The following is a 72,089-nucleotide window of genomic DNA, read 5'->3' as shown; positions in this document are numbered from 1 at the left end:
GGCCAAACTTGTCTCAGAGCCGTGGAACTCGGGTGTCCCTCCGGCTCCCCAAAACACAGGGACGCGTTGAGATGCTTAGACCACGCCTGGGAAATGTTTTTTCTTACACTTGGGTGCGTTCCATTTCGTTTACCTGGCTACCCCCACTTGGGATAGGTTTTCCACAGCAAGAGCATAGTGCTTGTCGGAAGCCGTTTCTGCCCCAGGTGTCTCCGTGCTGGGTTCGTTGGGGTTGAACTCCTGCTATCAAAACCGCCGGGATGAGGGAAGAGCTCAGACGGTGCCTGGGCACTGTGGTCTCTTACCCGACCCGTACCCTAACTGGAACCCAAACCCTATACCCTGACCCAGACCCTTAGCCTGATCCTGACCATTACCCTGACCCTAACCCTAACCCTAACCCTAACCAGAACCCTAGCCCTAACCCAAACCCTAACACTAATCCTAACCCTAACCCGAAACCTAACCCTAACCCTAACGCTAACCCTACCACGAAAACTAACCCTAACCCTAAACCTAACCCTAAGCGTAACGTGAACCCTAACCCTAACCCTAACCCTAACCCTAAACCAAACCCTTACCCTAACCCTAACCCTAACACGAAAACTAACCCTAACCCTAAACCTAACCCTAACGTGAACCCTAACCCTAACCCTAAACCTAAACCAAACCCTAACCCTAACCCTAACCCTAACCCTAACCCTAAACCTGACCCTGACCCTGACCCTAACCCTAACCGAACCCTGACCCTAACCTGAACACTAACCGTGATGCGAACTTGAACCCGAACCTGAACGCGAACCCCTAACCTGACCCCAAACCCGAACCCCTAACCCTAACCCTAACCCTAAACCTAACCCTAACCCGAACCCTAACCCGAACACCAATTCTAACCCTAACCCTAACCCTAACCCTAACCGAAAACGAACCCGAACCATAACCCAAACGCGAACCCTAACCCTAACCCGAACCCGAACCCTATCCCTAAGCCTAAACTTAAACCCTAAAACCTCACCGTGACCCTAACACTAACCCTGATCCTGACCATGAACCTGACCCTGACCCTAGACCCTAAACCCTGACGCTGACCCTGACCCTAACCCAAACCCAAAACCTGACCCGAACCCTAACCCTAACCCTAACCCTAACCCTACCCGAACCCTAACCCTAAAACAAACCCTAACCGTAAACCTAACCCTAACCTGAAGCCGAACCCTAACCCTAACCCTACCCGAACCCTAACCCTAAACCAAACCCTAAACCTAACCCTAACCCTACCCGAACCCTAACCCTAAACCAAACCCTAACCCTAAACCTAACCCGAACCCTAACCCTAACCCTCACCCAAATCCTACCCCAAACCCTAACCCTAACCCTCGCCCTAACATGAACAGAAACCCAAAACCTAACCCTAACCCTAACCCGAACACGAACACTAAACCTAACCCTAACCCTAACCATAACGTGAACCCTAACCCTAACCCTAACCCTAACCCGAACCCTAACCCTAACCCGAACCCTCACCCTAACCCGAACTCTAACCCTAACCATAACCCCAACCCGAACTCTAACCCTAACCATAACCCCAACCCGAAACCTAACCCTAACAGTAACCCTAACCCGAAACCTAACCCTAACCCGAACACTAACCCTAACCCTAATCTTCAGCCTAACCCGAACCCGAACCCTAACGCTAACCCTACCTGAACCCTAATCCTAAACCAAACCCTAACCCTAAACCTAACCCTAACCCTAACCCGAACCGTAACCATAACCCTAACCCTAACCTTAACCCGAAACCGAACGCTAACCGAAACCTGACCCGAACCAGAACACTAAACCTGACGCGAATTTGAAACCAAAACCTAACCAGAACCCGAACCCCGAACCCGAACCCCTAACCCTAACCCTAACCCTAACCCTACAAGAACCCTAACCCTAACCCTAAAACTAACCCGAACCCTGGCCCTAACTCAAACCCTAACCCGAACCCTAACCCTAACCCTAACCCTAACTCAAACCCTAACCCGAACCCTAACCCGAACCCGAACCCGAACCCTTCCCTAACCCTAACCCATACCCGAACCCTAACCCTAACCCTCCCCGAACCCTAACCCTAACCCAAACCCTAACCCTAACCCGAACCCTAACCGTAACCCTAACCCTAACCCGTACCCTCACCCTAACCCTAATCCCTAAACACTGACCTTGACCCTAACGCTAACCCTGACACTGACCCTGACCCTAACCCTAAACCGAACCCTGACCGGAACCTGAAGCCTAACCCTGACGCGAACCTGAACCCGAACCCAAACCCCGAACCTGAACCCGAAACCAAACCCCTAACCCTAAGCCTAACCCTAACCCGAACCCTTACATGAACCCAAACCCTAATGCGAACCCTCACCCGAACCCTAACCCGAACCCTATCCCTAAACTGAACCCGAACCTGACCCGAACCCTAATAACGAAACCTAACCCTGACCCTGACCATGACCCTGACCCTAACCATCACCCTAAACCCTCAAACCTGACCCTGAACCTAACCTTAAACCTGACCCTGACGCTGACCCTAAACCCTAAACCCTGACACTGACCATGACCCTCACCCTAACCCGAACCCTGACCCGAACCTGAACACTAACCCTGACGCGAACATCAACCCGAAACCTAACCCGAACCCTAACCCTAACCCTAACCCTAACCCTAACCCTCACCCGAACCCTAACACGAACGCTAACCCTAACCCTGACTCTAACACTAACATTAAACTTAACCCTAACCCGAATCTGAGCCCTAACTCTAACCCTAACCCTATCCGAACCCTAACCCTAACCCAAACCCTAACCGTAACCCTAACCCGAACACTAACCCTAATCCTAACCCTAACCCTAACCCTAACCCTAACCCTAACCCTATCCGAACCCTAACGCTAACCCAAACCCTAACCGTAACCCTAACCCTAACCCGAGCACTAACCCTAACCCTAACCTAACCCTAACCCTAACCTAACCCTAACCCTAACCCGAACCCTAACCCTAACCCTAACCGTAACCCTAACCCTAACCCTAACCCTAAACATAACCCGAACCTGAAACCTAAACCTAACCCTAACCCTAACCCTAACCCTAACCCTAACGCTACCCGAAACCTAACCCTAAACCAAACCCTAACCCTAAGCCTAACCCTAACCCTAACCCTAACCCTAACTCAAACCCTAACCCGAACCCTAACCCGAACCCTAACCCTAACCCTAACCCTAACTTAACCCTAACCCGAACCCGAACGCTAACCCTAACCCGTACCCTAACCCGAACCCGAACCCTTACCCGAACCCTAACCCTAAACTGAACCGTAACCCTAACCCGAACCCTAGTCCTAAACCGAACGCTAACCCTAACCTGAACCCTAAAAGGACCCTAAACCTAACCCTAACCCTCAGCCTAACCCGAATCCGAATTCTAACCCTAACTTAACCCTTACCCTAACCCTAACCCGAACACTAACCCTGACGTGAACTTGAACCCGAACCCTAACCTTAAACCAAACCCTAACCCTAACACTAACCCTCAGCCTAACCCGAACCCTAACCCTAACCATAACCCTAACCCTAAACCTCAGCCTAACCCTAACCCTAAACCTAACCCTAACCCGAACACAAACCCTAACCCTAAGCCTAAACCGAATCCGAACCCTAACCCTAACCCTAACCCTAATCCTAACCCTGAACCTAACCCTAACCCCAAACCCTAAAACCTGACCCTGACCCTAACCCTAAGCATGACCCTCACCCTAAACCTAACGCTGACCCTGACACTGACCCTAATCCCTAAACCCTGACCCTGATCCTAACCCTAACCCGAACCCTAACCCTAACCCGAACCCTAACCCTAAGCTGAAACCTAACCCTAACCCGAACCCTAACCCTAACCCTAACCCTAACCCTAACCCTAAAACTAACCCGACCCTAACCCTAACCCTAACCCGAACCCTAACCATAACCCGTACCGTAACCCGAACCCGAACCCGAACCCTTACCCGAAACCTAACCCTAAGCCGAACCCTAACCCGAACACTAACCCTAACCCCATCCCTAACCCGAACCGGAACCCGACGCGAACTGTCAACCGAACACGAACACGAACCCTAACCCTGACACTGACCCTGACCCTGATCCTGACCATGACCCTGATCCTGACTCTAAACCCGTACCCTCACCCTAACCCTAATCCCTAAACCCTGACCCTAATCCTAACCCTAAACCCTAATACCTGACCCTGACCCCAAACCTAACCCTGACCCTGACCCTGACTCTAAACCCTAAACCCTGACCCCAAACCTAACCCTGACCCTGACCCTGACTCTAAACCCTAAACCCTGACCCTGACCCTGACCCTACCCTAACCCGAACCCTGACCGGAACCCAAACCCTAACCCTGACATGAATCTGAACCCGAACCCTAACCCTAACCCGAACCCGAATCCCTAACACGAACCCAAACCCGAACCCCTAACCCGAACCCTAACCCTAACCCGAACCCTAGCCCTAACCCGAACCCTAACCCGAACCCGAATCCTAACCAGAACTCTAACCCTAACCCTAACCATACCCGAAATATAACCCTAAACCTAACCCTAACCTGAACCCTAACCCTAACCCGTACCCTAACACGAACCCTAACCCAAAACCTAACCCTAACAGTAACCCTAACCCTAACCCTCTCCTAATCCTAACCCTTACCCTAACCCTTACTCGAACCCGAACCTGAAACGTAACCCGAACCCTAAACCTAACACTAACCCTAACCCTCAGCCTAACACGAACCTGAACCCGAATCCTAACCGTAACCCTACTCGAAACAGAACCCTAACCCAAACCCTAACCCTAAACCGAACCATAACCCTAACCAGAACCCTAGCCCTAACCCGAACCCTAACCTTAATCCTAACCCTAACACGAAACCTAACCCTAACCCTAACCCGAACCCTAACCTTAACATGAACCTGAACCCGAAACCTAACCCTAAACCTAACCCTAACACAAAAACTAACCCTAACCCTAAACCTAACCCTAACGTGAACCCTAACCCTAACCCTAACCCTAAACCAAACCCTAACCCTAACCCTAACCCTAACGCTAACGCGAACCCTAACCATAACCCTAACCCTAACCTTAACCCGAAACCGAACCCTAACCCAAACCATAACCCTAACCCTAACCCTAAACCTGACCTGACCCTTACCCTGACCCTAAACCCTAAACCCTGACACTGACCCTGACCCTAACCCTAAACCGAACCCTGACCCGAACCTGAACACTAACCGTGATGCGAACTTGAACCCGAACCTGAACGCGAACCCCTAACCTGACCCCAAACCCGAACCCCTAACCCTAACCCTAACCCTAAACCTAACTCTAACCCGAAACCTAACCCGAACACCAATTCTAACCCTAACCCTAACCCTAACCCTAACCCTAATCTCAGCCTAACCCTAACCCTACCCGAACCCTAACCCTAAAACAAACCCTAACCGTAAACCTAACCCTAAACCGAACCCGAACCCTAACCCTAACCCAAACCCTAACCGTAACCCTAACCCTAACCCGAACACTAACCCTAACCCTAACCTAACCCTAAACCTAACCCGAACGCTAACCCTAAACCGAATCGTAACCCTAACCCTAAACTTAACCCTAACCCGAACCCGAACCCTAACCCTAACCCTAACCCTAACTTAACCCTAACCCGAACCCGAACGCTAACCCTAACCCTAACCCTAACCCGTACCCTAACCCGAACCCGAACCCTTACCCGAACCCTAACCCTAAACTGAACCGTAACCCTAACCCGAACCCTAGTCCTAAACCGAACGCTAACCCTAACCTGAACCCTAAAAGGACCCTAAACCTAACCCTAACCCTCAGCCTAACCCGAATCCGAATTCTAACCCTAACTTAACCCTTACCCTAACCCTAACCCGAACACTAACCCTGACGTGAACTTGAACCCGAACCCTAACCTTAAACCAAACCCTAACCCTAACACTAACCCTCAGCCTAACCCGAACCCTAACCCTAACCATAACCCTAACCCTAAACCTCAGCCTAACCCTAACCCTAAACCTAACCCTAACCCGAACACAAACCCTAACCCTAAGCCTAAACCGAATCCGAACCCTAACCCTAACCCTAACCCTAATCCTAACCCTGAACCTAACCCTAACCCCAAACCCTAAAACCTGACCCTGACCCTAACCCTAAGCATGACCCTCACCCTAAACCTAACGCTGACCCTGACACTGACCCTAATCCCTAAACCCTGACCCTGATCCTAACCCTAACCCGAACCCTAACCCTAACCCGAACCCTAACCCTAAGCTGAAACCTAACCCTAACCCGAACCCTAACCCTAACCCTAACCCTAACCCTAACGTGAACCCTAACCCTAACCCTAACCCTAAACCAAACCCTAACCCTAACCCTAACCCTAACGCTAACGCGAACCCTAACCATAACCCTAACCCTACCCTTAACCTGAAACCGAACCCTAACCCGAACCCTAACCCTAACCCGAACCCTAACCCGAACCATAACCCTAACCCTAACCCTAAACCTGACCCTGACCCTTACCCTGACCCTAAACCCTAAACCCTGACCCTGACCCTGACCCTAACCCTAAACCGAACCCTGACCCGAACCTGAACACTAACCGTGATGCGAACTTGAACCCGAACCTGAATGCGAACCCCTAACCTGTCCCCAAACCCGAACCCCTAACCCTAACCCTAACCCTAAACCTAACCCTAACCCGAACCCTAACCCGAACACCAATTCTAACCCTAACCCTAACCCTAACCCTAACCGAAAACGAACCCGAACCCGAACCATAACCCAAACGCGAACCCTAACCCTAACCCGAACCCGAACCCTATCCCTAACCCTAAACTTAAACCCTAAAACCTCACCGTGACCCTAACACTAACCCTGATCCTGACCATGAACCTGACCCTGACCCTAGACCCTAAACCCTGACGCTGACCCTGACCCTAACCCAAACCCAAAACCTGACCCGAACCCTAACCCTAACCCTAACCCTAACCCTACCCGAACCCTAACCCTAAAACAAACCCTAACCGTAAACCTAACCCTAACCTGAAGCCGAACCCTAACCCTAACCCTACCCGAACCCTAACCCTAAACCTAAACCTAACCCGAACCCTAACCCTAACCCTCACCCGAATCCTAACCTAAACCCTAACCCTAACCCTAACCCTAACCCTAACATGAACAGAAACCCGAAACCTAACCCTAACCCTAACCCTAACACGAACACTAAACCTAACCCTAACCCTAACCATAACTTGAACCCTAACCCTAACCCGAACCCTAACCCTAACCCTAACCCGAACCCTCACCCTAACCCGAACTCTAACCCTAACCATAACCCCAACCCGAAACCTAACCCTAACAGTAACCCTAACCCAAAACCTAACCCTAACCCGAACACTAACCCTAACCCTAATCTTCAGCCTAACCCGAACCCGAACCCTAACGCTAACCCTACCTGAACCCTAATCCTAAACCAAACCCTAACCCTAAACCTAACCCTAACCCTAACCTGAACCGTAACCATAACCCTAACCCTAACCTTAACCCGAAACCGAACGCTAACCGAAACCTGACCCGAACCAGAACACTAAACCTGACGCGAATTTGAACCCAAAACCTAACCCGAACCTGAACCCCGAACCCGAACCCCTAACCCTAACCCTAACCCTAACCCTACAAGAACCCTAACCCTAACCCTAAAACTAACCCGAACCCTGGCCCTAACTCAAACCCTAACCCGAACCCTAACCCTAACCCTAACCCTAACCCTAAACCTAACCCAAAACCGAACCGGAACCCTAACCCTAACCGTAACCCTAAGCCGAACACTAAACCTAACCCGACCCTAACCCTAACCCTATCCCTAACCTGAAACCTAACCCTAACCCTAACCCGAACCCGAACACTAACCCTAACCCTAAAACATAACCCGAACCCTAACCCTAACCCGAACCCTAACCCTAACCCTACCCCTAACCCTAATGAGAACCCGAACCTGAATCCAAACCCTAACCCTAACCCAAACCCTAACCCGAACCCTAACCCTAAGCCTAACCCGAACCCGAACCCGAACCGTAACCCTAACCCTAACCCTAACCCTAACCTGAACCCTAACCCTAACCCTAACTCTTACCCTAAGCCTAACCCGAACCCGAACCCTAACCCTACCCGTAACCCTAACCCGAACACTAAACCTAACCTGGCCCTAACCCTAACCCTATCCCTAACCTGAAACCTAACCCTAACCCTAACCCTAACCCTAACCAGAACCCTAACCCTAACCCTAACCCTTACCCTAACCCTAACCCGAACCCGAACCCGACCCCTAACCCGAAACCGAACCCGAACCCTAACCCTAACCCTAACCCGAACCCTAAACCTAAACCGAAACCTAACCCGAACCCGAACCCGAACCCTAACCTTAACCCGAACCCTAACCCGAAAACGAACCCTAACCCGAACCCTAACCCTAACCCGAACACTAACCCTAACCTGACCCAAACCCTAACCCTATCCTTAACCTGAAACCTAACCCGAATCCTAACCCGAAACCGAACCCGAACCCTAACCCTAACCCGAACCCGAACCCTAACCCTAACACGAACCCTAACCCTAACCCGAACCCGAACCCTAACCCGAAACCGAACCCTAACCCTAACCCGAACCCGAACCCTAACCCTAACCCTAACCCTTACCCTAACCCTAACCCGAACCCGAACCCGACCCCTAACCCTAACCCTAACCCGAACCCTAACCCTAACCGTAACCCGAACCCTAACCCTAAACCGAACCCTAACCCGAACCCGAACCCGAACCCTAACCCGAACCCTTACCCTAACCCTAACGCGAACCCTAACCCGAGCCTGAACCCGAACCCGAACCCTAATCCTAACCCGAACCCGAACCCTAATCCTAACCCGAACCCGAACCCGAATCCATACTCGAAAGCGAAACCAATATCGAACCAGAACCCGAACCCTAACCCCTAACCCGAACCCGAACCCGAATCCATAACTGAAAGCGAAACCGATACCGAACCCGAACCGTAACTGAAACCGAACCCTACCCGAACCCGAACCCGAACCCGAAACCTACCCGAACCAGAACCAGAACCAGAACCCAAACCCCTAACCCGAACCCGAACCCGAAACCCATAATTGTTTGTGCCAATGTAAAGAAAATGCCATACGCTTATCTGTAAGAAACAACAGTGCCCTGGAACAGTCTGAGCCTTAATATCAGCACTGTGCTTTTGGGAGCGGGAGTTAAAGCGGAGGCAAACAGCACTAAGACACATTTGGCAAAAATCGCGTTCCAATGAATAATATTTTCTTCCCTTTCAAACCCAAACGTAAGTGGTTGTGGCCAGATAAATAAATGCCACACCCTTATGTGTAAGAAACAACAGTGCCCAGGAACGGGTTTCTACGTGAAGAAAATATTTCTCGTCGGAACTCCGCTTTTTTACTTTACCTTCCACAACCCCTTGTGATAGGGTTTCCACGTTAAGAAAATAGTTTTCATTGGAAGCCGGTTTTTCCCAAATGTGTCTAAGTGCTGTATTCCTCGGGTTTCACTCATGCTACCAAAAGCACAGTGATGATGTTAGGGCTTAGACTGTTCCTGGGTAATGTTGTTTCTTACACATAAGGGTGTGGCATTTTCTTTACATTGCCACAACCACATATGATAGGGTTTCAACATGAACAAAATATTTTTCGTTGGAAGCGGTTTTTTGTCAAATGTGTCTCAATACCGTGTTGTTTGGGATTAACTAATGCTACCGAAATCACTATGATGATGTGAGGGCTCAGACCGATCCTGGAAACTTCTGTTTCTTACAGATAAGCGTATGGCATTTTCTTTACATTGGCACAAACAATTATGATAGAGTTTGCAAAAGAGAAAATTTATTTCATTGAAAGGCGGTTTTTGCCAAATTTTCTCAGCTGTTTGCCTCGGTTTTAACTCATGATACCAAAAGAACAGTGATGATCTTAGGGCTCAGACCATCCATGGGACCAGTTATTTCTTACAAATAAGCATATGGCACATCCTTTACCTTGCCACAACAAATGAAGATAGAGTTTGCACATCAAGAAATATTTTTCATTTGAACCCGTTTCTGCCAAATATGTCTCAGTACTATGTCCTCAGCACTTGGGAGGATGTCTGCACGTGGAGAAAGACTTTTTCGTGGGAAGCCGGCTTTTGTCAAACGGGTCCCAGGGCTGTGCTCCTCTCTTTTCACTCCTGCTGCCAGAAGCCCAGTGAGGATGGGAGGGCTTAGAACATGGCTGGGCACTATGGTTTCTTCCAGAGTCGTGGATGGCATTTGCTTTACCTTGCCACAACCACTTGTGAGAGGGTCTGCACCTCAGGAAAACTGTTTCCGTGGGAAGCCGGCTTTTGGCCAAACGGGTCTCAGGGCCGTGGGCCTCGGGTGTCCCTCCGGCTCCCCAAAGCACAGAGACGAGGTGAGGGGCTTAGACCATGCCTGGGCCATGTTGTCTCTTCCACCTTGGTGTGTGGCATTTTGTTGACCTGGCTACCCCCACTTGGGAGAGGTTTTCCACAGCAAGAGCATATTGTTCGTCGGAAGCCGTTTGGGCCCCAGGGGTCTCCGGGCTGTGTTCGTTGGGGTTGAACTCCTGCTAGCAAAACCGCCGGGATGAGGGAAGGGCTCAGACTGTGCCTGGGCCCTGTGGTCTCTTCCAGGTCAGTGTATGGCATTTCCTTCACCTTGCCACAGGCACTGGGGAGCATGTCTGCACGTGGAGAAGGACTTCCTCGTGGGAAGCCGGTTTCTGTCAAAGAGTCCCAGTGCTGTGCTCCTCTCTTTTCACTCCTGCTGCCAGAAGCCCAGGGAGGATGGGAGGGCTTAGAACATGGCTGGGCACTGGGGTTTCTTCCAGAGAAGGGGATGGCATTTGCTTTCCCTTGCCACCACCCCTTGGGATAGGGGCTGCACCTCAGGAAAGCTGTTTCCTTGGGAAGCCGGCTTTCTGCCCAACGGGCCTCAGGGCCGTGGGCCTCGGGGGTCCCTCCGGCTCCCCAAAGCACAGAGAGGAGGTGAGGGACTTAGACCACGCCTGGGCCATGTTGTTTCTTCCGCCTGGGTGTGTGGCATTTTGTTGACCTGGCTACTCCCATTTGCATATGTTTTCCACAGCAAGCACCTATTGTTCCTCAGAAGCAGTTGTTGCCCCAGGGGTCTCCGGGCAGTGTTCCTTGGGCTTGAACTCCTGCTAGCTAAACTGCTGGGATGAGGGAAGGGCTCAGACTGTGCCTGGGCCCTGTGTTCTCTTCCAGGTCAGTGTATGGTATTTCCTTCCCCTTGCCACAGGCACTGGGAGCATGTCTGCATGTGGATAAGGACTTCCCCCTGGGAAACCGGTTTCTGTAAAATGGTCCCAATGCTTTGCTCCTCTCTTTTCACTCCTGCTGCCAGAAGCCCAGGGAGGAGGGGAGGGCTGAGAACATCCCTGGGCACTGGGGTTTCTTTCAGAGAAGGGGATGGCATTTGCTTTCCCTTGCCACCACCCCTTGGGATAGGGGCTGCACCTCAGGAAAGCTGTTTCCGTGGGAAGCCGGCTTTCTGCCCAACGGGCCTCAGGGCCGTGGGCCTCGGGGGTCCCTCCGGCTCCCCAAAGCACAGAGAGGAGGTGAGGGACTTAGACCATGCCTGGGCCATGTTGTTTCTTCCACCTGGGTGTGTGGCATTTTGTTGACCTGGCTACTCCCATTTGCATATGTTTTCCAAAGCAAGCACCTATTGTTCCTCAGAAGCAGTTTTTTCCCCAGGGGTCTCCAGGCAGTGTTCCTTGGGCTTGAACTCCTGCTAGCTAAACTGCTGGGATGAGGGAAGGGCTCAGACTGTGCCTGGGCCCTGTGGTCTCTTCCAGGTCAGTGTATGGTATTTCCTTCACCTTGCCACAGGCACTGGGGAGCATGTCTGCATGTGGATAAGGACTTCCCCCTGGGAAACCGGTTTCTGTAAAATGGTCCCAATGCTGTGCTCCTCTCTTTTCACTCCTGCTGCCAGAAGTCCAGGGAGGAGGGGAGGGCTTAGAACATGGCTGGGCACTGGGGTTTCTTCCAGAGAAGGGGATGGCATTTGCTTTCATTGGCACCACCCCTTGGGATAGGCTCTGCACCTCAGGAAAGCTGTTTCCTTGGGACGCCGGCTTTCTGCCAAACGTGCCTCAGGGCCGTGGGCTTCGGGGGTCCCTCCGGCTCCCCAAAGCACAGGGACGAGGTGATGGGCTTTGACCATGCCTGACCCATGTTCTTTCTTCCACCTGGGTGCATGGCATTTTGTTGACCAGGCCACCCCCACTTGGGATAGGTTTTCCACAGCAAGCACATCTTGTTCGTCGGAAGCCGTTTTTGCCCCAGGGGTCTCCGGGCTGTGTTCGTTGGGGTTGAACTCCTGCTAGCAAAACCGCCGGGATGAGGGAAGGGTTCAGACTGTGCCTGGGCCCTGTGGTCTCTTGCAGGTCAGTGTATGGCATTTCCTTCCCCTTGCCACAGGCACCTGGGAGCATGTCTGCACGTGGAGAAAGACTTTCCCGTAGGAAGTCGGTTTTTGTCAAACGGGTCCCAGTGCTGTGCTCCTCTCTTTTCACTCCTGCTGCCAGAAGCCCAGGGAGGATGGGAGGGCTTAGAACATGGCTGGGCACTGTGGTTTCTTCCAGAGAAGCGGAGGGCATTTGCATTACCTTGCCACAACCACTTGGGATAGGGTGTGCACCTCAGGAGAACTGTTTCCGTGGGAAGCCGGCTTTTTGCAAAGGGGTCTCAGGGCCGTGGGCCTCGGCTGTCCCTCCGGCTCCCCAAAGCACAGGGACGAGGTGAGGGGCTTAGACCCTGCCTGGGCAATGTTGTTTCTTACACCTGGGTGTGTGGCATTTCGTTGACCTGGCTACCCCCACTTGGGATAGGTTTTCCACAGCAAGCACCTCTTGTTCGTCGGAAGCCGTTTTTGCCTCAGGGGTCTCCGGGCTGTGTTCGTTGGGGTTGAACTCCTGCTCGCAAAACCGCCGGGATGAGGGAAGGGTTGAGACTGTGCCTGGGCCCTGTGGTCTCTTCCAGGTCAGTGTATGGCGTTTCCTTCCCCTTGCCACAGGCACCTGGGAGCATGTCTGCACGTGGAGAAAGACTTTCCCGTGGGAAGCCGGTTTTTGTCAAACGGGTCCCAGTGCTCTGCTCCTCTCTTTTCACTCCTGCTGCCAGAAGCCCAGGGAGGATGGGAGGGCTTAGAACATGGCTGGGCACTGTGGTTTCTTCCAGAGAAGCGGAGGGCATTTGCATTACCTTGCCACAACCACTTGGGATAGGGTGTGCACCTCAGGAGAACTGTTTCCGTGGGAAGCCGGCTTTTTCCAAAGGGGTCTCAGGGCCGTGGGCCTCGGCTGTCCCTCCGGCTCCCCAAAGCACAGGGACGAGGTGAGGGGCTTAGACCCTGCCTGGGCAATGTTGTTTCTTACACCTGGGTGTGTGGCATTTCGTTGACCTGGCTACCCCCACGTGGGATAGGTTTTCCACAGCAAGCACCTCTTGTTCCTCGGAAGCCGTTTTTGCCTCAGGGGTCTCCGGGCTGTGTTCGTTGGGGTTGAACTCCTGCTCGCAAAACCGCCGGGATGAGGGAAGGGTTGAGACTGTGCCTGGGCCCTGTGGTCTCTTCCAGGTCAGTGTATGGCGTTTCCTTCCCCTTGCCACAGGCACCTGGGAGCATGTCTGCACGTGGAGAAAGACTTTCCCGTGGGAAGCCGGTTTTTGTCAAACGGGTCCCAGTGCTCTGCTCCTCTCTTTTCACTCCTGCTGCCAGAAGCCCAGGGAGGAGGGGAGGGCTTAGAACATGGCTGGGCAATGTGGTTTCTTCCAGAGAAGTGGAGGGCATTTGCATTACCTTGCCACAACCACTTGGGATAGGGTGTGCACCTCAGGAGAACTGTTTCCGTGGGAAGCCGGCTTTTTGCAAAGGGGTTTTAGGGCCGTGGGCCTCGGCTGTCCCTCCGGCTCCCCAAAGCACAGGGACGAGGTGAGGGGATTAGACCGTGCCTGGGCCATGTTGTCTCTTCCACCTTGGTGTGTGGCATTTTGTTGACCTGGCTACCCCCACTTGGGATAGGTTTTCCACAGCAAGCACATCTTGTTCGTCGGAAGCCGTTTTTGCCCCAGGGGTCTCCGGGCTGTGTTCGTTGCGGTTGAACTCCTGCTAGCAAAACCGCCGGGATGAGGGAAGGGTTCAGACTGTGCCTGGGCCCTGTGGTCTCTTGCAGGTCAGTGTATGGCATTTCCTTCCCCTTGCCACAGGCACCTGGGAGCATGTCTGCACGTGGAGAAAGACTTTCCCGTAGGAAGTCGGTTTTTGTCAAACGGGTCCCAGTGCTGTGCTCCTCTCTTTTCACTCCTGCTGCCAGAAGCCCAGGGAGGATGGGAGGGCTTAGAACATGGCTGGGCACTGTGGTTTCTTCCAGAGAAGCGGAGGGCATTTGCATTACCTTGCCACAACCACTTGGGATAGGGTGTGCACCTCAGGAGAACTGTTTCCGTGGGAAGCCGGCTTTTTGCAAAGGGGTCTCAGGGCCGTGGGCCTCGGCTGTCCCTCCGGCTCCCCAAAGCACAGGGACGAGGTGAGGGGCTTAGACCCTGCCTGGGCAATGTTGTTTCTTACACCTGGGTGTGTGGCATTTCGTTGACCTGGCTACCCCCACTTGGGATAGGTTTTCCACAGCAAGCACCTCTTGTTCGTCGGAAGCCGTTTTTGCCTCAGGGGTCTCCGGGCTGTGTTCGTTGGGGTTGAACTCCTGCTCGCAAAACCGCCGGGATGAGGGAAGGGTTGAGACTGTGCCTGGGCCCTGTGGTCTCTTCCAGGTCAGTGTATGGCGTTTCCTTCCCCTTGCCACAGGCACCTGGGAGCATGTCTGCACGTGGAGAAAGACTTTCCCGTGGGAAGCCGGTTTTTGTCAAACGGGTCCCAGTGCTCTGCTCCTCTCTTTTCACTCCTGCTGCCAGAAGCCCAGGGAGGATGGGAGGGCTTAGAACATGGCTGGGCACTGTGGTTTCTTCCAGAGAAGTGGAGGGCATTAGCATTACCTTGCCACAACCACTTGGGATAGGGTCTGCACCCCAGGAAAACTTTTTCTTGGGAAGCCGGCTTTTTGCAAAGGGGTTTCAGGGCCGTGGGCCTCGGCTGTCCCTCCGGCTCCCCAAAGCACAGGGACGAGGTGAGGGGATTAGACCGTGCCTGGGCAATGTTGTTTCTTACACCTGGGTGTGTGGCATTTCGTTGACCTGGCTACCCCCACTTGGGATAGGTTTTCCACAGCAAGCACCTCTTGTTCGTCGGAAGCCGTTTTTGCCTCAGGGGTCTCCGGGCTGTGTTCGTTGGGGTTGAACTCCTGCTAGCAAAACCGCCGGGATGAGGGAAGGGTTCAGACTGTGCCTGGGCACTGTGGTCTCTTCCAGGTCAGTGTATGGCATTTTCTTCCCCTTGCCACAGGCACCTGGGGGCATGTCTGCACGTGGAGAAAGACTTTCCCGTGGGAAGCCGGTTTTTGTCAAACGGGTCCCAGTGCTCTGCTCCTCTCTTTTCACTCCTGCTGCCAGAAGCCCAGGGAGGATGGGAGGGCTTAGAACATGGCTGGGCACTGTGGTTTCTTCCAGAGAAGCGGAGGGCATTTGCATTACCTTGCCACAACCACTTGGGATAGGGTGTGCACCTCAGGAGAACTGTTTCCGTGGGAAGCCGGCTTTTTGCAAAGGGGTCTCAGGGCCGTGGGCCTCGGGTGTCCCTCCGGCTCCCCAAAGCACAGGGACGAGGTGAGGGGCTTAGACCCTGCCTGGGCAATGTTGTTTCTTACACCTGGGTGTGTGGCATTTCGTTGACCTGGCTACCCCCACTTGGGATAGGTTTTCCACAGCAAGCACCTCTTGTTCGTCGGAAGCCGTTTTTGCCTCAGGGGTCTCCGGGCTGTGTTCGTTGGGGTTGAACTCCCGCTAGCAAAACCGCCGGGATGAGGGAAGGGCTCAGACTGTGCCTGGGCCCTGTGGTCTCTTCCAGGTCAGTGTATGGCATTTCTTTCGCCTTGCCACAGGCACTGGGGAGCATGTCTGCACGTGGAGAAGGACTTTCTCGTGGGAAGCCGGTTTGTGTCAAACGGGTCCCAGTGCTCTGCTCCTCTCTTTTCACTCCTGCTGCCAGAAGCCCACGGAGGATGGGAGGGCTTAGAACATGGCTGGGCACTGTGGTTTCTTCCAGAGAAGTGGAGGGCATTTGCATTACTTTGCCACAAGCACTTGGGATAGGGTGTGCACCTCAGGAAAACTGTTTCCGTGGGAAGCCGGCTTTTTGCAAAGGGGTCTCAGGGCCGTGGGCCTCGGCTGTCCCTCAGGCTCCCCAAAGCACAGGGACGAGGTGAGGGGCTTACACCGTGCCTGGGCAATGTTGTTTCTTACACCTGGGTGTGTGGCATTTTGTTGACCTGGCTACCCCCACTTGGGATAGGTTTTCCACAGCAAGCACCTCTTGTTCATCAGAAGCCGTTTTTGCCCCAGGGGTCTCCGGGTTGTGTTCATTGGGGATGAACTGCTGCTAGCAAAACCGCCGGGATGAGGGAAGGGTTCAGACTGTGCCTGGGCCCTGTGGTCTCTTCCAGGTCAGTGTATGGCATTTCCTTCCCCTTGCCACAGGCACCTGGGAGCATGTCTGCACGTGGAGAAAAACTTTCCCGTGGGAAGCCGGTTTTTGTCAAACGGGTCCCAGTGCTCTGCTCCTCTGTTTTCACTCCTGCTGCCAGAAGCCCAGGGAGGATGGGAGGGCTTAGAACATGGCTGTGCACTGTGGTTTCTTCCAGAGAAGTGGAGGGCATTTGCATTACCTTGCCACAACCACTTGGGATAGGGTCTGCACCTCAGGAAAACTGTTTCCGTGGGAAGCCGGCTTTTTGCAAAGGGGTCTCAGGGCCGTGGGCCTCGGGTGTCCCTCCGGCTCCCCAAAGCACAGGGACGAGGTGAGGGGTTTAGACCGTGCCTGGGCAATGTTGTTTCTTACACCTGGGTGTGTGGCATTTCGTTGACCTGGCTACTCCCACTTGGGATAGGTTTTCCACAGCAAGCACCTCTTGTTCGTCGGAAGCCGTTTTTGCCCCAGGGGTCTCCGGGCTGTGTTCGTTGGGGTTGAACTCCTGCTAGAAAAACCGCCGAGATGAGGGAAGTGTTCACAGTGTGCCTGGGCCCTGTGGTCTCTTCCAGGTCAGTGTATGGCATTTCCTTCCCCTTGCCACAGGCACCTGGGAGCATGTCTGCACATGGAGAAAGATTTTCCCGTGGGAAGCCGGTTTTTGTCAAACGGGTACCAGTGCCCTGCTCCTCTCTTCACTCCTGCTGCCAGGAGGCCAGGGAGGATGGGAGGGCTTAGAACATGGCAGGGCACTGTGGTTTCTTCCAGAGAAGTGGAGGGCATGTGCATTACCTTGCCACTACCACTTGGGAAAGGGTCTGCACCTCAGGAAAACTGTTTCCGTGGGAAGCCGCCTTTTTGCAAAGGGGTCTCAGGGCCGTGGGGCTCGGCTGTCCCTCCGGCTCCCCAAAGCACAGGGACGAGGTGAGGGGCTTAGACCGTGCCTGGGCAATGTTGTTTCTTACACCTGGGTGTGTGGCATTTTGTTGACCTGGCTACCCCCACTTGGGATAGGTTTTCCATAGCAAGCACCTCTTGTTCGTCGGAAGCCGTTTTTGCCTCAGTGTCTCCGAGCTGTGTTCGTTGGGGTTGAACTCCTGCTAGCAAAACTGCCGGGATGAGGGAAGGGTTCAGACTGTGCCTCGGCCCTGTGGTCTCTTCCAGGTCAGTGAATGGCATTTCCTTCCCCTTGCCACAGGCACCTGGGAGCATGTCTGCACGCGGAGAAAGACTTTCCCGTGGGAAGCCGGTTTTTGTCAAACGGGTCCAAGTGCCCTGCTCCTCTCTTTTCACTCCTGCTGCCAGAAGCCCAGGGAGGATGGGAGGGCTTAGAACATGGCTGGGCACTGTTGTTTCTTCCAGAAAAGTGGAGGGCATTTGCTTACCTTGCGACAACCACTTGTGAGAGGGTCTGCACCTCAGGAAAACTGTTTCCGTGGGAAGCCGGCTTTTTGCTAAGGGGTCTCAGGGCCGTGGGCCTCGGCTGTCGCTCCGGCTCCCCAAAGCACAGGGACGAGGTGGGGGGCTTAGATAGTTCCTGGGCAATGTTGTTTCTTACACCTGGGTGTGTGGCATTTCGTTGACCTGGCTACTCCCACTTGGGATAGGTTTTCCACAGCAAGCACCTCTTGTTCCTCGGAAGCCGTGTTTGCCCCATGGGGCTCCGTGCTGTGTTCGTTGGGGTTGGACTCCTGGTAGCAAAACTGCCGGGATGAGGGAAGGGTTCAGACTGTGCCTGGGCCCTGTGGTCTCTTCCAGGTCAGTGTATGGCATTTCCTTCCCCTTGTCCCAGGCACCTGGGAGCATGTCTGCACGTGGAGAAGACTTTCCCGTGGGAAGCCGGTTTTTGTCAAACGGGTCCCAGTGCTCTGCTCCTCTCTTTTCACTCCGCTGCCAGAAGCCCAGGGAGGATGGGAGGGCTTAGAACATGGCTGGGCACTGTGGTTTCTACCAGAGAAGTGGAGGGCATTTGCTTTACCTTGCCACAACCACTTGGGATAGGGTGTGCACCTCAGGAAAACTGTTTCCGTGGGAATCCTGCTTTTTGCAAAGTGGTCTCAGGGCCGTGGGGCTCGGCTGTCCCTCCGGCTCCCCAAAGCACAGGGACGAGGTGAGGGGCTTAGAACGTGCCTGGGCAATGTTGTTTCTTACACCTGGGTGTGTGGCATTTTGTTGACCTGGCTACCCCCACTTGGGATAGGTTTTCCACAGCATGCACCTCTTGATCGTCGGAAGCCGTTTTTGCCCCAGGTGTCTCCGGACTGTGTTCGTTGGGGTTGAACTCCTGCTAGCAAAACCGCCGGGATGAGGGAAGGGTACAGACTGTGCCTGGGCCCTGTGGTCTCTTCCAGGTCAGTGTATGGCGTTTCCTTCCCCTTGTCACAGGCACCTGGGAGCATGTGTGCACGTGGAGAAAGACTTTCCCATGGGAAGCCGGTTTTTGTCCAACGGGTCCCAGTGCTGTGCTCCTCTCTTTTCACTCCTGCTGCCAGAAGCCCAGGGAGGATGGGAGGGCTTAGAACATGGCTGGGCACTGTGGTTTCTTCCAGAAAAGTGGAGGGCATTTGCATTACCTTGCGACAACCACTTGTGAGAGGGTCTGCACCTCAGGAAAACTGTTTCCGTGGGAAGCCGGCTTTTTGCAAAGTGGTCTCAGGGCCGTGGGGCTCGGCTGTCCCTCCGGCTCCCCAAAGCACAGGGACGAGGTGAGGGGCTTAGACCGTGCCTGGGCAATGTTGTTTCTTAAACCTGGGTATGTGGCATTTCGTTGACCTGGCTACTCCCACTTGGGATAGGTTTTCCACAGCAAGCACCTCTTGTTCATAGGAAGCCGTTTTTGCCCCAGGGGTCTCCGGGCTGTGTTCGTTGGGGTTGACCTTCTGCTGTCAAAATCGGCGGGATGAGGGAAGGGTTCAGACTGGTTCTGGGCCCTGTGGTCTCTTCCATGTCACTGTATGGCATTTCCTTCCCCTTGCCACAGGCACCTGGGAGCATGTCTGCACGTGGAGAAAGACTTTCCCGAGGGAAGCCGGTTTTTGTCAAACGGGTCCCAGTGCTCTGCTCCTCACTTTTCACTCCTGCTGCCAGAAGCCCAGGGAGGATGGGAGGGCTTAGAACATGGCTGGGCACTGTGGTTTCTTCCAGAGAAGTGGAGGGCATTTGCTTTACCTTGCCACAACCACTTGGGAGAGGGTCTGCACCTCAGGAAAACTATTTCCGTGGGAAGCCGGCTTTTTGCAAAGGGGTCTCAGGGCCGTGGGCCTCGGTTCTCCCTCCGGCTCCCCAAAGCGCAGGGACGAGGTGAGGGGCTTAGACCGTGCCTGGGCAATGTTGTTTCTTACAAATGGGTGTGTGGCATTTTGTTGACCTGGCTACCCCCACTTGGGATAGGTATTCCCCAGCAAGCACCTCTTGTTCGTCGGAAGCCGTTTTTGCCTCAGGGTCTCCGGGCTGTGTTCGTTGGGGTTGACCTCCTGCTAGCAAAACTGCCGGGATGAGGGAAGGGTTCACACTGTGCCTGGGCCCTGTGGTCTCTTCCAGGTCAGTGTATGGCATTTCCTTCCCCTTGCCACAGGCACCTGGGAGCATGTCTGCACGTGGAGAAAGACTTTCCCGTGGGAAGCCGGTTTTTGTCAAACGGGTCCCAGTGCCCTGCTCCTCTCTTTTCACTCCTGCTGCCAGAGGCGCTGGGAGGATGGGAGGGCTTAGAACATGGCTGGGCACTGTGGTTTCTTCCAGAGAAGTGGAGGGCATTTGCTTTACCTTGCCACAACCACTTGTGAGAGGGTCTGCAACTTAGGAAAAATTTCCGTGGGAAGCCGGCTTTTTGCAAAGGGGTCTCAGGGCCGTGGGCCTCGGGTGTCCCTCCGGCTCCCCAAAGCACAGGGACGAGGTGAGGGTCTTAGACCGTGCCTGGGCAATGTTGTTTCTTACACCTGGGTGTGTGGCATTTCGTTGACCTGGCTACCCCCACTTGGGATAGGTTTTCCACAGCAAGCACCTCTTGTTCGTCGGAAGCCGTTTTTGCCTCAGGGTCTCCGGGCTGTGTTCGTTGGGGTTGAACTCCTGCTAGCAAAACCGCCGGGATGAGGGAAGGGTTCAGACTGTGCCTGGGCCCTGTGGTCTCTTCCAGGTCAGTGTATGGCATTTCCTTCCCCTTACCACAGGCACCTGGGAGCATGTCTCACGTGGAGAAAGACTTTCCCGTGGGAAGCCGGGTTTTGTCAAATGGGTCCCAGTGCTCTGCTCCTCTCTTTTCACTCCTGCTGCCAGAAGCCCAGGGAGGATGGGAGGGTTTAGAACATGGCTGGGCACTGTGGTTTCTTCCAGAGAAGTGGAGGGCATTTGCTTTACCTTGCCACAACCACTTGGGAGAGGGTCTGTATCTCGGGAAAACTGTTTCTGTGGGAAGCCGGCTTTTTGCAAAGGGGTCTCAGGGCCGTGGGCCTCGGGTGTCCCTCCGGCTCCCCAAAGCACAGGGACGAGGTGAGGGTCTTAGACCGTGCCTGGGCAATGTTGTTTCTTACACCTGGGTGTGTGGCATTTCGTTGACCTGGCTACCCCCACTTGGGATAGGTTTTCCACAGGAAGCACCTCTTGTTCGTCGGAAGCCGTTTTTGCCTCAGGGTCTCCGGGCTGTGTTCCTTGGGGTTGAACTCCCGCTAGCAAAACCGCCGGGATGAGGGAAGGGCTCAGACTGTGCCTGGGCCCTGTGGTCTCTTCCAGGTCAGTGTATGGCATTTCTTTCACCTTGCCACAGGCACTGGGGAGCATGTCTGCACGTGGAGAAGGACTTTCTCGTGGGAAGCCGGTTTCTGTCAAACGGGTCCCAGTGCCCTGCTCCTCTCTTTTCACTCCTGCTACCAGAAGCCCAGGGAGGATGGGAGGGCTTAGAACATGGTTGGGCACTGCGGTTTCTTCCAGAGAAGTGGAGGGCATTTACTTTACCTTGCCACAACCACTTGTGAGAGGGTCTGCACCTCAGGAAAACTGTTTCCGTGGGAAGCCGGCTTTTTGCAAACGGGTCTCAGGGCCGTGGGCCTCGGGTGTCCCTCGGCTCCCCAAAGCACAGGGAGGAGGTGAGGGGCTTAGACCATGCCTGGGCAATGTTGTTTCTTACACCTGGGTGTGGCATTTCGTTGACCTAGCTACTCCCACTTGGGATAGGTTTTCCACAGCAAGCACCTCTTGTTCGTCGGAAGCCGTTTTTGCCCCAGGGGGCTCCGGGCTGTGTTCGTTGGGGTTGAACTCCTGCTAGCAAAACCGCCGGGATGAGGGAAGGGTTCAGACTGTGCCTGGGCCCTGTGGTCTCTTCCAGGTCAGTGTATGGCATTTCCTTCCCCTTCCCACAGGCACCTGGGAGCATGTCTGCACGTGGAGAAGGACTTTCTCGTGGGAAGCCGGTTTCTGTCAAACGGGTCCCAGTGCTCTGCTCCTCTCTTTTCACTCCTGCTGCCAGAAGCCCACGGAGGATGGGAGGGCTTAGAACATGGCTGGGCACTGTGGTTTCTTCCAGAGAAGTGGAGGGCATTTGCTTTACCTTGCCACAACCACTTGTGAGAGGGTCTGCACCTCAGGAAAACTGTTTCCGTGGGAAGCCGGCTTTTTGCAAAGGGGTCTCAGGGCCGTGGGCCTCGGATCTCCCTCCGGCTCCCCAAAGCACAGGGACGAGGTGAGGGGCTTAGACCATGCCTGGGCAATGTTGTTTCTTACACCTGGGTGTGTGGCATTTTGTTGACCTGGCTACCCCCACTTGGGATAGGTTTTCCACAGCAAGCACCTATTGTTCGTCGGAAGCCGTTTGTGCCCCAGGGGTCTCCGGGCTGTGTTCCTTGAGGTTGAACTCCTGCTAGCAAAACCGCCGGGATGAGGGAAGGGCTCAGACTGTGCCTGGGCCCTGTGGTCTCTTCCAGGTCAGTGTATGGCATTTCCTTCCCCTTGCCACAGGCACCTGGGAGCATGTCTGCACGTGGAGAAAGACTTTCCCGTGGGAAGCCGGTTTTTGTCAAACGGGTCCCAGTGCTCTGCTCCTCTCTTTTCACTCCTGCTGCCAGAAGCCCAGGGAGGATGGGAGGGCTTAGAACATGGCTGGGCACTGTGGTTTCTTCCAGAGAAGTGGAGGGCATTTGCATTACCTTGCCACAACCACTTGGGATAGGGTGTGCACCTCAGGAGAACTGTTTCCGTGGGAAGCCGGCTTTTTGCAAAGGGGTTTCAGGGCCGTGGGCCTCGGGTGTCCCTCCGGCTCCCCAAAGCACAGGGATGAGGTGAGGGGCTTAGACCCTGCCTGGGCAATGTTGTTTCTTACACCTGGGTGTGTGGCATTTTGTTGACCTGGCTACCCCCACTTGGGATAGGTTTTCCACAGCAAGCACCTATTGTTCGTCGGAAGCCGTTTTTGCCTCAGGGGTCTCCGGGCTGTGTTCGTTGGGGTTGAACTCCTGCTAGCAAAACCTCCGGGATGAGGGAAGGGTTCAGACTGTGCCTGGGCCCTGTGGTCTCTTCCAGGTCAGTGTATGGCGTTTCCTTCCCCTTGCCACAGGCACCTGGGAGCATGTCTGCACGTGGAGAAAGACTTTCCCGTGGTCAGCCGGTTTTTGTCAAACGGGTCCCAGTGCTCTGCTCCTCTCTTTTCACTCCTGCTGCCAGAAGCCCAGGGAGGATGGGAGGGCTTAGAACATGGCTGGGCACTGTGGTTTCTTCCAGAGAAGTGGAGGGCATTTGCATTACCTTGCCACAACCACTTGGGATAGGGTCTGCACCTCAGGAAAACTGTTTCCGTGGGAAGCCGGCTTTTTCCAAAGGGGTTTCAGGGCCGTGGGCCTCCGCTGTCCCTCCGGCTCCCCAAAGCACAGGGACGAGGTGAGGGGATTAGACCCTGCCTGGGCAATGTTGTTTCTTACACCTGGGTGTGTGGCATTTTGTTGACCTGGCTACCACCACTTGGGATAGGTTTTCCACAGCAAGCGCCTATTGTTCCTCGGAAGCCGTTTTTGCCTCAGGGGTCTCCGGGCTGTGTTCGTTGGGGTTGAACTCCCGCTAGCAAAACCGCCGGGATGAGGGAAGGTCTCAGACTGTGCCTGGGCCCTGTGGTCTCTTCCAGGTCAGTGTATGGCATTTCTTTCACCTTGCCACAGTCACTGGGGAGCATGTCTGCACGTGGAGAAGGACTTTCTCGTGGGAAGCCGGTTTCTGTCAAACGGGTCCCAGTGCTCTGCTCCTCTCTTTTCACTCCTGCTGCCAGAAGCCCAGGGAGGATGGGACGGCTTAGAACATGGCTGGGCACTGTGGTTTCTTCCAGAGAAGTGGAGGGCATTTGCTTTACCTTGCCACAACCACTTGTGAGAGGGTCTGCACCTCAGGAAAACTGTTTCGGTGGGAAGCCGGCTTTTTGCAAAGGGTTCTCAGGGCCGTGGGCCTCGGGCGTCCCTCCGGCTACCCAAAGCACAGGGACAAGGTGAGGGGCTTAGACCATGCCTGGGCCATGTTGTTTCTTCCACCTGGTTGTGTGGCATTTTGTTGACCTGGCTACCCCCACTTGGGATAGGTTTTCCACAGCAAGCACCTATTGTTCGTCGGAAGCCCTTTCTGCCCCAGGGGTCTCCGGGCTGTGTTCGTTGAGGTTGAACTCCTGCTAGCAAAACCGCCGGGATGAGGGAGGGGTTCACACTGTGCCTGGGCACTGTGGTCTCTTCCAGGTCGGTGTATGGCATTTCCTTCCCCTTGCCACAGGCACCTGGGAGCATGTGTGCACGTGGAGAAAGACTTTCCCGTGGGAAGCCGGTTTTTGTCAAAAGGGGTCCCAGTGCTCTGCTCCTCTCTTTTCACTCCTGCTGCCAGAAGCCCAGGGAGGATGGGAGGGCTTAGAACATGGCTGAGCACTGTGCTTTCTTCCAGAGAAGTGGAGGGCATTTGCTTTACCTTGCCACAACCACTTGTGAGAGGGTCTGCACCTCAGGAAAACTGTTTCCGTGGGAAGCCGGCTTTTTGCAAAGGGGTCTCAGGGCCGTGGGCCTCGGATCTCCCTCCGGCTCCCCAAAGCACAGGGACGAGGTGAGGGGCTTAGACCATGCCTGGGCAATGTTGTTTCTTACACCTGGGTGTGTGGCATTTTGTTGACCTGGCTACCCCCACTTGGGATAGGTTTTCCACAGCAAGCACCTATTGTTCGTCGGAAGCCGTTTTTGCCCCAGGGGTCTCCGGGCTGTGTTCCTTGAGGTTGAACTCCTGCTAGCAAAACCGCCGGGATGAGGGAAGGGCTCAGACTGTGCCTGGGCCCTGTGGTCTCTTCCAGGTCAGTGTATGGCATTTCCTTCCCCTTGCCACAGGCACATGGGAGCATGTGTGCGCGTGGAGAAAGACTTTCCCGTGGGAAGCCGGTTTTTGTCAAACGGGTCCCAGTGCTCTGCTCCTCTCTTTTCACTCCTGCTGCCAGAAGCCCAGGGAGGATGGGAGGGCTTAGAACATGGCTGGGCACTGTGGTTTCTTCCAGAGAAGTGGAGGGCATTTGCATTACCTTGCCACAACCACTTGGGATAGGGTGTGCACCTCAGGAGAACTGTTTCCCAGGGAAGCCGGCGTTTTGCAAAGGGGTTTCAGGGCAGTGGGCCTCGGGTGTCCCTCCGGCTCCCCAAAGCACAGGGACGAGGTGAGGGGCTTAGACCCTGCCTGGGCAATGTTGTTTCTTACACCTGGGTGTGTGGCATTTTGTTGACCTGGCTACCCCCACTTGGGATAGGTTTTCCACAGCAAGCACCTCTTGTTCGTCGGAAGCCGTTTTTGCCTCAGGGGTCTCCGGGCTGTGTTCGTTGGGGTTGAACTCCTGCTAGCAAAACCTCCGGGATGAGGGAAGGGTTCAGACTGTGCCTGGGCCCTGTGGTCTCTTCCAGGTCAGTGTATGGCGTTTCCTTCCCCTTGCCACAGGCACCTGGGAGCATGTCTGCACGTGGAGAAAGACTTTCCCGTGGTCAGCCGGTTTTTGTCAAACGGGTCCCAGTGCTCTGCTCCTCTCTTTTCACTCCTGCTGCCAGAAGCCCAGGGAGGATGGGAGGGCTTAGAACATGGCTGGGCACTGTGGTTTCTTCCAGAGAAGTGGAGGGCATTTGCATTACCTTGCCACAACCACTTGGGATAGGGTCTGCACCTCAGGAAAACTGTTTCCGTGGGAAGCCGGCTTTTTCCAAAGGGGTTTCAGGGCCGTGGGCCTCCGCTGTCCCTCCGGCTCCCCAAAGCACAGGGACGAGGTGAGGGGATTAGACCATGCCTGGGCCATGTTGTTTCTTCCACCTGGTTGTGTGGCATTTTGTTGACCTGGCTACCCCCACTTGGGATAGGTTTTCCACAGCAAGCACCTATTGTTCGTCGGAAGCCCTTTCTGCCCCAGGGGTCTCCGGGCTGTGTTCGTTGAGGTTGAACTCCTGCTAGCAAAACCGCCGGGATGAGGGAGGGGTTCATACTGTGCCTGGGCACTGTGGTCTCTTCCAGGTCGGTGTATGGCATTTCCTTCCCCTTGCCACAGGCACCTGGGAGCATGTGTGCACGTGGAGAAAGACTTTCCCGTGGGAAGCCGGTTTTTGTCAAACGGGTCCCAGTGCTCTGCTCGTCTCTTTTCACTCCTGCTGCCAGAAGCCCAGGGAGGATGGGAGGGCTTAGAACATGGGTGGGCACTGTGCTTTCTTCCAGAGAAGTGGAGGGCATTTGCATTACCTTGCCACAACCACTTGGGATAGGGTCTGCACCTCAGGAAAACTGTTTCCGTGGGAAGCCGGCTTTTTGCAAAGGGGTCTCAGGGCAGTGGGCCTCGGGTGTCCCTCCGGCTCCCCAAAGCACAGGGACGAGGTGAGGGGCTTAGACCCTGCCTGGGCAATGTTGTTTCTTACACCTGGGTGTGTGGCATTTTGTTGACCTGGCTACCCCCACTTGGGATAGGTTTTCCACAGCAAGCGCCTATTGTTCCTCAGAAGCCGTTTTTGCCTCAGGGGTCTCCGGGCTGTTTTCGTTGGGGTTGAACTCCTGCTAGCAAAACCGCCGGGATGAGGGAAGGGTTCAGACTGTGCCTGGGCCCTGTGGTCTCTTCCAGGTCAGTGTATGGCATTTCCTTCCCCTTGCCACAGGCACCTGGTATCATGTCTGCACGTGGAGAAAGACTTTCCCGTGGGAAGCCGGTTTTTGTCAAACGGGTCCCAGTGCTGTGCTCCTCTCTTTTCACTCCTGCTGCCAGAAGCCGAGGGAGGATGGGAGGGCTTAGAACATGGGTGGGCACTGTGGTTTCTTCCAGAGAAGTGGAGGGCATTTGCATTACCTTGCCACAACCACTTGGGATAGGGTCTGCACCTCACGAAAACTGTTTCCGTGGGAAGCCGGCTTTTTGCAAAGGGGTCTCAGGGCAATGGGCCTCGGGTGTCCCTCCGGCTCCCCAAAGCACAGGGACGAGGTGAGGGGCTTAGACCCTGCCTGGGCAATGTTGTTTCTTACACCTGGGTGTGTGGCATTTTGTTGACCTGGCTACCCCCACTTGGGATAGGTTTTCCACAGCAAGCACCTCTTGTTCGTCGGAAGCCGTTTTTGCCTCAGGGGTCTCCGGGCTGTGTTCGTTGGGGTTGAACTCCTGCTAGCAAAACCTCCGGGATGAGGGAAGGGTTCAGACTGTGCCTGGGCCCTGTGGTCTCTTCCAGGTCAGTGTATGGCGTTTCCTTCCCCTTGCCACAGGCACCTGGGAGCATGTCTGCACGTGGAGAAAGACTTTCCTGTGGTCAGCCGGTTTTTGTCAAACGGGTCCCAGTGCTCTGCTCCTCTCTTTTCACTCCTGCTGCCAGAAGCCCAGGGAGGATGGGAGGGCTTAGAACAAGGCTGGGCACTGTGGTTTCTTCCAGAGAAGTGGAGGGCATTTGCATTACCTTGCCACAACCACTTGGGATAGGGTCTGCACCTCAGGAAAACTGTTTCCGTGGGAAGCCGGCTTTTTGCAAAGGGGTTTCAGGGCCGTGGGCCTCCGCTGTCCCTCCGGCTCCCCAAAGCACAGGGACGAGGTGAGGGGATTAGACCGTGCCTGGGCAATGTTGTTTCTTACACCTGGGTGTGTGGCATTTCGTTGACCTGGCTACCCCCACTTGGGATAGGTTTTCCACAGCAAGCACCTCTTGTTGGTCGGAAGCCGTTTTTGCCTCAGGGGTCTCCGGGCTGTGTTCGTTGGGGTTGAACTCCCGCTAGCAAAACCGCCGGGATGAGGGAAGGGCTCAGACTGTGCCTGGGCCCTGTGGTCTCTTCCAGGTCAGTGTATGGCATTTCTTTCACCTTGCCACAGGCACTGGGGAGCATGTCTGCACGTGGAGAAGGACTTTCTCGTGGGAAGCCGGTTTCTGTCAAACGGGTCCCAGTGCTCTGCTCCTCTCTTTTCACTCCTGCTGTCAGAAGCCCAGGGAGGATGGGAGGGCTTAGAACATGGCTGGGCACTGTGGTTTCTTCCAGAGAAGTGGAGGGCATTTGCTTTACCTTGCCACAACCGCTTGTGAGAGGGTCTGCACCTCAGGAAAACTGTTTCCGTGGGAAGCTGGCTTTTTGCAAAGGGGTCTCAGGGCCGTGGGCCTCGGGAGTCCCTCCGGCTTCCCAAAGCACAGGGACGAGGTGAGGGGCTTAGACCCTGCCTGGGCAATGTTGTTTCTTACACCTGGGTGTGTGGCATTTTGTTGACCTGGCTACCCCCACTTGGGATAGGTTTTCCACAGCAAGCGCCTATTGTTCCTCGGAAGCCGTTTCTGCCTCAGGGGTCTCCGGGCTGTGTTCGTTGGGGTTGAACTCCTGCTAGCAAAACCGCCGGGATGAGGGAAGGGTTCAGATTGTGCCTGGGCCCTGTGGTCTCTTCCAGGTGAGTGTATGGCATTTCCTTCCCCTTGCCACAGGCACCTGGGAGCATGTCTGCACGTGGAGAAAGACTTTCCCGTGGGAAGCCGGTTTTTGTCAAACGGGTCCCAGTGCTGTGCTCCTCTCTTTTCACTCCTGCTGCCAGAAGCCCATGGAGGATGGGAGGGCTTAGAACATGGCTGGGCACTGTGGTTTCTTCCAGAGAAGTGGAGGTCATTTGCATCACCTTGCCACAACCACTTGGGATAGGGTCTGCACCTCAGGAAAACTGTTTCCGTGGGAAGCCGGCTTTTTGCAAAGGGGTCTCAGGGCAGTGGGCCTCGGGTGTCCCTCCGGCTCCCCAAAGCACAGGGACGAGGTGAGGGGCTTAGACCCTGCCTGGGCAATGTTGTTTCTTACACCTGGGTGTGTGGCATTTTGTTGACCTGGCTACCCCCACTTGGGATAGGTTTTCCACAGCAAGCGCCTATTGTTCCTCGGAAGCCGTTTTTGCCTCAGGGGTCTCCGGGCTGTTTTCGTTGGGGTTGAACTCCTGCTAGCAAAACCGCCGGGATGAGGGAAGGGTTCAGACTGTGCCTGGGCCCTGTGGTCTCTTCCAGGTGAGTGTATGGCATTTCCTTCCCCTTGCCACAGGCACCTGGTATCATGTCTGCACGTGGAGAAAGACTTTCCCGTGGGAAGCCGGTTTTTGTCAAACGGGTCCCAGTGCTGTGCTCCTCTCTTTTCACTCCTGCTGCCAGAAGCCGAGGGAGGATGGGAGGGCTTAGAACATGGGTGGGCACTGTGGTTTCTTCCAGAGAAGTGGAGGGCATTTGCATTACCTTGCCACAACCACTTGGGATAGGGTCTGCACCTCACGAAAACTGTTTCCGTGGGAAGCCGGCTTTTTGCAAAGGGGTCTCAGGGCAGTGGGCCTCGGGTGTCCCTCCGGCTCCCCAAAGCACAGGGACGAGGTGAGGGGCTTAGACCCTGCCTGGGCAATGTTGTTTCTTACACCTGGGTGTGTGGCATTTTGTTGACCTGGCTACCCCCACTTGGGATAGGTTTTCCACAGCAAGCACCTCTTGTTCGTCGGAAGCCGTTTTTGCCTCAGGGGTCTCCGGGCTGTGTTCGTTGGGGTTGAACTCCTGCTAGCAAAACCTCCGGGATGAGGGAAGGGTTCAGACTGTGCCTGGGCCCTGTGGTCTCTTCCAGGTCAGTGTATGGCGTTTCCTTCCCCTTGCCACAGGCACCTGGGAGCATGTCTGCACGTGGAGAAAGACTTTCCTGTGGTCAGCCGGTTTTTGTCAAACGGGTCCCAGTGCTCTGCTCCTCTCTTTTCACTCCTGCTGCCAGAAGCCCAGGGAGGATGGGAGGGCTTAGAACATGGCTGGGCACTGTGGTTTCTTCCAGAGAAGTGGAGGGCATTTGCATTACCTTGCCACAACCACTTGGGATACGGTCTGCACCTCAGGAAAACTGTTTCCGTGGGAAGCCGGCTTTTTGCAAAGGGGTTTCAGGGCCGTGGGCCTCCGCTGTCCCTCCGGCTCCCCAAAGCACAGGGACGAGGTGAGGGGATTAGACCGTGCCTGGGCAATGTTGTTTCTTACACCTGGGTGTGTGGCATTTCGTTGACCTGGCTACCCCCACTTGGGATAGGTTTTCCATAGCAAGCACCTCTTGTTAGTCGGAAGCCGTTTCTGCCCCAGGGGCCTCCGGGCTGTGTTCGTTGAGGTTGAACTCCTGCTAGCAAAACCGCCGGGATGAGGGAAGGGTTCAGACTGTGCCTGGGCCCTGTGGTCTCTTCCAGGTCAGTGTATGGCGTTTCCTTCCCCTTGCCACAGGCACCTGGGAGCATGTCTGCACGTGGAGAAAGACTTTCCCGTGGGAAGCCGGTTTTTGTCAAACGGGTCCCAGTGCTGTGCTCCTCTCTTTTCACTCCTGCTGCCAGAAGCCCAGGGAGGATGGGAGGGCTTAGAACATGGCTGGGCACTGTGGTTTCTTCCAGAGAAGTGGAGGGCATTTGCATTACCTTGCCACAACCACTTGGGATAGGGTGTGCACCTCAGGAGAACTGTTTCCGTGGGAAGCCGGCTTTTTGCAAAGGGGTTTCAGGGCCGTGGGCCTCGGCTGTCCCTCCGGCTCCCCAAAGCACAGGGACGAGGTGAGGGGATTAGACCGTGCCTGGGCAATGTTGTTTCTTACACCTGGGTGTGTGGCATTTCGTTGACCTGGCTACCCCCACTTGGGATAGGTTTTCCACAACAAGCACCTCTTGTTCGTCGGAAGCCGTTTTTGCCTCAGGGGCCTCCGGGCTGTGTTCCTTGGGGTTGAACTCCCGCTAGCAAAACCGCCGGGATGAGGGAAGGTCTCAGACTGTGCCTGGGCCCTCTGGTCTCTTCCAGGTCAGTGAATGGCATTTCTTTCACCTTTCCACAGGCACTGGGGAGCATGTCTGCACGTGGAGAAGGACTTTCTCGTGGGAAGCCGGTTTCTGTCAAACGGGTCCCAGTGCTCTCGTCCTCTCTTTTCACTCCTGCTGCCAGAAGCCCAGGGAGGATGGGACGGCTTAGAACATGGCTGGGCACTGTGGTTTCTTCCAGAGAAGTGGAGGGCATTTGCTTTACCTTGCCACAACCACTTGTGAGAGGGTCTGCACCTCAGGAAAACTGTTTCGGTGGGAAGCCGGCTTTTTGCAAAGGGGTCTCAGGGCCGTGGGCCTCGGGTGTCCCTCCGGCTCCCCAAAGCACAGGGACAAGGTGAGGGGCTTAGACCATGCCTGGGCAATGTTGTTTCTTACACCTGGTTGTGTGGCATTTTGTTGACCTGGCTACCCCCACTTGGGATAGGTTTTCCACAGCAAGCACCTATTGTTCGTCGGAAGCCGTTTCTGCCCCAGGGGTCTCCGGGCTGTGTTCGTTGAGGTTGAACTCCTGCTAGCAAAACCGCCGGGATGAGGGAAGGGTTCATACTGTTCCTGGGCACTGTGGTCTCTTCCAGGTCGGTGTATGGCATTTCCTTCCCCTTGCCACAGGCACCTGGGAGCATGTGTGCTCGTGGAGAAAGACTTTCCTGTGGGAAGCCGGTTTTTGTCAAACGGGTCCCAGTGCTCTGCTCCTCTCTTTTCACTCCTGCTGCCAGAAGCCCAGGGAGGATGGGAGGGTTTAGAACATGGCTGGGCACTGTGCTTTCTTCCAGAGAAGTGGAGGGCATTTGCATTACCTTGCCACAACCACTTGGGATAGGGTCTGCACCTCAAGAAAACTGTTTCCGTGGGAAGCTGGCTTTTTGCAAAGGGGTCTCAGGGCCGTGGGCCTCGGGAGTCCCTCCGGCTTCCCAAAGCACAGGGACGAGGTGAGGGGCTTAGACCCTGCCTGGGCAATGTTGTTTCTTACACCTGGGTGTGTGGCATTTTGTTGACCTGGCTACCCCCACTTGGGATAGGTTTTCCACAGCAAGCGCCTATTGTTCCTCGGAAGCCGTTTTTGCCTCAGGGGTCTCCGGGCTGTGTTCCTTGGGGTTGAACTCCTGCTAGCAAAACCGCCGGGATGAGGGAAGGGTTCAGACTGTGCCTGGGCCCTGTGGTCTCTTCCAGGTCAGTGTATGGCATTTCCTTCACCTTGCCACAGGCACCTGGGATCATGTCTGCACGTGGAGAAAGACTTTCCCGTGGGAAGCCGGTTTTTGTCAAACGGGTCCCAGTGCTCTGCTCCTCTCTTTTCACTCCTGCTGCCAGAAGCCCAGGGAGGAGGGGAGGGCTTGGAACATGGCTGGGCACTGGGGTTTCTTCCAGAGAAGGGGATGGCATTTGCTTTCATTGCCACCACCCCTTGGAATAAGGTCTGCACCTCATGAAACCTGTTTCGGTGGGAAGCCGGCTTTCTGCCCTACGGGCCTCAGGGCCGTGGGCCTCGGCTCTCCCTCCGGCTCCCCAAAGCACAGGGACTAGGTGAGGGGCTTAGTCGATGCCTGGGCCGTGTTGTTTCTTCCACCTGGGTGTGTGGCATTTTGTTGACCTGGCTACCCCCACTTGGGATAGGTTTTCCACAGCAAGCACCTCTTGTTCGTCGGAAGCCGTTTTTGCCTCAGGGGTCTCCGGGCTGTGTTCGTTGGGGTTGTACTCCTGCTAGCAAAACCGCCAGGATGAGGGAAGGGTTCAGACTGTGCCTGGGCCCTGTGGTCTCTTCCAGGTCAGTGTATGGCATTTCCTTCCCCTTGCCACAGGCACCTGGGAGCATTTCTGCACGTGGAGAAAGACTTTCCCATGGGAAGCCGGTTTTTGTCAAACGGGTCCCAGTGCTCTGCTCCTCTCTTTTCACTCCTGCTGCCAGAAGCCCAGGGAGGATGGGAGGGCTTAGAACATAGCTGGGCACTGTGGTTTCTTCCAGAGAAGTGGAGGGCATTTGCTTTACCTTGCCACAACCACTTGTGAGAGGGTCTGCACCTCAGGAAAACTGTTTCCGTGGGAAGCCGGCTTTTTGCAAAGGGGTCTCAGGGCAGTGGGCCTCGGCTGTCCCTCCGGCTCCCCAAAGCACAGGGACGAGGTGAGGGACTTAGACCCTGCCTGGGCAATGTTGTTTCTTACACCTGGGTGTGTGGCATTTCGTTGACCTGGCTACCCCCACTTGGGATAGGTTTTCCACAGCAAGCACCTCTTGTTCATAGGAAGCCGTTTTTGCCCCAGGGGTCTCCGGGCTGTGTTCGTTGGGATTGAATTCCTGCTAGCAAAACTGCCGGGATGAGGGAAGGGTTCAGACTGTGCCTGGGCCCTGTGGTCTCTTCCAGGTCAGTGTATGGCATTTCCTTCCCCTTGCCACAGGTACCTGGGAGCATGTCTGCACGTGGAGAAGGACTTTCTCGTGGGAAGCCGGTTTCTGTCAAACGGGTCCCAGTGCTCTGCTTCTCTCTTTTCACTCCTGCTGCCAGAAGCCCAGGGAGGATGGGAGGGCTTAGAACATGGCTGGGCACTGTGGTTTCTTCCAGAGAAGTGGAGGGCATTTGCTTTACCTTGCCACAACCACTTGGGATAGGGTGTGCACCTCAGGAGAACTGTTTCCGTGGGAAGCCGGCTTTTTGCAAAGGGGTCTCAGGGCCGTGGGCCTCGGGTGTACCTCCGGCTCCCCAAAGCACAGGGACGAGGTGAGGGGCTTAGACCATGCCTGAGCAATGTTGTTTCTTACACCTGGGTGTGTGGCATTTTCTTGACCTGGCTACCCCCACTTGGGATAGGTTTTCCACAGCAAGCACCTCTTCTTGGTCGAAAGCCGTTTCTGCCCCAGGGGTCTCCGGGCTGTGTTCATTGAGGTTGAACTCCTGCTAGCAAAACCGCCGGGATGAGGGAAGGGTTCAGACTGTGCCTGGGCACTGTGGTCTCTTCCAGGTCAGTGTATGGCATTTCCTTCCCCTTGCCACAGGCACCTGGGAGCATGTCTGCACGTGGAGAAAGACTTTCCCGTGGGAAGCCGGTTTTTGTCAAACGGGTCCCAGTGCTGTGCTCCTCTCTTTTCACTCCTGCTGCCAGAAGCCCAGTGAGGATGGGAGGGCTTAGAACATGGCTGGGCACTGTGGTTTCTTCCAGAGAAGTGGAGGGCATTTGCATTACCTTGCCACAACCACTTGGGATAGGATCTGCACCTCAGGAAAACTGTTTCCGTGGGAAGCCGGCTTTTTGCAAAGGCGTCTCAGGGCAGTGGGCCTCGGGTGTCCCTCCGGCTCCCCAAAGCACAGGGACGAGGTGAGGGGCTTAGACCGTGCCTGGACAATGTTGTTTCTTACACCTGGGTGTGTGGCATTTTGTTGACCTGGCTACCCCCACTTGGGATAGGTTTTCCACAGCAAGCACCTCTTGTTCGTCTGAAGCCATTTTTGCCTCAGGGGTCTCCGGGCTGTGTTCGTTGGGGTTGAACTCCTGCTAGCAAAACCGCCGGGATGAGGGCAGGGTTCAGACTGTGCCTGGGCCCTGTGGTCTATTCCAGGTCAGTGTATGGCGTTTCCTTCCCCTTGCCACAGGCACCTGGGAGCATGTCTGCACGTGGAGAAAGACTTTCCCGTGGTAGCCGGTTTTTCTCAAACGGGTCCCAGTGCTCTGCTCCACTCTTTTCACTCCTGGTGCCAGAAGCCCAGGGAGGATGGGAGGGCTTAGAACATGGGTGGGCACTGTAGTTTCTTCCAGAGAAGTGGAGGGCATTTGCATTACCTTGCCACAACCACTTGGGATAGGGTGTGCACCTCAGGAGAACTGTTTCCGTGGGAAGCCGGCTTTTTGCAAAGGGGTCTCAGGGCCGTGGGCCTCGGGTGTCCCTCCGGCTCCCCAAAGCACAGGGACGAGGTGAGGGGCTTAGACCGTGCCTGGGCAATGTTGTTTCTTACACCTGGGTGTGTGGCATTTCGTTGACCTGGCTACCCCCACTTGGGATAGGTTTTCCACAGCAAGCACCTCTTGTTCGTCGGAAGCCGTTTTTGCCTCAGGGGCCTCCGGGCTGTGTTCGTTGGGGTTGAACTCCCGCTAGCAAAACCGCCGGGATGAGGGAAGGTCTCAGACTGTGCCTGGGCCCTGTGGTCTCTTCCAGGTCAGTGTATGGCATTTCTTTCACCTTGCCACAGGCACTGGGGAGCATGTCTGCACGTGGAGAAATACTTTCCCGTGGGAAGCCCGGTTTTCTCAATCGGGTCCCAGTGCTGTGCTCCTCTCTTTTCACTCCTGCTGCCAGAAGCCCAGTGAAGATGGGAGGGCTTAGAACATGGCTGGGCACTGTGGTTTCTTCCAGAGAAGTGGAGGGTATTTGCATTACCTTGCCACAACCACTTGGGATAGGGTGTGCACCTCAGGAGAACTGTTTCCGTGGGAAGCCGGCTTTTTGCAAAGGGGTCTCAGGGCCGTGGGCCTCGGGTGTACCTCCGGCTCCCCAAAGCACAGGGACGAGGTGAGGGGCTTAGACCATGCCTGAGCAATGTTGTTTCTTACACCTGGGTGTGTGGCATTTCGTTGACCTGGCTACCCCCACTTGGGATAGGTTTTCCACAGCAAGCACCTCTTCTTGGTCGAAAGCCGTTTCTGCCCCAGGGGTCTCCGGGCTGTGTTCATTGAGGTTGAACTCCTGCTAGCAAAACCGCCGGGATGAGGGAAGGGTTCAGACTGTGCCTGGGCACTGTGGTCTCTTCCAGGTCAGTGTATGGCATTTCCTTCCCCTTGCCACAGGCACCTGGGAGCATGTCTGCACGTGGAGAAAGACTTTCCCGTGGGAAGCCGGTTTTTGTCAAACGGGTCCCAGTGCTGTGCTCCTCTCTTTTCACTCCTGCTGCCAGAAGCCCAGTGAGGATGGGAGGGCTTAGAACATGGCTGGGCACTGTGGTTTCTTCCAGAGAAGTGGAGGGCATTTGCATTACCTTGCCACAACCACTTGGGATAGGATCTGCACCTCAGGAAAACTGTTTCCGTGGGAAGCCGGCTTTTTGCAAAGGGGTCTCAGGGCAGTGGGCCTCGGGTGTCCCTCCGGCTCCCCAAAGCACAGGGACGAGGTGAGGGGCTTAGACCGTGCCTGGACAATGTTGTTTCTTACACCTGGGTGTGTGGCATTTTGTTGACCTGGCTACCCCCACTTGGGATAGGTTTTCCACAGCAAGCACCTCTTGTTCGTCTGAAGCCATTTTTGCCTCAGGGGTCTCCGGGCTGTGTTCGTTGGGGTTGAACTCCTGCTAGCAAAACCGCCGGGATGAGGGCAGGGTTCAGACTGTGCCTGGGCCCTGTGGTCTATTCCAGGTCAGTGTATGGCGTTTCCTTCCCCTTGCCACAGGCACCTGGGAGCATGTCTGCACGTGGAGAAAGACTTTCCCGTGGTAGCCGGTTTTTCTCAAACGGGTCCCAGTGCTCTGCTCCACTCTTTTCACTCCTGGTGCCAGAAGCCCAGGGAGGATGGGAGGGCTTAGAACATGGGTGGGCACTGTAGTTTCTTCCAGAGAAGTGGAGGGCATTTGCATTACCTTGCCACAACCACTTGGGATAGGGTGTGCACCTCAGGAGAACTGTTTCCGTGGGAAGCCGGCTTTTTGCAAAGGGGTCTCAGGGCCGTGGGCCTCGGGTGTCCCTCCGGCTCCCCAAAGCACAGGGACGAGGTGAGGGGCTTAGACCGTGCCTGGGCAATGTTGTTTCTTACACCTGGGTGTGTGGCATTTCGTTGACCTGGCTACCCCCACTTGGGATAGGTTTTCCACAGCAAGCACCTCTTGTTCGTCGGAAGCCGTTTTTGCCTCAGGGGCCTCCGGGCTGTGTTCGTTGGGGTTGAACTCCCGCTAGCAAAACCGCCGGGATGAGGGAAGGTCTCAGACTGTGCCTGGGCCCTGTGGTCTCTTCCAGGTCAGTGAATGGCATTTCTTTCACCTTTCCACAGGCACTGGGGAGCATGTCTGCACGTGGAGAAGGACTTTCTCGTGGGAAGCCGGTTTCTGTCAAACGGGTCCCAGTGCTCTGCTCCTCTCTTTTCACTCCTGCTGCCAGAAGCCCAGGGAGGATGGGACGGCTTAGAACATGGCTGGGCACTGTGGTTTCTTCCAGAGAAGTGGAGGGCATTTGCTTTACCTTGCCACAACCACTTGTGAGAGGGTCTGCACCTCAGGAAAACTGTTTCGGTGGGAAGCCGGCTTTTTGCAAAGGGGTCTCAGGGCCGTGGGCCTCGGGTGTCCCTCCGGCTCCCCAAAGCACAGGGACAAGGTGAGGGGCTTAGACCATGCCTGGGCAATGTTGTTTCTTACACCTGGGTGTGTGGCATTTTGTTGACCTGGCTACCCCCACTTGGGATAGGTTTTCCACAGCAAGCACCTATTGTTCGTCGGAAGCCGTTTCTGCCCCAGGGGTCTCCGGGCTGTGTTCGTTGAGGTTGAACTCCTGCTAGCAAAACCGCCGGGATGAGGGAAGGGTTCATACTGTTCCTGGGCACTGTGGTCTCTTCCAGGTCGGTGTATGGCATTTCCTTCCCCTTGCCACAGGCACCTGGGAGCATGTGTGCTCGTGGAGAAAGACTTTCCCGTGGGAAGCCGGTTTTTGTCAAACGGGTCCCAGTGCTCTGCTCCTCTCTTTTCACTCCTGCTGCCAGAAGCCCAGGGAGGATGGGAGGGTTTAGAACATGGCTGGGCACTGTGCTTTCTTCCAGAGAAGTGGAGGGCATTTGCATTACCTTGCCACAACCACTTGGGATAGGGTCTGCACCTCAAGAAAACTGTTTCCGTGGGAAGCTGGCTTTTTGCAAAGGGGTCTCAGGGCCGTGGGCCTCGGGAGTCCCTCCGGCTTCCCAAAGCACAGGGACGAGGTGAGGGGCTTAGACCCTGCCTGGGCAATGTTGTTTCTTACACCTGGGTGTGTGGCATTTTGTTGACCTGGCTACCCCCACTTGGGATAGGTTTTCCACAGCAAGCGCCTATTGTTCCTCGGAAGCCGTTTTTGCCTCAGGGGTCTCCGGGCTGTGTTCGTTGGGGTTGAACTCCTGCTAGCAAAACCGCCGGGATGAGGGAAGGGTTCAGACTGTGCCTGGGCCCTGTGGTCTCTTCCAGGTCAGTGTATGGCATTTCCTTCACCTTGCCACAGGCACCTGGGATCATGTCTGCACGTGGAGAAAGACTTTCCCGTGGGAAGCCGGTTTTTGTCAAACGGGTCCCAGTGCTCTGCTCCTCTCTTTTCACTCCTGCTGCCAGAAGCCCAGGGAGGAGGGGAGGGCTTGGAACATGGCTGGGCACTGGGGTTTCTTCCAGAGAAGGGGATGGCATTTGCTTTCATTGCCACCACCCCTTGGGATAAGGTCTGCACCTCATGAAACCTGTTTCGGTGGGAAGCCGGCTTTCTGCCCTACGGGCCTCAGGGCCGTGGGCCTCGGCTCTCCCTCCGGCTCCCCAAAGCACAGGGACGAGGTGAGGGGCTTAGTCGATGCCTGGGCCGTGTTGTTTCTTCCACCTGGGTGTGTGGCATTTTGTTGACCTGGCTACCCCCACTTGGGATAGGTTTTCCGCAGCAAGAGCATATTGTTCGTCGGAAGCCGTTTGGGCCCCAGGGGGTCTCCGGGCTGTGTTCCTTGCGGTGGACCTCCTGCTAGCAAAACCGCCGGGATGAGGGAAGGGCTCAGACTGTGCCTGGGCACTGTGGTCTCTTACCTGACCCGTACCCTAACTAGAACCCAAACCCTATACCCTGACCCAGACCCTTAGCCTGATCCTGACCATTACCCTGACCCTAACCCTAACCCTAACCTAACCAGAACCCTAGCCCTAACCCGAACCCTAACACTAATCCTAAAGCTAACCCGAAACCTGAAGCCGAACCCTAACCCTAACCCTACCCGAACCCTAACCCTAAACCAAACCTTAAACCTAACCCTAACCCTACCCGAACCCTAACCCTAAACCAAACCCTAACCCTAAACCTAACCCGAACCCTAACCCTAACCCTCACCCGAATCCTACCACAAACCCTAACCCTAACCCTAACATGAACAGAAACCCGAAACCTAACCCTAACCCTAACACGAACACGAACACTAAACCTAACCCTAACCCTAACCATAACGTGAACCCTAACCCTAACCCTAACCCTAACCCGAACCCTAACCCTAACCCGAACCCTCACCCTAAACCGAACTCTAACCCTAACCATAACCCCAACCCGAAACCTAACCCTAACAGTAACCCTATCCCGAAACCTAACCCTAACCCGAACTCTAACCCTAACCATAACCCCAACCCGAAACCTAACCCTAACAGTAACCCTATCCCGAAACCTAACCCTAACCCGAACACTAACCCAGCCCTAATCCTCACCCTAACCCTAACCCTAACCCTAACCCTAACCCTAACCCTAAGAGTAACCCTAACCCTAACCCTAACCCTAACCCTAACCCTAATCCTAAACCAAACCCTAACCCTAACCCTAACCCTAACCCTAACCCGAACCCTAACCCTAACCCGTACCCTCACCCTAAACCGAACTCTAACCCTAACCATAACCCCAACCCGAAACCTAACCCTAACAGTAACCCTATCCCGAAACCTAACCCTAACCCGAACACTAACCCAGCCCTAATCCTCACCCTAACCCTAACCCTAACCCTAACCCTAACCCTAAGAGTAACCCTAACCCTAACCCTAACCCTAACCCTAACCCTAATCCTAAACCAAACCCTAACCCTAAACCTAACCCTAACCCTAACCCGAACCGTAACCATAACCCTAACCCTAACCTTAACCCGAAACCGAACGCTAACCGAAACCTGACCCGAACCAGAACACTAAACCTGACGCGAATTTGAACCCAAAACCTAACCTGAACCCGAACCCTGACACCGAACCCCTAACCCTAACCCTAACCCTAACCCTACAAGAACCCTAACCCTAACCCTAACCCTAACCCGAACCCTAACCCGAACCCGAACCCGAACCCTTCCCTAACCCTAACTCATACCCGAACCCTAACCCTAACCCTCCCCGAACCATAACCCTAACCCAAACCCTAACCCTAACCCGAACCCTAACCCTAACCCTAACCCTAACCCTAAGAGTAACCCTAACCCTAACCCTAACCCTAACCCTAACCCTAATCCTAAACCAAACCCTAACCCTAAACCTAACCCAACCCTAACCCGAACCGTAACCATGACCCTAACCCTAACCTTAACCCGAAACCGAACGCTAACCGAAACCTGACCCGAACCAGAACACTAAACCTGACGCGAATTTGAACCCAAAACCTAACCTGAACCCGAACCCCGACACCGAACCCCTAACCCTAACCCTAATGCTAACCCTACAAGAACCCTAACCCTAACCCTAACCCGAACCCTAACCCGAACCCGAACCCGAACCCTTCCCTAAACCTAACCCTAACCCGAACCCTAACCCTAACCCTAACGTGAACCCGAACCCGAATTCAAAACCTAACCCGAACCCTAACCCGAAATCTAACCCTAACCCTAACCTAACCCTAACGCTAACCCGAACCCTAACCCTAACCCTAACCGTAACCCTAACCCGAACGCTAACCCTAAACCGAATCGTAACCCTAACCCTACCCGTAACCCTAACCCTAACCATAACCCGAACTCGAAACCTAACCCTAACCCTAACCCTAACCCTAACCCTAACGCTACCCGAACCCTAACCCTAAACCAAACCCTAACCCTAAGCCTAACCCTAACCCTAACCCTAACCCTAACCCTAACTCAAACCCTAACCCGAACCCTAACCCGAACCCTAACAATAATCCTAACCCTAACCCGAAACCTGAAGCCGAACCCTAACCCTAACCCTACCCGAACCCTAACCCTAAACCAAACCTTAAACGTAACCCTAACCCTACCCGAACCCTAACCCTAAACCAAACCCTAACCCTAAACCTAACCCGAACCCTAACCCTAAACCTCACCCGAATCCTACCACAAACCCTAACCCTAACCCTAACCCTAACATGAACAGAAACCCGAAACCTAACCCTAACCCTAACACGAACACGAACACTAAACCTAACCCTAACCCTAACCATAACGTGAACCCTAACCCTAACCCTAACCCTAACCCGAACCCTAACCCTAACCCGAACCCTCACCCTAAACCGAACTCTAACCCTAACCATAACCCCAACCCGAAACCTAACCCTAACAGTAACCCTATCCCGAAACCTAACCCTAACCCGAACACTAACCCAGCCCTAACCCTAACCCTAACCCTAACCCTAACCCTAAGAGTAACCCTAACCCTAACCCTAACCCTAATCCTAAACCAAACCCTAACCCTAAACCTAACCCTAACCCTAACCCGAACCGTAACCATAACCCTAACCCTAACCTTAACCCGAAACCGAACGCTAACCGAAACCTGACCCGAACCAGAACACTAAACCTGACGCGAATTTGAACCCAAAACCTAACCTGAACCCGAACACCGACACCGAACCCCTAACCCTAACCCTAACCCTAACCCTACAAGAACCCTAACCCTAACCCTAACCCTAACCCGAACCCGAACCCGAACCCGAACCCTTCCCTAACCCAAACCCATACCCGAACCCTAACCCTAATCCTCCCCGAACCATAACCCTAACCCAAACCCTAACCCTAACCCGAACCCTAACCCTAACCCTAACCCTAACCCGAACACTAACCCTAACCCTAACACTAACCCTAACCGTAACCCTAACCCGAACGCTAACCCTAAACCGAATCGTAACCCTAACCCTAACCGTAACCCTAACCCTAACCCTAACCATAACCCGAACTCGAAACCTAACCCTAACCCTAACCCTAACCCTAACCCTAACCCTAACGCTACCCGAACCCTAACCCTAAACCAAACCCTAACCCTAAGCCTAACCCTAACCCTAACCCTAACCCTAACTCAAACCCTAACCCGAACCCTAACCCGAACCCTAACCCTAACTTAACCCTAACCCGAACCCGAACGCTAACCCTAACCCTAACCCTAACCCGTACCCTAACCCGAACCCGAACCCTTACCCGAACCCTAACCCTAAACTGAACCGTAACCCTAACCCGATCCCTAGTCCTAAACCGAACGCTAACCCTAACCTGAACCCTAAAAGGACCCTAAACCTAACCCTAACCCTCAGCCTAACCCGAATCCGAATTCTAACCCTAACTTAACCCTTATCCTAACCCTAACCCGAACACTAACCCTGACGTGATTTTGAACCTGAACCCTAACCTTAAACCAAACCCTAACCCTAACACTAACCCTCAGCCTAACCCGAACCCTAACCCTAACCCTAACGTGAACCCGAACCCGAATCCAAAACCTAACCCTAACCCGAACCCTAACCCGAACTCTAACCCTAACCCTAACCTAACCCTAACCCTAAACGTAACCCTAACCCTAACCCTAACCATAACCCGAACCCGAAACATAACCCTAACCCTAACCCTATCCCTAACCCTAACCCTAACGCTACCCGAACCCTAACCCTAAACCAAACCCTAATCCTAACCCTGAACCTAACCCTAACCCCAAAACGTAAAACCTGACCCTGACCCTAACCCTAAGCATGACCCTCACCCTAAACCTAACGCTGACCCTGACACTGACCCTAATCCCTAAACCCTGACCCTGATCCTAACCCTAACCCGAACCCTAACCATAACCCTAACCCTAACCCTAAAACTAACCCGACCCTAACCCTAACCCTAACCCGAACCCTAACCATAACCCGTACCGTAACCCGAACCCGAACCCGAACCCTTACCCGAAACCTAACCCTAAGCCGAACCCTAACCCGAACACTAACTCTAACCCCATCCCTAACCCGAACCAGAACCCGACGCGAACTGTCAACCGAACACGAACCCTAACCCTGACACTGACCCTGACCCTGATCCTGACCATGACCCTGACCCTAATCCTAACCCTAAACCCTAATACCTGACCCTGACCCCAAACCTAACCCTGACCCTGACCCTGACTCTAAACCCTAAACCCTGACCCTGACCCTGACCCTACCCTAACCCGAACCCTGACCGGAACCCGAACGCTAACCCTGACATGAATCTGAACCCGAACCCTAACCCTAACCCGAACCTGAATCCCTAACACGAACCCAAACCCGAACCCCTAACCCGAACCCTAACCCTAACCCGAACCCTAGCCCTAACCCAAACCCTAACCCGAACCCGAATCCTAACCAGAACTCTAACCCTAACCCTAACCATACCCGAAATATAACCCTAAACCTAACCCTAACCCGAACCCTAACCCTAACCCGTACCCTAACACGAACCCTAACCCAAAACCTAACCCTAACAGTAACCCTAACCCTAACCCTCTCCTAATCCTAACCCTTACCCTAACCCTTACTCGTACCCGAACCTGAAAAGTAACCCGAACCCTAAACCTAACACTAACCCTAACCCTCAGCCTAACACGAACCTGAACCCGAATCCTAACCGTAACCCTACTCGAAACAGAACCCTAACCCAAACCCTAACCCTAAACCGAACCATAACCCTAACCAGAACCCTAGCCCTAACCCGAACCCTAACCTTAATCCTAACCCTAACACGAAACCTAACCCTAACCCTAACCCGAACCCTAACCTGAACGCGAACCCCTAACCTGACCCCAAACCCGAGCCCCTAACCCTAACCCTAACCCTAAACCTAACCCTAACCCGAACCCTAACCCTAAAACAAACCCTAACCGTAAACCTAACCCTAACCTGAAGCCGAACCCTAACCCTAACCCTACCCGAACCCTAACCCTAAACCAAACCCTAAACCTAACCCTAACCCTACCCGAACCCTAACCCTAAACCAAACCCTAACCCTAAACCAAACCCGAACCCTAACCCTAACCCTCACCCGAATCCTACCACAAACCCTAACCCTAACCCTAACCCTAACATGAACAGAAACCCGAAACCTAACCCTAACCCTAACCCTAACACGAACACTAAACCTAACCCTAACCCTAACCATAACGTGAACCCTAACCCTAACCCTAACCCTAACCCGAACCCGAACCCTAACCCTAACCCAAACCCTCACCCTACCCCGAACTCTAACCCTAACCATAACCCCAACCCGAAAACTAACCCTAACAGTAACCCTATCCCGAAACCTAACCCTAACCCGAACACTAACCCAGCCCTAATCCTCACCCTAACCCTAACCCTAACCCTAACCCTAACCCTAACCCTAAGAGTAACCCTAACCCTAACCCTAACCCTAACCCTAACCCTAATCCTAAACCAAACCCTAACCCTAACCCTAACCCTAACCCTAACCCGAACCCTAACCCTAACCCGTACCCTCACCCTAAACCGAACTCTAACCCTAACCATAACCCCAACCCGAAACCTAACCCTAACAGTAACCCTATCCCGAAACCTAACCCTAACCCGAACACTAACCCAGCCCTAATCCTCACCCTAACCCTAACCCTAACCCTAACCCTAACCCTAAGAGTAACCCTAACCCTAACCCTAACCCTAACCCTAACCCTAATCCTAAACCAAACCCTAACCCTAAACCTAACCCTAACCCTAACCCGAACCGTAACCATAACCCTAACCCTAACCTTAACCCGAAACCGAACGCTAACCGAAACCTGACCCGAACCAGAACACTAAACCTGACGCGAATTTGAACCCAAAACCTAACCTGAACCCGAACCCTGACACCGAACCCCTAACCCTAACCCTAACCCTAACCCTACAAGAACCCTAACCCTAACCCTAACCCTAACCCGAACCCTAACCCGAACCCGAACCCGAACCCTTCCCTAACCCTAACTCATACCCGAACCCTAACCCTAACCCTCCCCGAACCATAACCCTAACCCAAACCCTAACCCTAACCCGAACCCTAACCCTAACCCTAACCCTAACCCTAAGAGTAACCCTAACCCTAACCCTAACCCTAACCCTAACCCTAATCCTAAACCAAACCCTAACCCTAAACCTAACCCAACCCTAACCCGAACCGTAACCATGACCCTAACCCTAACCTTAACCCGAAACCGAACGCTAACCGAAACCTGACCCGAACCAGAACACTAAACCTGACGCGAATTTGAACCCAAAACCTAACCTGAACCCGAACCCCGACACCGAACCCCTAACCCTAACCCTAATGCTAACCCTACAAGAACCCTAACCCTAACCCTAACCCGAACCCTAACCCGAACCCGAACCCGAACCCTTCCCTAAACCTAACCCTAACCCGAACCCTAACCCTAACCCTAACGTGAACCCGAACCCGAATTCAAAACCTAACCCGAACCCTAACCCGAAATCTAACCCTAACCCTAACCTAACCCTAACGCTAACCCGAACCCTAACCCTAACCCTAACCGTAACCCTAACCCGAACGCTAACCCTAAACCGAATCGTAACCCTAACCCTACCCGTAACCCTAACCCTAACCATAACCCGAACTCGAAACCTAACCCTAACCCTAACCCTAACCCTAACCCTAACGCTACCCGAACCCTAACCCTAAACCAAACCCTAACCCTAAGCCTAACCCTAACCCTAACCCTAACCCTAACCCTAACTCAAACCCTAACCCGAACCCTAACCCGAACCCTAACAATAATCCTAACCCTAACCCGAAACCTGAAGCCGAACCCTAACCCTAACCCTACCCGAACCCTAACCCTAAACCAAACCTTAAACGTAACCCTAACCCTACCCGAACCCTAACCCTAAACCAAACCCTAACCCTAAACCTAACCCGAACCCTAACCCTAAACCTCACCCGAATCCTACCACAAACCCTAACCCTAACCCTAACCCTAACATGAACAGAAACCCGAAACCTAACCCTAACCCTAACACGAACACGAACACTAAACCTAACCCTAACCCTAACCATAACGTGAACCCTAACCCTAACCCTAACCCTAACCCGAACCCTAACCCTAACCCGAACCCTCACCCTAAACCGAACTCTAACCCTAACCATAACCCCAACCCGAAACCTAACCCTAACAGTAACCCTATCCCGAAACCTAACCCTAACCCGAACACTAACCCAGCCCTAACCCTAACCCTAACCCTAACCCTAACCCTAAGAGTAACCCTAACCCTAACCCTAACCCTAATCCTAAACCAAACCCTAACCCTAAACCTAACCCTAACCCTAACCCGAACCGTAACCATAACCCTAACCCTAACCTTAACCCGAAACCGAACGCTAACCGAAACCTGACCCGAACCAGAACACTAAACCTGACGCGAATTTGAACCCAAAACCTAACCTGAACCCGAACACCGACACCGAACCCCTAACCCTAACCCTAACCCTAACCCTACAAGAACCCTAACCCTAACCCTAACCCTAACCCGAACCCGAACCCGAACCCGAACCCTTCCCTAACCCAAACCCATACCCGAACCCTAACCCTAATCCTCCCCGAACCATAACCCTAACCCAAACCCTAACCCTAACCCGAACCCTAACCCTAACCCTAACCCTAACCCGAACACTAACCCTAACCCTAACACTAACCCTAACCGTAACCCTAACCCGAACGCTAACCCTAAACCGAATCGTAACCCTAACCCTAACCGTAACCCTAACCCTAACCCTAACCATAACCCGAACTCGAAACCTAACCCTAACCCTAACCCTAACCCTAACCCTAACCCTAACGCTACCCGAACCCTAACCCTAAACCAAACCCTAACCCTAAGCCTAACCCTAACCCTAACCCTAACCCTAACTCAAACCCTAACCCGAACCCTAACCCGAACCCTAACCCTAACTTAACCCTAACCCGAACCCGAACGCTAACCCTAACCCTAACCCTAACCCGTACCCTAACCCGAACCCGAACCCTTACCCGAACCCTAACCCTAAACTGAACCGTAACCCTAACCCGATCCCTAGTCCTAAACCGAACGCTAACCCTAACCTGAACCCTAAAAGGACCCTAAACCTAACCCTAACCCTCAGCCTAACCCGAATCCGAATTCTAACCCTAACTTAACCCTTATCCTAACCCTAACCCGAACACTAACCCTGACGTGATTTTGAACCTGAACCCTAACCTTAAACCAAACCCTAACCCTAACACTAACCCTCAGCCTAACCCGAACCCTAACCCTAACCCTAACGTGAACCCGAACCCGAATCCAAAACCTAACCCTAACCCGAACCCTAACCCGAACTCTAACCCTAACCCTAACCTAACCCTAACCCTAAACGTAACCCTAACCCTAACCCTAACCATAACCCGAACCCGAAACATAACCCTAACCCTAACCCTATCCCTAACCCTAACCCTAACGCTACCCGAACCCTAACCCTAAACCAAACCCTAATCCTAACCCTGAACCTAACCCTAACCCCAAAACGTAAAACCTGACCCTGACCCTAACCCTAAGCATGACCCTCACCCTAAACCTAACGCTGACCCTGACACTGACCCTAATCCCTAAACCCTGACCCTGATCCTAACCCTAACCCGAACCCTAACCATAACCCTAACCCTAACCCTAAAACTAACCCGACCCTAACCCTAACCCTAACCCGAACCCTAACCATAACCCGTACCGTAACCCGAACCCGAACCCGAACCCTTACCCGAAACCTAACCCTAAGCCGAACCCTAACCCGAACACTAACTCTAACCCCATCCCTAACCCGAACCAGAACCCGACGCGAACTGTCAACCGAACACGAACCCTAACCCTGACACTGACCCTGACCCTGATCCTGACCATGACCCTGACCCTAATCCTAACCCTAAACCCTAATACCTGACCCTGACCCCAAACCTAACCCTGACCCTGACCCTGACTCTAAACCCTAAACCCTGACCCTGACCCTGACCCTACCCTAACCCGAACCCTGACCGGAACCCGAACGCTAACCCTGACATGAATCTGAACCCGAACCCTAACCCTAACCCGAACCTGAATCCCTAACACGAACCCAAACCCGAACCCCTAACCCGAACCCTAACCCTAACCCGAACCCTAGCCCTAACCCAAACCCTAACCCGAACCCGAATCCTAACCAGAACTCTAACCCTAACCCTAACCATACCCGAAATATAACCCTAAACCTAACCCTAACCCGAACCCTAACCCTAACCCGTACCCTAACACGAACCCTAACCCAAAACCTAACCCTAACAGTAACCCTAACCCTAACCCTCTCCTAATCCTAACCCTTACCCTAACCCTTACTCGTACCCGAACCTGAAAAGTAACCCGAACCCTAAACCTAACACTAACCCTAACCCTCAGCCTAACACGAACCTGAACCCGAATCCTAACCGTAACCCTACTCGAAACAGAACCCTAACCCAAACCCTAACCCTAAACCGAACCATAACCCTAACCAGAACCCTAGCCCTAACCCGAACCCTAACCTTAATCCTAACCCTAACACGAAACCTAACCCTAACCCTAACCCGAACCCTAACCTGAACGCGAACCCCTAACCTGACCCCAAACCCGAGCCCCTAACCCTAACCCTAACCCTAAACCTAACCCTAACCCGAACCCTAACCCTAAAACAAACCCTAACCGTAAACCTAACCCTAACCTGAAGCCGAACCCTAACCCTAACCCTACCCGAACCCTAACCCTAAACCAAACCCTAAACCTAACCCTAACCCTACCCGAACCCTAACCCTAAACCAAACCCTAACCCTAAACCAAACCCGAACCCTAACCCTAACCCTCACCCGAATCCTACCACAAACCCTAACCCTAACCCTAACCCTAACATGAACAGAAACCCGAAACCTAACCCTAACCCTAACCCTAACACGAACACTAAACCTAACCCTAACCCTAACCATAACGTGAACCCTAACCCTAACCCTAACCCTAACCCGAACCCGAACCCTAACCCTAACCCAAACCCTCACCCTACCCCGAACTCTAACCCTAACCATAACCCCAACCCGAAAACTAACCCTAACAGTAACCCTATCCCGAAACCTAACCCTAACCCGAACACTAACCCAGCCCTAATCCTCACCCTAACCCTAACCCTAACCCTAACCCTAACAGTAACCCTAACCCTAACCCTAACCCTAATCCTAACCCTAACCCTAACCCTAACAGTAACCCTAACCCTAACCCTAACCCTAATCCTAAACCAAACCCTAACCCTAAACCTAACCCTAACCCTAACCCGAACCGTAAACATAACCCTAACCCTAATCCTCACCCTAACCCTAACCCTAACCCTAACCCTAACCCTAACCCTAACAGTAACCCTAACCCTAACCCTAACCCTAATCCTAAACCAAACCCTAACCCTAAACCTAACCCTAACCCTAACCCGAACCGTAACCATAACCTTAACCCTAACCTTAACCCGAAACCGAACGCTAACCGAAACCTGACCCGAACCAGAACACTAAACCTGACGCGAATTTGAACCCAAAACCTAACCTGAACCCGAACCCCGAACCCGAACCCCTAACCCTAACCCTAACCCTAACCCTACAAGAACCCTAACCCTAACCCTAAAACTAACCCGAACCCTGGCCCTAACTCAAACCCTAACCCGAACCCTAACCCTAACCCTAACCCTAACTCAAAACCTAACCCGAACCCTAACCCTAACCCGAACCCGAACCCTTCCCTAACCCTAACCCATATCCGAACCCTAACCCTAACCCTCCCCGAACCCTAACCCTAACCCAAACCCTAACCCTAACCCGAACCCTAACCCTAACCCTAACCCTAACCCGAACACTAACCCTAACCCTAACCCTAACCCTAACCCTAACCCTAACCCTAACCATAACCCTAACTCTAACCCTAACCCTAACCCTAACCATAATCGGAACCCGAACACTAACCCTAACCCGAACCCTAACCCTAACGTGAACCCGAACCCGAATTCAAAACCTAACCCGAACCCTAACCCGAACTCTAACCCTAACCCTAACCTAACCCTAACACTAACCCGAACCCTAAGCCTAACCCTAACCGTAACCCTAACCCGAACGCTAACCCTAAACCGAATCGTAACCCTAACCCTAACCGTAACCATAACCCTAACCCTAACCATAACCCGAACTCGAAACCTAACCCTAACCCTAACCCTAACCCTAACGCTACCCGAACCCTAACCCTAAACCAAACCCTAACCCTAAGCCTAACCCTAACCCTAACCCTAACCCTAACTCAAACCCTAACCCGAACCCTAACCCTAACTTAACCCTAACCTGAACCCGAACGCTAACCCTAACCCTAACCCTAACCCGTACCCTAACCCGAACCCGAACCCTTACCCGAACCCTAACCCTAAACTGAACCGTAACCCTAACCCGAACCCTAGTCCTAAACCGAACGCTAACCCTAACCTGAACCCTAAAAGGACCCTAAACCTAACCCTAACCCTCAGCCTAACCCGAATCCGAATTCTAACCCTAACTTAACCCTTATCCTAACCCTAACCCGAACACTAACCCTGACGTGATTTTGAACCTGAACCCTAACCTTAAACCAAACCCTAACCCTAACACTAACCCTCAGCCTAACCCGAACCCTAACCCTAACCCTAACGTGAACCCGAACCCGAATCCAAAACCTAACCCTAACCCGAACCCTAACCCGAACTCTAACCCTAACCCTAACCTAACCCTAACCCTAAACGTAACCCTAACCCTAACCCTAACCATAACCCGAACCCGAAACATAACCCTAACCCTAACCCTATCCCTAACCCTAACCCTAACGCTACCCGAACCCTAACCCTAAACCAAACCCTAATCCTAACCCTGAACCTAACCCTAACCCCAAAACGTAAAACCTGACCCTGACCCTAACCCTAAGCATGACCCTCACCCTAAACCTAACGCTGACCCTGACACTGACCCTAATCCCTAAACCCTGACCCTGATCCTAACCCTAACCCGAACCCTAACCATAACCCTAACCCTAACCCTAAAACTAACCCGATCCTAACCCTAACCCTAACCCGAACCCTAACCATAACCCGTACCGTAACCCGAACCCGAACCCGAACCCTTACCCGAAACCTAACCCTAAGCCGAACCCTAACCCGAACACTAACTCTAACCCCATCCCTAACCCGAACCAGAACCCGACGCGAACTGTCAACCGAACACGAACCCTAACCCTGACACTGACCCTGACCCTGATCCTGACCATGACCCTGACCCTAATCCTAACCCTAAACCCTAATACCTGACCCTGACCCCAAACCTAACCCTGACCCTGACCCTGACTCTAAACCCTAAACCCTGACCCTGACCCTGACCCTACCCTAACCCGAACCCTGACCGGAACCCGAACCCTAACCCTGACATGAATCTGAACCCGAACCCTAACCCTAACCCGAACCTGAATCCCTAACACGAACCCAAACCCGAACCCCTAACCCGAACCCTAACCCTAACCCGAACCCTAGCCCTAACCCGAACCCTAACCCGAACCCGAATCCTAACCAGACCTCTAACCCTAACCCTAACCATACCCGAAATATAACCCTAAACCTAACCCTAACCCGAACCCTAACCCTAACCCGTACCCTACACGAACCCTAACCCAAAACCTAACCCTAACAGTAACCCTAACCCTAACCCTCTCCTAATCCTAACCCTTACCCTAACCCTTACTCGAACCCGAACCTGAAACGTAACCCGAACCCTAAACCTAACACTAACCCTAACCCTCAGCCTAACACGAACCTGAACCCGAATCCTAACCGTAACCCTACTCGAAACAGAACCCTAACCCAAACCCTAACCCTAAACCGAACCATAACCCTAACCAGAACCCTAGCCCTAACCCGAACCCTAACCTTAATCCTAACCCTAACACGAAACCTAACCCTAACCCTAACCCGAACCCTAACCTTAACATGAACCTGAACCCGAAACCTAACCCTAACCCTAACCCTAACACGAAAACTAACCCTAACCCTAAACCTAACCCTAACGTGAACCCTAACCCTAACCCTAACCCTAAACCAAACCCTAACCCTAACCCTAACCCTAACGCTAACGCGAACCCTAACCATAACCCTAACCCTAACCTTAACCCGAAACCGAACCCTAACCCGAACCCTAACCCTAACCCGAACCCTAACCCAAACCATAACCCTAACCCTAACCCTAAACCTGACGCTGACCCTTACCCTGACCCTAAACCCTAAACCCTGACCCTGACCCTGACCCTAACCCTAAACCGAACCCTGACCCGAACCTGAACACTAACCGTGATGCGAACTTGAACCCGAACCTGAACGCGAACCCCTAACCTGACCCCAAACCCGAACCCCTAACCCTAACCCTAACCCTAAACCTAACCCTAACCCGAACCCTAACCCGAACAACAATTCTAACCCTAACCCTAACCCTAACCCTAACGCTAACCCTAACCTCAGCCTAACCCTAACCCTACCCGAACCCTAACCCTAAAACAAACCCTAACCGTAAACCTAACCCTAACCTGAAGCCGAACCCTAACCCTAACCCTACCCGAACCCTAACCCTAAACCAAACCCTAAACCTAACCCTAACCCTACCCGAACCCTAACCCTAAACCAAACCCTAACCCTAAACCTAACCCGAACCCTAACCCTAACCCTCACCCGAATCCTACCACAAACCCTAACCCTAACCCTAACCCTAACATGAACAGAAACCCGAAACCTAACCCTAACCCTAACCCTAACACGAACACTAAACCTAACCCTAACCCTAACCATAACGTGAACCCTAACCCTAACCCTAACCCTAACCCGAACCCTAACCCTAACCCGAACCCTCACCGTAACCCGAACTCTAACCCTAACCATAACCCCAACCCGAAACCTAACCCTAACAGGAACCCTATCCCGAAACCTAACCCTAACCCGAACACTAACCCAGCCCTAATCCTCACCCTAACCCTAACCCTAACCCTAACCCTAACCCTAACCCTAACAGTAACCCTAACCCTAACCCTAACCCTAATCCTAAACCAAACCCTAACCCTAAACCTAACCCTAACCCTAACCCGAACCGTAACCATAACCCTAACCCTAACCTTAACCCAAAACCGAACGCTAACCGAAACCTGACCCGAACGAGAACACTAAACCTGACGCGAATTTGAACCCAAAACCTAACCTGAACCCGAACCCCGAACCCGAACCCCTAACCCTAACCTTAACCCTAACCCTACAAGAACCCTAACCCTAACCCTAAAACTAACCCGAACCCTGGCCCTAACTCAAACCCTAACCCGAACCCTAACCCTAACCCTAACTCAAACCCTAACCCGAACCCTAACCCGAACCCGAACCCGAACCCTTCCCTAACCCTAACCCATACCCGAACCCTAACCCTAACCCTCCCCGAACCCTAACCCTAACCCAAACCCTAACCCGAACACTAACCCTAACCCTAACCCTAACCCTAACCCTAACCCTAACCATAACCCTAACTCTAACCCTAACCCTAACCCTAACCATAATCGGAACCCGAACACTAACCCTAACCCGAACCCTAACCCTAACCCTAACGTGAACCCGAACCCGAATTCAAAACCTAACCCGAACCCTAACCCGAACTCTAACCCTAACCCTAACCTAACCCTAACACTAACCCGAACCCTAAGCCTAACCCTAACCGTAACCCTAACCCGAACGCTAACCCTAAACCGAATCGTAACCCTAACCCTAACCGTAACCATAACCCTAACCCTAACCATAACCCGAACTCGAAACCTAACCCTAACCCTAACCCTAACCCTAATGCTACCCGAACCCTAACCCTAAACCAAACCCTAACCCTAAGCCTAACCCTAACCCTAACCCTAACCCTAACCCTAACTCAAACCCTAACCCGAACCGTAACCCTAACTTAACCCTAACCTGAACCCGAACGCTAACCCTAACCCTAACCCTAACCCGTACCCTAACCCGAACCCGAACCCTTACCCGAACCCTAACCCTAAACTGAACCGTAACCCTAACCCGAACCCTAGTCCTAAACCGAACGCTAACCCTAACCTGAACCCTAAAAGGACACTAAACCTAACCCTAACCCTCAGCCTAACCCGAATCCGAATTCTAACCCTAACTTAACCCTTATCCTAACCCTAACCCGAACACTAACCCTGACGTGATTTTGAACCTGAACCCTAACCTTAAACCAAACCCTAACCCTAACACTAACCCTCAGCCTAACCCGAACCCTAACCCTAACCCTAACGTGAACCCGAACCCGAATCCAAAACCTAACCCTAACCCGAACCCTAACCCGAACTCTAACCCTAACCCTAACCTAACCCTAACCCTAAACGTAACCCTAACCCTAACCCTAACCATAACCCGAACCCGAAACATAACCCTAACCCTAACCCTATCCCTAACCCTAACCCTAACGCTACCCGAACCCTAACCCTAAACCAAACCCTAATCCTAACCCTGAACCTAACCCTAACCCCAAAACGTAAAACCTGACCCTGACCCTAACCCTAAGCATGACCCTCACCCTAAACCTAACGCTGACCCTGACACTGACCCTAATCCCTAAACCCTGACCCTGATCCTAACCCTAACCCGAACCCTAACCATAACCCTAACCCTAACCCTAAAACTAACCCGACCCTAACCCTAACCCTAACCCAAACCCTAACCATAACCCGTACCGTAACCCGAACCCGAACCCGAACCCTTACCCGAAACCTAACCCTAAGCCGAACCCTAACCCGAACACTAACTCTAACCCCATCCCTAACCCGAACCAGAACCCGACGCGAACTGTCAACCGAACACGAACCCTAACCCTGACACTGACCCTGACCCTGATCCTGACCATGACCCTGACCCTAATCCTAACCCTAAACCCTAATACCTGACCCTGACCCCAAACCTAACCCTGACCCTGACCCTGACTCTAAACCCTAAACCCTGACCCTGACCCTGACCCTACCCTAACCCGAACCCTGACCGGAACCCGAACGCTAACCCTGACATGAATCTGAACCCGAACCCTAACCCTAACCTGAACCTGAATCCCTAACACGAACCCAAACCCGAACCCCTAACCCGAACCCTAACCCTAACCCGAACCCTAGCCCTAACCCGAACCCTAACCCGAACCCGAATCCTAACCAGAACTCTAACCCTAACCCTAACCATACCCGAAATATAACCCTAAACCTAACCCTAAACCGAACCCTGACCCGAACCTGAACACTAACCGTGATGCGAACTTGAACCCGAACCTGAACGCGAACCCCTAACCTGACCCCAAACCCGAACCCCTAACCCTAACCCTAACCCTAAACCTAACCCTAACCCGAACCCTAACCCGAACACCAATTCTAACCCTAACCCTAACCCTAACTCTAACCCTAACCTCAGCCTAACCCTAACCCTACCCGAACCCTAACCCTAAAACAAACCCTAACCGTAAACCTAACCCTAACCTGAAGCCGAACCCTAACCCTAACCCTACCCGAACCCTAACCCTAAACCAAACCCTAAACCTAACCCTAACCCTACCCGAACCCTAACCCTAAACCAAACCCTAACCCTAAACCTAATCCGAACCCTAACCCTAACCCTCACCCGAATCCTACCACAAACCCTAACCCTAACCCTAACCCTAACATGAACAGAAACCCAAAACCTAACCCTAACCCTAACCCTAACACGAACACTAAACCTAACCCTAACCCTAACCATAACGTGAACCCTAACCCTAACCCTAACCCTAACCCGAACCCTAACCCTAACCCAAACCCTCACCCTAACCCGAACTCTAACCCTAACCATAACCCCAACCCGAAACCTAACCCTAACAGTAACCCTATCCCGAAACCTAACCCTAACCCTAACCCTAATCCTAAACCAAACCCTAACCCTAAATCTAACCCTAACCCTAAACCGAACCGTAACCATAACCCTAACCCTAACCTTAACCCGAAACCGAACGCTAACCAAAACCTGACCCGAACCAGAACACTAAACCTGACGCGAATATGAACCCAAAACCTAACCCGAACTCAAACCCCGAACCCGAACCCCTAACCCTAACCCTAACGCTAACCCTACAAGAACCCTAACCCTAACCCTAAAACTAACCCGAACCCTGGCCCTAACTCAAACCCTAACCCGAACCCTAACCCTAACCCTAACCCTAACTCAAACCCTAACCCGAACCCTAACCCTAACCCGAACCCGAACCCTTCCCTAACCCTAACCCATACCCGAACCCTAACCCTAACCCTCCCCGAACCCTAACCCTAACCCAAACCCTAACCCTAACCCGAACCCTAACCGTAACCCTAACCCTAACCCGTACCCTCACCCTAACCCTAATCCCTAAACACTGACCTTGACCCTAACCCTAACCCTGACACTGACCCTGACCCTAACCCTAACCCGAACCCTGACCGGAACCTGAAGCCTAACCCTGACGCGAACCTGAACCCGAACCCAAACCCCGAACCTGAACCCGAAACCAAACCCCTAACCCTAAGCCTAAACCTAACCCGAACCCTTACATGAACCCAAACCCTAATGCGAACCCTCACCCGAACCCTAACCCGAACCCTATCCCTAAACCGAACCCGAACCTGACCCGAACCCTAATCACGAAACCTAACCCTGACCCTGACCATGACCCTGACCCTAACCCTCACCCTAAACCCTCAAACCTGACCCTGAACCTAACCTTAAACCTGACCCTGACCCTGACCCTAAACCCTAAACCCTGACACTGACCCTGACCCTCACCCTAACCCGAACCCTGACCCGAACCTGAACACTAACCCTGACGCGAACATCAACCCGAAACCTAACCCGAACCCTAACCCGAACCCTAACCCTAACCCTAACCCTCACCCGAACCCTAACACGAACGCTAACCCTAACCCTGACTCTAACGCTAACATTAAACTTAACCCTAACCCGAATCTGAGCCCTAACTCTAACCCTAACCCTATCCGAACCCTAACCCTAACCCAAACCCTAACCGTAACCCTAACCCGAACACTAACCCTAATCCTAACCCTAACCCTAACCCTAACCCTAACCCTATCCCTAACCCTAACCCTATCCGAACCCTAACCCTAACCCAACCCTAACGGTAACCCTAACCCTAACCCGAACACTAACCCTAACCCTAACCCTAACCCTAACCCTAACCGTAACCCTAACTCTAACCCTAACCCTAACCCTAACCATAATCGGAACCCGAACACTAACCCTAACCCGAACCCTAACCCTAACCCTAACGTGAACCCGAACCCGAATCCAAAACCTAACCCTAACCCGAACCCTAACCCGAACTCTAACCCTAACCCTAACCTAACCCTAACCCTAACCTGAACCCTAACACTAACCCTAACCGTAACCCTAACCCGAACGCCAACCCTAAACCGAATCATAACCCTAACCCTAACCGTAACCCTAACCCTAACCCTAACCATAACCCGAACCCGAAACCTAACCCTAACCCTAACCCTAACCCTAACGCTACCCGAACCCTAACCCTAAACCAAACCCTAACCCTAACCCTACCCGAACCCTAACCCTAAACCAAACCCTAACCCTAAACCTAACCCGAACCCTAACCCTAACCCTCACCCGAATCCTACCACAAACCCTAACCCTAACCCTAACCCTAACATGAACAGAAACCCGAAACCTAACCCTAACCCTAACCCTAACACGAACACTAAACCTAACCCTAACCCTAACCATAACGTGAACCCTAACCCTAACCCTAACCCTAACCCGAACCCTAACCCTAACCCGAACCCTCACCGTAACCCGAACTCTAACCCTAACCATAACCCCAACCCGAAACCTAACCCTAACAGGAACCCTATCCCGAAACCTAACCCTAACCCGAACACTAACCCAGCCCTAATCCTCACCCTAACCCTAACCCTAACCCTAACCCTAACCCTAACCCTAACAGTAACCCTAACCCTAACCCTAACCCTAATCCTAAACCAAACCCTAACCCTAAACCTAACCCTAACCCTAACCCGAACCGTAACCATAACCCTAACCCTAACCTTAACCCAAAACCGAACGCTAACCGAAACCTGACCCGAACGAGAACACTAAACCTGACGCGAATTTGAACCCAAAACCTAACCTGAACCCGAACCCCGAACCCGAACCCCTAACCCTAACCCTAACCCTAACCCTACAAGAACCCTAACCCTAACCCTAAAACTAACCCGAACCCTGGCCCTAACTCAAACCCTAACCCGAACCCTAACCCTAACCCTAACTCAAACCCTAACCCGAACCCTAACCCGAACCCGAACCCGAACCCTTCCCTAACCCTAACCCATATCCGAACCCTAACCCTAACCCTCCCCGAACCCTAACCCTAACCCAAACCCTAACCCGAACACTAACCCTAACCCTAACCCTAACCCTAACCCTAACCCTAACCATAACCCTAACTCTAACCCTAACCCTAACCATAATCGGAACCCGAACACTAACCCTAACCCGAACCCTAACCCTAACCCTAACGTGAACACGAACCCGAATTCAAAACCTAACCCGAACCCTAACCCGAACTCTAACCCTAACCCTAACCTAACCCTAACACTAACCCGAACCCTAAGCCTAACCCTAACCGTAACCCTAACCCGAACGCTAACCCTAAACCGAATCGTAACCCTAACCCTAACCGTAACCATAACCCTAACCCTAACCATAACCCGAACTCGAAACCTAACCCTAACCCTAACCCTAACCCTAATGCTACCCGAACCCTAACCCTAAACCAAACCCTAACCCTAAGCCTAACCCTAACCCTAACCCTAACCCTAACCCTAACTCAAACCCTAACCCGAACCGTAACCCTAACTTAACCCTAACCTGAACCCGAACGCTAACCCTAACCCTAACCCTAACCCGTACCCTAACCCGAACCCGAACCCTTACCCGAACCCTAACCCTAAACTGAACCGTAACCCTAACCCGAACCCTAGTCCTAAACCGAACGCTAACCCTAACCTGAACCCTAAAAGGACCCTAAACCTAACCCTAACCCTCAGCCTAACCCGAATCCGAATTCTAACCCTAACTTAACCCTTATCCTAACCCTAACCCGAACACTAACCCTGACGTGATTTTGAACCTGAACCCTAACCTTAAACCAAACCCTAACCCTAACACTAACCCTCAGCCTAACCCGAACCCTAACCCTAACCCTAACGTGAACCCGAACCCGAATCCAAAACCTAACCCTAACCCGAACCCTAACCCGAACTCTAACCCTAACCCTAACCTAACCCTAACCCTAAACGTAACCCTAACCCTAACCCTAACCATAACCCGAACCCGAAACATAACCCTAACCCTAACCCTATCCCTAACCCTAACCCTAACGCTACCCGAACCCTAACCCTAAACCAAACCCTAATCCTAACCCTGAACCTAACCCTAACCCCAAAACGTAAAACCTGACCCTGACCCTAACCCTAAGCATGACCCTCACCCTAAACCTAACGCTGACCCTGACACTGACCCTAATCCCTAAACCCTGACCCTGATCCTAACCCTAACCCGAACCCTAACCATAACCCTAACCCTAACCGTAAAACTAACCCGACCCTAACCCTAACCCTAACCCGAACCCTAACCATAACCCGTACCGTAACCCGAACCCGAACCCGAACCCTTACCCGAAACCTAACCCTAAGCCGAACCCTAACCCGAACACTAACTCTAACCCCATCCCTAACCCGAACCAGAACCCGACGCGAACTGTCAACCGAACACGAACCCTAACCCTGACACTGACCCTGACCCTGATCCTGACCATGACCCTGACCCTAATCCTAACCCTAAACCCTAATACCTGACCCTGACCCCAAACCTAACCCTGACCCTGACCCTGACTCTAAACCCTAAACCCTGACCCTGACCCTGACCCTACCCTAACCCGAACCCTGACCGGAACCCGAACGCTAACCCTGACATGAATCTGAACCCGAACCCTAACCCTAACCTGAACCTGAATCCCTAACACGAACCCAAACCCGAACCCCTAACCCGAACCCTAACCCTAACCCGAACCCTAGCCCTAACCCTAACCCTAACCCTAACCCGAAATATAACCCTAAACCTAACCCTAAACCGAACCCTGACCCGAACCTGAACACTAACCGTGATGCGAACTTGAACCCGAACCTGAACGCGAACCCCTAACCTGACCCCAAACCCGAACCCCTAACCCTAACCCTAACCCTAAACCTAACCCTAACCCGAACCCTAACCCGAACACCAATTCTAACCCTAACCCTAACCCTAACCCTAACCCTAACCTCAGCCTAACCCTAACCCTACCCGAACCCTAACCCTAAAACAAACCCTAACCGTAAACCTAACCCTAACCTGAAGCCGAACCCTAACCCTAACCCTACCCGAACCCTAACCCTAAACCAAACCCTAAACCTAACCCTAACCCTACCCGAACCCTAACCCTAAACCAAACCCTAACCCTAAACCTAATCCGAACCCTAACCCTAACCCTCACCCGAATCCTACCACAAACCCTAACCCTAACCCTAACCCTAACATGAACAGAAACCCGAAACCTAACCCTAACCCTAACCCTAACACGAACACTAAACCTAACCCTAACCCTAACCATAACGTGAACCCTAACCCTAACCCTAACCCTAACCCGAACCCTAACCCTAACCCAAACCCTCACCCTAACCCGAACTCTAACCCTAACCATAACCCCAACCCGAAACCTAACCCTAACAGTAACCCTATCCCGAAACCTAACCCTAACCCTAACCCTAATCCTAAACCAAACCCTAACCCTAAATCTAACCCTAACCCTAAACCGAACCGTAACCATAACCCTAACCCTAACCTTAACCCGAAACCGAACGCTAACCAAAACCTGACCCGAACCAGAACACTAAACCTGACGCGAATATGAACCCAAAACCTAACCCGAACTCGAACCCCGAACCCGAACCCCTAACCCTAACCCTAACGCTAACCCTACAAGAACCCTAACCCTAACCCTAAAACTAACCCGAACCCTGGCCCTAACTCAAACCCTAACCCGAACCCTAACCCTAACCCTAACCCTAACTCAAACCCTAACCCGAACCCTAACCCTAACCCGAACCCGAACCCTTCCCTAACCCTAACCCATACCCGAACCCTAACCCTAACCCTCCCCGAACCCTAACCCTAACCCAAACCCTAACCCTAACCCGAACCCTAACCGTAACCCTAACCCTAACCCGTACCCTCACCCTAACCCTAATCCCTAAACACTGACCTTGACCCTAACCCTAACCCTGACACTGACCCTGACCCTAACCCTAACCCGAACCCTGACCGGAACCTGAAGCCTAACCCTGACGCGAACCTGAACCCGAACCCAAACCCCGAACCTGAACCCGAAACCAAACCCCTAACCCTAAGCCTAACCCTAACCCGAACCCTTACATGAACCCAAACCCTAATGCGAACCCTCACCCGAACCCTAACCCGAACCCTATCCCTAAACCGAACCCGAACCTGACCCGAACCCTAATCACGAAACCTAACCCTGACCCTGACCATGACCCTGACCCTAACCCTCACCCTAAACCCTCAAACCTGACCCTGAACCTAACCTTAAACCTGACCCTGACCCTGACCCTAAACCCTAAACCCTGACACTGACCCTGACCCTCACCCTAACCCGAACCCTGACCCGAACCTGAACACTAACCCTGACGCGAACATCAACCCGAAACCTAACCCGAACCCTAACCCGAACCCTAACCCTAACCCTAACCCTCACCCGAACCCTAACACGAACGCTAACCCTAACCCTGACTCTAACACTAACATTAAACTTAACCCTAACCCGAATCTGAGCCCTAACTCTAACCCTAACCCTATCCGAACCCTAACCCTAACCCAAACCCTAACCGTAACCCTAACCCGAACACTAACCCTAATCCTAACCCTAACCCTAACCCTAACCCTAACCCTATCCCTAACCCTAACCCTATCCGAACCCTAACCCTAACCCAACCCTAACGGTAACCCTAACCCTAACCCGAACACTAACCCTAACCCTAACCCTAACCCTAACCCTAACCGTAACCCTAACTCTAACCCTAACCCTAACCCTAACCATAATCGGAACCCGAACACTAACCCTAACCCGAACCCTAACCCTAACCCTAACGTGAACCCGAACCCGAATCCAAAACCTAACCCTAACCCGAACCCTAACCCGAACTCTAACCCTAACCCTAACCTAACCCTAACCCTAACCTGAACCCTAACACTAACCCTAACCGTAACCCTAACCCGAACGCTAACCCTAAACCGAATCATAACCCTAACCCTAACCGTAACCCTAACCCTAACCCTAACCATAACCCGAACCCGAAACCTAACCCTAACCCTAACCCTAACCCTAACGCTACCCGAACCCTAACCCTAAACCAAACCCTAACCCTAAGCCTATCCCTAACCCTAACCCTAACCCTAACTCAAACTCTAACCCGAACCCTAACCCGAACCCTAACACTAACCCTAACCCTAACTTAACCCTAACCCGAACCCGAACGCTAACCCTAACCCTAACACTAACCCGACCCGAACCCTTACCCGAACCCTAACCCTAAACTGAACCGTAACCCTAACCCGAACCCTAGTCCTAAACCGAACGCTAACCCTAACCTGAACCCTAAAAGGACCCTAAACCTAACCCTAACCCTCAGCCTAACCCGAATCCGAATTCTAACCCTAACTTAACCGTTACCCTAACCCTAACCCGAACACTAACCCTGACGTGATTTTGAACCCGAACCCTAACCTTAAACCAAACCCTAACCCTAACACTAACCCTCAGCCTAACCCGAACCCTAACCCTAACCCTAACCCTAACCCTAAACCTCAGCCTAACCCTAACCCTAAACCTAACCCTAACCCGAACACAAACCCTAACCCTAAGCCTAAACCGAACCCGAACCCTAAGCCTAACCCTAACCCTAATCCTAACCCTGAACCTAACCCTAACCCCAAACCCTAAAACCTGACCCTGACCCTAACCCTAACCATGACCCTCACCCTAAACCTAACGCTGACCCTGACACTGACCCTAATCCCTAAACCCTGACCCTGATCCTAACCCTAACCCGAACCCTAACCCTAACCAGAACCCTAACCCTAAGCTGAAACCTAACCCTAACCCGAACCCTAAGCCTAACCCTAACCCTAACCCTAACCCTAAACCTAACCCGAACGCTAACCCTAACCCTAACCCTAACCCTAACCCTAACCCTAACCCGAACACTAACCCTAACCCTAACCGTAATCCTAACCCTAACCCTAACCGTAACCCTAACCCTAACCCTAACCCTAACCATAATCGGAACCCGAACACTAACCCTAACCCGAACCCTAACCCTAACCCTAACGTGAACCCGAACCCGAATCCAAAACCTACCCCTAACCCGAACCCTAAGCCGAACTCTAACCCTAACCCTAACCCTAACCCTAACCCTAACCTAACCCTAACCCGAACCCTAAAACTAACCCTAACCGTAACCCTAACCCGAACGCTAACCCTAAACCGAATCGTAACCCTAACCCTAACCGTAACCATAACCCTAACCCTAACCATAACCCGAACCCGAAACCTAACCCTAACCCTAACCCTAACCCTAACCCTAACGCTACCCGAACCCTAACCCTAAACCAAACCCTAACCCTAAGCCTAACCCTAACCCTAACCCTAACTCAAACCCTAACCCGAACCCTAACCCTAACCCTAACCCTAACTTAACCCTAACCCGAACCCGAACGCTAACCCTAACCCTAACCCTAACCCGTACCCTAACCCGAACCCGAACCCTTACCCGAACCCTAACCCTAAACCGAACGCTAACCCTAACCTGAACCCTAAAAGGACCCTAAACCTAACCCTAACCCTCAGCCTAACCCGAATCCGAATTCTAACCCTAACTTAACCCTTACCCTAACCCTAACCCGAACACTACCCCTGACGTGATTTTGAACCCGAACCCTAACCTTAAACCAAACCCTAACCCTAACACTAACCCTCAGCCTAACCCGAACCCTAACCCTAACCATAACCCTAACCCTAAACCTCAGCCTAACCCTAACCCTAAACCTAACCCTAACCCGAACACAAACCCTAACCCTAAGCCTAAACCGAACCCGAACCCTAAGCCTAACCCTAACCCTAATCCTAACCCTGAACCTAACCCTAACCCCAAACCCTAAAACCTGACCCTGACCCTAACCCTAACCATGACCCTCACCCTAAACCTAACGCTGACCCTGACACTGACCCTAATCCCTAAACCCTGACCCTGATCCTAACCCTAACCCGAACCCTAACCCTAACCAGAACCCTAACCCTAAGCTGAAACCTAACCCTAACCCGAACCCGAACCCTAACCCTAACCCTAACCCTAAAACTAACCCGACCCTAACCCTAACCCTAACCCGAACCCTAACCATAACCCGTACCGTAACCCGAACCCGAACCCGAACCCTTACCCGAAACCTAACCCTAAGCCGAACCCTAACCCGAACACTAACCCTAACCCCATCCCTAACCCGAACTGGAACCCGACGCGAACTGTCAACCGAACACGAACCCTAACCCTGACACTGACCCTGACCCTGATCCTGACCATGACCCTGACCCTAATCCTAACCCTAAACCCTAATACCTGACCCTGACCCCAAACCTAACCCTGACCCTGACCCTGACTCTAAACCCTAAACCCTGACCCTGACCCTGACCCTACCCTAACCCGAACCCTGACCGGAACCCGAACGCTAACCCTGACATGAATCTGAACCCGAACCCTAACCCTAACGCGAACCCGAATCCCTAACACGAACCCAAACCCGAACCCCTAACCCGAACCCTAACCCTAACCCGAACCCTAGCCCTAACCCGAACCCTACCCGAACCCGAATCCTAACCAGAACTCTAACCCTAACCCTAACCATACCCGAAATATAACCCTAAACCTAACCCTAACCCGAACCCTAACCCTAACCCGTACCCTAACACGAACCCTAACCCAAAACCTAACCCTAACAGTAACCCTAACCCTAACCCTCTCCTAATCCTAACCCTTACCCTAACCCTTACTCGAACCCGAACCTGAAACGTAACCCGAACCCTAAACCTAACACTAACCCTAACCCTCAGCCTAACACGAACCTGAACCCGAATCCTAACCGTAACCCTACTCGAAACAGAACCCTAACCCAAACCCTAACCCTAAACCGAACCATAACCCTAACCAGAACCCTAGCCCTACCCGAACCCTAACCTTAATCCTAACCCTAACACGAAACCTAACCCTAACCCTAACCCGAACCCTAACCTTAACATGAACCTGAACCCGAAACCTAACCCTAACCCTAACCCTAACACGAAAACTAACCCTAACCCTAAACCTAACCCTAACGTGAACCCTAACCCTAACCCTAACCCTAAACCAAACCCTAACCCTAACCCTAACCCTAACGCTAACGCGAACCCTAACCATAACCCTAACCCTAACCTTAACCCGAAACCGAACCCTAACCCGAACCCTAACACTAACCCGAACCCTAACCCAAACCATAACCCTAACCCTAACCCTAAACCTGACCCTGACCCTTACCCTGACCCTAAACCCTAAACCGTGACCCTGACCCTGACCCTAACCCTAAACCGAACCCTGACCCGAACCTGAACACTTACCGTGATGCGAACTTGAACCCGAACCTGAACGCGAACCCCTAACCTGACCCCAAACCCGAACCCCTAACCCTAACCCTAACCCTAAACCTAACCCTAACCCGAGCACCAATTCTAACCCTAACCCTAACCCTAACGCTAACCCTAACCTCAGCCTAACCCTAACTCTACCCGAACCCTAACCCTAAAACAAACCCTAACTGTAAACCTAACCCTAACCTGAAGCCGAACCCTAACCCTAACCCTACCCGAACCCTAACCCTAACCCTAAACCAAACCCTAAACCTAACCCTAACCCTACCCGAACCCTAACCCTAAACCAAACCCTAACCCTAAACCTAACCCGAACCCTAACCCTAACCCTCACCCGAATCCTACCACAAACCCTAACCCTAACCCTAACCCTAACATGAACAGAAACCCGAAACCTAACCCTAACCCTAACCCTAACCCGAACCCTAACCCTAACCCGAACCCTCACCCTAACCCGAACTCTAACCCTAACCATAACCCCAACCCGAAACCTAACCCTAACAGTAACCCTATCCCGAAACCTAACCCTAACCCGAACACTAACCCTAACCCTAATCCTCACCCTAACCCTAACCCTAACCCTAACCCTAACCCTAATCCTAAACCAAACCCTAACCCTAACAGTAACCCTAACCCTAACCCTAACCTTAACCCGAAACCGAACGCTAACCGAAACCTGACCCGAACCAGAACACTAAACCTGACGCGAATTTGAACCCAAAACCTAACCCGAACCCGAACCCCGAAACCGAACCCCTAACCCTAACCCTAACCCTAACCCTACAAGAACCCTAACCCTAACCCTAAAACTAACCCGAACCCTGGCCCTAACTCAAACCCTAACCCGAACCCTAACCCTAACCCTAACCCTAACTCAAACCCTAAACCGAACCCTAACCCTAACCCGAACCCGAACCCTTCCCTAACCCTAACCCATACCCGAACCCTAACCCTAACCCTCCCCGAACCCTAACCCTAACCCAAACCCTAACCCTAACCCTAACCCGAACACTAACCCTAACCCTAACCGTAATCCTAACCCTAACCCTAACCGTAACCCTAACTCTAACCCTAACCCTAACCCTAACCATAATCGGAACCCGAACACTAACCCTAACCCGAACCCTAACCCTAACCCTAACGTGAACCCGAACCCGAATCCAAAACCTACCCCTAACCCGAACCCTAACCCGAACTCTAACCCTAACCCTAACCCTAACCCTAATCTAACCCTAACCCGAACCCTAACCCTAACCCTAACCGTAACCCTAACCCGAACGCTAACCCTAAACCGAATCGTAACCCTAACCCTAACCGTAACCATAACCCTAACCCTAACCATAACCCGAACCCGAAACCTAACCCTAACCCTAACCCTAACCCTAACCCTAACGCTACCCGAACCCTAACCCTAAACCAAACCCTAACCCTAAGCCTAACCCTAACCCTAACCCTAACCCTAACTCAAACCCTAACCCGAACCCTAACCCTAACCCTAACCCTAACTTAACCCTAACCCGAACCCGAACGCTAACCCTAACCCTAACCCTAACCCGTACCCTAACCCGAACCCGAACCCTTACCCGAACCCTAACCATAAACTGAACCGTAACCCTAACCCGAACCCTAGTCCTAAACCGAACGCTAACCCTAACCTGAACCCTAAAAGGACCCTAAACCTAACCCTAACCCTCAGCCTAACCCGAATCCGAATTCTAACCCTAACTTAACCCTTACCCTAACCCTAACCCGAACACTAACCCTGACGTGAACTTGAACCCGAACCCTAACCTTAAACCAAACCCTAACCCTAACACTAACCCTCAGCCTAACCCGAACCCTAACTCTAACCATAACCCTAACCCTAACCCGAACCCTAACCCTAACCCTAACCCCAAACTCGATCCCTAACCCTAACCCTAACCCTAAGCCGAACCCTAACCCTAACCCTAACCCTAACCCTAACCCTAACCTTAACCCGAAACCGAACGCTAACCGAAACCTGACCCGAACCAGAACACTAAACCTGACGCGAATTTGAACCCAAAACCTAAGCTGAACCCGAACCCCGACACCGAACCCCTAACCCTAACCCTAATCCTAACCCTACAAGAACCCTAACCCTAACCCAAACCCTAACCCTAACCCGAAACCTAACCCTAACCCTAACCCTAACCCGAACACTAACCCTAACCCTAACCCTAACCCTAACCGAACACTAACCGTAACCCTAACTCTAACCCTAACCCTAACCCTAACCATAATCGGAACCCGAACACTAACCCTAACCCGAACCCTAACCCTAACCCTAACGTGAACCCGAACCCGAATTCAAAACCTAACCCGAACCCTAACCCGAACTCTAACCCTAACCCTAACCTAACCCTATCCCTAACCCGAACCCTAACCCTAACCCTAACCGTAACCCTAACCCGAACGCTAACCCTAAACCGAATCGTAACCCTAACCCTAACCGTAACCCTAACCCTTACCCTAACCATAACCCGAACTCGAAACCTAACCCTAACCCTAACCCTAACCCTAACCCTAACCCTAATGCTACCCGAACCCTAACCCTAAACCAAACCCTAACCCTAAGCCTAACCCTAACCCTAACCCTAACCCTAACCCTAACTCAAACCCTAAACCGAACCCTAACCCGAACCCTAACCCTAACTTAACCCTAACCGGAACCCGAACACTAACCCTAACCCTAACCCTAACCCGTACCCTAACCCGAACCCGAACCCTTACCCGAACCCTAACCCTAAACTGAACCGTAACCCTAACCCGAACCCTAGTCCTAAACCGAACGCTAACCCTAACCTGAACCCTAAAAGGACACTAAACCTAACCCTAACCCTCAGCCTAACCCGAATCCGAATTCTAACCCTAACTTAACCCTTATCCTAACCCTAACCCGAACACTAACCCTGACGTGATTTTGAACCTGAACCCTAACCTTAAACCAAACCCTAACCCTAACACTAACCCTCAGCCTAACCCGAACCCTAACCCTAACCCTAACCCTAAACCTCAGCCTAACCCTAACCCTAAACCTAACCCTAACCCGAACACAAACCCTAACCCTAAGCCTAAACCGAACCCGAACCCTAACCCTAACCCTAACCCTAATCCTAACCCTGAACCTAACCCTAACCCCAAACCGTAAAACCTGACCCTGACCCTAACCCTAAGCATGACCCTCACCCTAAACCTAACGCTGACCCTGACACTGACCCTAATCCCTAAACCCTGACCCTGATCCTAACCCTAACCCGAACCCTAACCCTAACCCGAACCCTAACCCTAAGCTGAAACCTAACCCTAACCCGAACCCTAACCATAACCCTAACCTAACCCTAAAACTAACCCGACCCTAACCCTAACCCTAACCCAAACCCTAACCATAACCCGTACCGTAACCCGAACCCGAACCCGAACCCTTACCCGAAACCTAACCCTAAGCCGAACCCTAACCCGAACACTAACCCTAACCCCATCCCTAACCCGAACCGGAACCCGACGCGAACTGTCAACCGAACACGAACCCTAACCCTGACACTGACCCTGACCCTGATCCTGACCATGACCCTGACCCTAATCCTAACCCTAAACCCTAATAACTGACCCTGACCCCAAACCTAACCCTGACCCTGACCCTGACTCTAAACCCTAAACCCTGACCCTGACCCTGACCCTACCCTGCCCGAACCCTGACCGGAACCCGAACGCTAACCCTGACATGAATCTGAACCCGAACCCTAACCCTAACCCGAACCCGAATCCCTAACACGAACCCAAACCCGAACCCCTAACCCGAACCCTAACCCTAACCCGAACCCTAGCCCTAACCCGAACCCTAACCCGAACCCGAATCCTAACCAGAACTCTAACCCTAACCCTAACCATACCCGAAATATAACCCTAAACCTAACCCTAACCCGAACCCTAACCCTAACCCGTACCCTAACACGAACCCTAACCCAAAACCTAACCCTAACAGTAACCCTAACCCTAACCCTCTCCTAATCCTAACCCTTACCCTAACCCTTACTCGAACCCGAACCTGAAACGTAACCCGAACCCTAAACCTAACACTAACCCTAACCCTCAGCCTAACACGAACCTGAACCCGAATCCTAACCGTAACCCTACTCGAAACAGGACCCTAACCCAAACCCTAACCCTAAACCGAACCATAACCCTAACCAGAACCCTAGCCCTAACCCGAACCCTAACCTTAATCCTAACCCTAACACGAAACCTAACCCTAACCCTAACCCGAACCCTAACCTTAACATGAACCTGAACCCGAAACCTAACCCTAACCCTAACCCTAACACGAAAACTAACCCTAACCCTAAACCTAACCCTAACATGAACCCTAACCCTAACCCTAACCCTAAACCAAACCCTAACCCTAACCCTAACCCTAACGCTAACGCGAACCCTAACCATAACCCTAACCCTAACCTTAACCCGAAACCGAACCCTAACCCGAACCCTAACCCTAACCCGAACCATAACCCTAACCCTAACCCTAAACCTGACGCTGACCCTTACCTTGACCCTAAACCCTAAACCCTGACCCTGACCCTGACCCTAACCCTAAACCGAACCCTGACCCGAACCTGAACACTAACCGTGATGCGAACTTGAACCCGAACCTGAACGCGAACCCCTAACCTGACCCCAAACCCGAACCCCTAACCCTAACCCTAAACCTAACCCTAACCCTAACCCTAACCCTAAACCTAACCCTAACCCGAACCCTAACCCGAACACCAATTCTAACCCTAACCCTAACCCTAATGCTAACCCTAACCTCAGCCTAACCCTAACCCTACCCGAACCCTAACCCTAAAACAAACCCTAACCGTAAACCTAACCCTAACCTGAAGCCGAACCCTAACCCTAACCCTACCCGAACCCTAACCCTAACCCTAAACCAAACCCTAAACCTAACCCTAACCCTACCCGAACCCTAACCCTAAACCAAACCCTAACCCTAAACCTAACCCGAACCCTAACCCTAACCCTCACCCGAATCCTACCACAAACCCTAACCCTAACCCTAACCCTAACATGAACAGAAACCCGAAACCTAACCCTAACCCTAACCCTAACCCGAACCCTAACCCTAACCCGAACCCTCACCCTAACCCGAACTCTAACCCTAACCATAACCCCAACCCGAAACCTAACCCTAACAGTAACCCTATCCCGAAACCTAACCCTAACCCGAACACTAACCCTAACCCTAATCCTCACCCTAACCCTAACCCTAACCCTAACCCTAACCCTAATCCTAAACCAAACCCTAACCCTAACAATAACCCTAACCCTAACCCTAACCTTAACCCGAAACCGAACGCGAACCGAAACCTGACCCGAACCAGAACACTAAACCTGACGCGAATTTGAACCCAAAACCTAACCCGAACCCGAACCCCGAAACCGAACCCCTAACCCTAACCCTAACCCTAACCCTACAAGAACCCTAACCCTAACCCTAAAACTAACCCGAACCCTGGCCCTAACTCAAACCCTAACCCGAACCCTAACCCTAACCCTAACTCAAACCCTAAACCGAACCCTAACCCTAACCCGAACCCGAACCCTTCCCTAACCCTAACCCATACCCGAACCCTAACCCTAACCCTCCCCGAACCCTAACCCTAACCCAAACCCTAACCCTAACCCTAACCCGAACACTAACCCTAACCCTAACCGTAATCCTAACCCTAACCCTAACCGTAACCCTAACTCTAACCCTAACCCTAACCCTAACCATAATCGGAACCCGAACACTAACCCTAACCCGAACCCTAACCCTAACCCTAACGTGAACCCGAACCCGAATCCAAAACCTACCCCTAACCCGAACCCTAACCCGAACTCTAACCCTAACCCTAACCCTAACCCTAATCTAACCCTAACCCGAACCCTAACCCTAACCCTAACCGTAACCCTAACCCGAACGCTAACCCTAAACCGAATCGTAACCCTAACCCTAACCGTAATCATAACCCTAACCCTAACCATAACCCGAACCCGAAACCTAACCCTAACCCTAACCCTAACCCTAACCCTAACGCTACCCGAACCCTAACCCTAAACCAAACCCTAACCCTAAGCCTAACCCTAACCCTAACCCTAACCCTAACTCAAACCCTAACCCGAACCCTAACCCTAACCCTAACCCTA

Source organism: Ursus americanus, chromosome 5 (assembly GCF_024610735.1).
Source record: "Ursus americanus isolate L20-20 chromosome 5, mUrsAme1.1.p, whole genome shotgun sequence".
Classification (NCBI taxonomy): domain Eukaryota; kingdom Metazoa; phylum Chordata; class Mammalia; order Carnivora; family Ursidae; genus Ursus; species Ursus americanus.
The sequence above is the reverse complement of the archived record's forward strand: the minus strand, read 5'-3'. Positions refer to the sequence as shown.